The sequence below is a fragment of the Polyodon spathula genome, chromosome 2 (genome assembly GCF_017654505.1).
Source record: "Polyodon spathula isolate WHYD16114869_AA chromosome 2, ASM1765450v1, whole genome shotgun sequence".
Classification (NCBI taxonomy): domain Eukaryota; kingdom Metazoa; phylum Chordata; class Actinopteri; order Acipenseriformes; family Polyodontidae; genus Polyodon; species Polyodon spathula.
Window position 1 is genome coordinate 75,175,912 of NC_054535.1, and position 72,089 is coordinate 75,248,000.

The following is a 72,089-nucleotide window of genomic DNA, read 5'->3' on the forward strand; positions in this document are numbered from 1 at the left end:
CTGTCTTTGACCACCGTTTATTTTCCTGATTGTTTTTAACTCATTATCTTTTTAGTTTATGATAAACCTGAAGTCTGATAATGTGAATGTTGAAGCAAAACTGACAGGTATTTTTCAATATAAAAAAAATAGAAAATGACCACTGGAAACGTTAGCATGGTAAATAATTATCCAAGCATAAACAACAATACAGAATAGTAAGGACACACAGTGTAGATGAAATAACAAGTCTTACTCATCTATTATTGTTGCAGAAGCATCACTTTTATTTTGTTTGTTTCTCTACAGAGCTCAGTAGTATAACTGTCATTGTTGTGTGTGTCATTCCTGGAATACTACTGAGTCTGTGTGCTGTTCCTATTTGCTCCAGAATATTTAAAAGGTAAGAATAGCATTTCTCCCTTAACTTAATCAGAGGAGTATATTATCATTCAAAGAGAGTAGGACCCAATGAGAACATTTAAATTATAAAATGCTTTGGATAAATCAAGCACTGTGATTGTAATTGTCTTACTGCACAGCACATCTGGGTCAAAAGAGTTAACAATTTCTCACCGCCATACTGGCAGTTAACAACACCTAGATATTCAGCTTTTTTTTTTTTTTTTTTTAAATGATTATTTTTTTTTGACAAACACTAAATCAATTAAAATCAATTCCCTTGGATTTCTGTTCTTTAAAATCACAAGATCTCAATCTCTTCGGCCACGCTGATAACACCTGTAAAACCCCGGACTGAAGTACAAAAATGCAGACTGTGCAATTATGTTAGATCTTAACAAAGAAGGCACTGAGTATGAGAAGAAAAAAAAAAACCCCAAAAAAACAACCGTGGTTCATATTTTCAGCAATATGGTATAAACACTATTTACATTACAGTAATTGCATATGCCAGTGTGCATTACGGTAACCACCCGTCCCTGACTGGGCGGGACAGTCCCGAAATGTAAAGATCAAGTCCTGGTCCCGCGCTTAATGCCTCTGGGACGGCATTTGTCCCGAATTCGTAGACACAGTGCAATCTTACAGTTTAGCGCCACAATGAAACCGTAGCATATCTATTTACAGAATCGCCCGCGCCGTTTATTTTGCAATGCCTTACGCTCGCTCGCCAGTTAAAACAAATATATCTGTATATATCCAGGGGCGCTGTGTTTATTCATTTTTAGAAAGGGAAACTCAGGAAAGAACAGAAATTTAGCACTGTGACTGAAACACTTTACAGCATGTTGATGCGCAGACAGTCGTTATCATTATCCAGATGTCTGTGTCGGTGTGGTTCAGTTGTGCGTACCGTGTGAAAGGTTCCTGAGGGCGCGCTAACATTGAGATAGAACAGCAACTAGTGACAGCGAAATAGTCCACAACAGTGAAAGCTACAAATAAACCTATTTGAAATATAGACTAGTATTTCAAAGATAGTTCACAAATATGGTATGCTGGTTCCATTTGTTATAAGTTTACAATCACTAAACATTACCCAACCGTCCCACCCCCCATCACCACTCTTCGGGGGAAACACCAGCATAAGAAATGGCAGATGTCCCGTTTTTGCATTTTGAAAAGGTGTTCCCCCTAGTGTGCATAATAACACTATGAACAGTTCTGACTGTAATCAGTGACATTCTGCATGACTGCCTCCCTGATTGCATTGAGAAGAGACACGGGCAGTGCCTTTGGAGGAATAAAAATAAAGATGCAGAGCGTGATTATTGGACTAGGGAAACAGTGATTAAAACGTCAACTTCACTTACCTAAGTGTATAAAAAGTGCAAGAAAGTAGTTATATGTTTAGTTATTTTGTTTTCCTTTACAGGAAAATAATGCATTCAAACTGCAGTTTTAAAAATGACCTTGTATATTAAACAAAGTTAATAAATAAATAAACATTTACTCAGCAGTAATACGTTTTTCCAGAAAATTCAAAATAAGTATAGGAACTACTTACACTGGCGGAAGAATACATTCAGTAAAACAGAGCCTACAGCCGTGCACATCACAACACACCCAGTGATAAAACATAAGAACATAAGAACATAAGAAAGTTTACAAACAAGAGGAGGCCATTCGGCCCATCTTGCTCGTTTGGTTGTTAGTAGCTTATTGATCCCAAAATCTCATCAAGCAGCTTCTTGAAGGATCCCAGGGTGTCAGCTTCAACAACATTACTGGGGAGTTGATTCCAGACCTGACCACACAGCCTGTTGTGGGTTATTGATCCCAGGGTGTCAGCTTCAACAACATTACTGGGGAGTTGATTGCAGACCTGACCACACAGCCTGTTGTGGGCTTTTGCTTATTTATCACATATAACTATCAAGTATCACATAATATAAAATATGATAACTACAGATATGTGTATTTATTTAATGGTAACACATCATCATAAAAATCGTAAATTCTCTTTATCCCCGTTGTTGTATTGATTAGTTAGTGAAACTGTTTAAAAAGTAGAGCCATAACTAAAATGTAATCCTACAGTTAGTATTCTTAACTTTTGTACAAAGTTAGCATTTAAAAATGGCAGGGATTATGAATTTTAAATGAAGGCCACAAACCGTCTAAAACCATTTGATCCAAATTTCATTTTTATTTTTTATTTTTTATATATATTGCTTATTTGACAAACTTGTATTCATTTATGAACACACAATGTCACACTAGGTAACACTTAATATATATATATATATATAATTACAGTGGATCGTAACCTTATATATATATATATATATATATATATATATATATATTATATATATATATATATATATATATATAGTGCCTATAGAAAGTCTACACCCCCTTTAACTTTTTTCACATTTTGTTGTGTCAGTGCCTCAGAGTTTCTTGCATTTAAATGAGGATTTTTTTCCACTTATCTACACACCATACTCCACACTGATAAGGGGTAAAAAATTGAGAAAAAAAAAAAGATATATTAAATACAAAACTGAAAAATCATAATTGGATAAGTCTCCGCCCCCCTGAGTTAATACTTGGTGGAAGCACCTTTGGCAGCAATTACAGCTGTGAGTCTGTTGGGATAGGTCTCTACCAACTTTGCACACCTAGATTTGGCTGATCTGGGCAGGGTCTTGGTGGTGCCATACATCTTCCACTTCTTAATAATCGTCTTGACCATGCTCCAAGGGATATTCAAGGCCTTTGATATTTTTTTATACCTATCCCCTGATCTGTGCCTTTCAACAACTTTGTCCCTCAGTTCTTTTGAAAGCGCCTTGGTTGAGTCTTTGCTTTGAAATGCATTTCCCAGCAGAGGGAACCTACAGGAACTGCCAAATTTATCCTGAAGTCATGTGAATTACTACAATTTAACACAGGTAGAGGCCACTTAACTTGCTGTGTGATTTTGAAGGTGATTGGTTACACCTGAGCTAATTTAGGATTGCTATTGGGGGGGGTCACTTATCCAGTCAAGCTATTTCAGTTTTTATTTTTAATTAATTTTCTACAAATTTTTAGAATATTTTTTTCACTTGGAATTTGTGGGGTAGGATGTGTAGATAAATGAAAAAAAAAAAAGTTTTAATTCCAGGCTATAAGGCAACAAAAGGTGAAAAATTTGAACAGGGGTGTAGACTTTCTGTAGTTAAAATAAATAGAAATACTCTTCACATGTTAATATAATGTATATGGATATAACCTTCCACTAACTAAACGAATTTCTATTCTTCAGAGCAAAGATGTTTTTTTGGCCAAATATACCCAACCCTGGCAACAGCAATGCTATGCAGGAAATTTATAGAAGCAGCCCACTGGTATGTACAGCATGAAAACTAAGGCTTACTGAAGCGGAGGAGAAATACTGCAGTTGTATCACTATCACATTATGTTCTGTAGATTACTTCAATAAAAGTAGTCTTCACTGATGTACCTACATAGTCGATTACAACTATAGGAAAATTCTGACTGATAACTAGATAACCTAATGCATTTTGAACTAATGTTTGTACTTTAATTGTGTCTTTTCACCATTAAGATATTTCACGATTCCAGTGCACTGCTCAATACTGTTGAAGGCAGTACATTTTCTGACCACATAACATCACACTAACTAGATGTTCTTTTTTTTTAATTTAAGGAGTTTTCGGTTACCACAACGTCGCCTCTGTTTGAAGCTGACACCGATGATAAAGATGCCGACAGCCTGCATATCACTGAAGAGTCGTCAGTGATGCTTGCAGAGATCGAGCAGCTTCAAAATGAACCTGTCCAAAGCAACATGGATCCCAGTCCAATAAAACCAGCCCCCCCGCCTGTCAGCGATTATACCACCATGGAGTTCTTTCATCAAGTCATGCCTCACGCATCAATAGCCACTGCTGTAGCTCAAGTTCAGCCAAGCAGACAGAATGACATAGAGCTGAGTGCCATGGCAACGCTGAAGGGTGTGGCAGTCCTTGACTATCTAAAGCAAACATTTTGCAATATTTACTCCAATACAACAACAGCTGGAAATGACAAAACTGACCCAAGGATGTGAATGTCAAGCACAGAATCTTTAGTCTTCAAAGGAAAAAGCACCTGGCAATGAGTGAAAGCTCATCTGTTTTTAGTATTTTCGAGAACCAAGCAACAATAAACCATTATCTGCAAAGCCTCCTGCTTCTACCACAGCAGGTATTGTACATATGAATTATGCTGTCTGTTACAGTTGTAGATGGGTTAAGAATTCCGAAAGGTGCATGTTTGAGTCAATATCCTGTACATGAAAAAATCAAGTCAAGGAGAGAAAAACCTTTCAACTGCTGCTTTCATCATTACTTTTAAGTTTTGAGAATACATGCTGTGAACCTCCCTATCACACAACACAGTGTGTGTTACCACTGGTGGACTATAGAAATTTGCTTTACAGTCTTCCAGCCATGGTATCTGGTCTTATGGTCACAGTGCACAATGCCTTTCTAAGGATGCAATAGATAGAAATACATACTGCCGGTTTGATAAACTAGTTTTCATTGTTTGGCTCTAATGTCATTTTGAACTTGCATCATTTGTATCAGCGATGTGCAAGTAAGCGTAATTATTTTTAAGATGTTTTAAGTTCAGCCAGTTTTAAGGTCAACCAGACATGACTCTCAGGGAACAGGGAGTGTGTTTAGTGTCTGTGAATGCAATTGCTACAGAAACTTGAATGACGCTTACATCTGCAACTGCATCTACAGCGGCAGGCCGGGTGTGCTGCAGGTAACATCAGTCAGACTGTAGCCACTACAGAAAGCAGCCAGCACAGCTAACTGTGAATACAGTGTACGTGAACCTAGGTATCACACAGACCTACTGTACCTGTGAAGGGGGAGAATGTTTTAATTAACAAAAAATATAATTTCTATTAAATATCCTTTCCTCACAAGACCTGCAATAGTATCAGGTGTGAGTGCGGGAGTTTTTTTTTTTTTTTTTTTTTTTAAATTGTCCCTCGTTATCCGAGGTAGTAACAGGAGGTATTCATAACAAATTTGTGCTACAGCTTCACAGTGGCGAGAAAGACGTTATTTGCAAGGAATACCCGGTTACTTATCAAACTGACTTTGCAATTTACAGCTTGGTAACGTGGAGAACTACTGGACCAGTGTTAAGAAACAATTTTAAACAATGCAGGGCACAGCAGAAAACATGATACCATCGTACCTGGACACATTTAAAAGGTGTGGCAGGAACTGTCGAGATGAATTTATAAATGTTCAGCATCAGATCAGACAGCTGCGAAGGGGGAGCAACGGCAACAAAACATCTTTTAATCCCAGTCTATTTTAAGAGGGACCCAAATATTTTGTGAAAAGCTAAAATTTTAAGAGATATTTTTTAAACTATTTATTTTCAAAATGGGATATGGAAACGCTGTAGTTCAGGGAGAAGGAACAGAGCGATCAGAATGGCGAGTTTTGAATTTATTTGAATACTTACTTTTCACTACTTTAATCAAGTATTGGTGTCCGGTTCAGATTCATTCAATATCTCATGTACACTTGGGTTTCCCAAAAGTTCAACAGTTACATAAATCTCGTCAGTCATGTTTATTATGATAAATTCCAATATGTCTGCCGTTTTTGTTTTTAAATTCCACGTGTATGCATAACTGCCAGTGATTTGCCCGTTTTTTAAAAAAGTGCAGACCCATGGTGAAATGCTGTAATAGCAACACCCCCATGTGACCTGTTTGACCAATCAGGATAGAGTATTTGAAATACCCATTTTATAGTGTTTTTTGACACACACACACACAGTACCAGTACACTTGAGTACACTGGAAATTAGATTTTTTTTATAACTGAAAATGTTTTATGTTGTATACGTTTCTGTACATACTTGAAAATGAAAACACATGCTACAATATACAAAACAAAACATAAGGATTATCAAAGCAATGTTCAAGAAAATTGAAAATTGTCTCTAAATCTTGGATTCCTCAAAATAGCCACCCTTTGCCTTAGTAACAGCCTCACAAACACAAGGCATTTGGTTAACAAGTTTCAACAGGAAATCACCAGACATATCTTTCCAGCTCTTCTGCAGCAATTCCCAGAGATGTAGGGCACTTGTGGGTAGCTTTGCTTTGACTCTTCTGTCCAGTTCATCCCATACAAGTTCTATGGGATTGAGGTATGGAGACTGGGTAGGCCAGGTCAGGTCATTAGATTGAGTTGTCCTTCACTTTCCTTCCTTCACCAAATAGTTCTTGTACAACTTTGAGGTCTGTTTCGGGTCATTATCTTGCTGAAGAATAAAGGACAGCCCAACTAGCCGTAATCTTGATGGAATGGCATGCCTCTGAAGTATGCTATGATAGCCATGCTGGTTGAGCTTGCCATGGACTTGGTAAAGATCACCAACTCTCTCACCAGCAAAGCAACCCCAGACCATGACACTGCCTCCTCCATGCTTGACAGTAACCACACATGCAGAACTCATGCGCTCGCCCTCTCTGCGTCTTACAAATACTCGGTGGTTGGACTCAAATATTTCAAATTTTGACTCATCGGTCAATAAGACCAACTTCCATTCCTCAAACGACCAGTTTCTGTGTTTTTTGGCCCAGGCAAGTCTCTTCCTCTTATTCTGCACTCTTAACAATGGTTTCTTTGCAGCAATTCTTCCAGTTAGGCCAGTTTCACGCAATCTCCTCTGAACAGTTGATGTTGAAACATCTGTACTTCTAGTAGCATTTAGCTGAGTTTGTATTTCAGGGGCAGTTAATCGCCGGTTTCGCAGACTTGTGACTCGAGTGAAGTTGTTCTCTGATTCTGAGGTCACCCTTGGCCTGCCAGTTTCTTCAAATTGTTTGATGGTTTTGGCCACAGCAGTTACAAACACTTGCAAAGTTCTTGCGATTTGTCTTAAATATTGACCTTCATTTCTTAAAGTAATTACAGACTGTCTTTTTCTCTTTGCTTAACTGAGCGCGTTTTGCCATTTTCTGCTCCCTTACATTCAGGAATGACAAACTTGTGCCTATGCTACCTATATTTATAGTAATCATGGACCTGTTAACAATAATTGGTGACAAAAGGTTAATTAGGTAACATGCTAGTTAACTCAGAGAACAACAAAGACACTTTTATACTTAGGCCAGTGTTCTAACACCTTGTTATACACATTTCAGACTTTTAACCGACTTGAGATTCAGACTGAAATCCCCTTGCTTTGGGTGACCATTTCATTGAAATTGACAAGATTTACATTTTCATTTAAAAATTAAGTTTTTGAATGCAATTCACTTCTGATTATCAGCTTGTATAAGTACACATATCATATAATGAAATATTAAGTGTTTATAGACAAGTTTATACAGTTAAAAACATAGATAATCATGAATAACCTGGTTTCAAGCAGGTGTACTCAAACTTTTCACTGATACTGTATATATTCATTATTTCTAAAATTGAACATGCATCATGCTTAAACCATTATTCTTGCCACTCTGCACCAAGGCTAACTTTCTAACTCATTGTTACACCAGTGTGTGTGTGTGATATATCCATATACGGTATATCTATATCGAGAGCAGAGAGAACGAGAGGTGAATGTCCTACAGTGGCTCAGTCAAAGTCCTGATCTCAATCCCATTGAGAATCTATGGCACTATTTGAAAATTGCGGTCCACAAGCGTCGTCCAACCAACCTGAACAACCTGGAGCAAATATGCCAAGAAGAATGGGCCAAAATCACTCCGACACTGTGTGCAAAGCTGGTACATACTTACCCCAAAAGACTTAAAGCTATTATTGAAGCGAAAGGTGGCTCTACCAAATATTAATGTGTGGGGGTTGAATACCTATGCAAGCAAGATATTTCAGTTTTTTATTTTTCTTAAAAATATTTCCCAACATAAAACCAATGTCACCTTACAATAATTGATTTTGAGTTTAAGTGTTTTAAAATATCGAACAGAACGAAATTTCAATGTACCATTTGTAATTCAGTAATATGAGAGAATTGGTCAGGGGTCTGAATACTTTTGCAAGCCACTGTGTGTGTGTGTGTGTGTGTGTGTGTGTGTGTGTGTGTGTGTGTGTGTGTATATATATATATATATATATATATATATACTTCACACAGACACTATTTAAGCAAACCAATGTTTTGCTAATAAAGTATTCTCATGATTTTACAGAATGTCTGTCACCTAAAAATGTATAAACCTGATTGTTCACTGTTTTATATTGTATTTATATCAATAAATCATCCCTGGGGAGTTATCCATTGGAAGTATATTAGTATACAGTAGAAGTTAAGTGCATTTAAAAAATACATAATTCATTGGCTTTTGGGGAAGTCATATACAGGCCACATAAAGTATAGTTATGTGGGTGTTTGGATTTTCTGTCAGGTTATTAAGAAACAAAAAAAAACAACAAAAAAAAACACACTTTTCTGGCTTCCTGGCTAATCAGGAGTCACTGGTAAGTGCTCTTTATTTACTGAAGCTACAGACAAGCATTATGAACTCGCCATTGCAGAAGACATTACTGTACATTACTATAAATACAACAAAAAAAGTTTCCAGCTCATACATTTCCAAGAACTCAGAATCAAGACTATGGTTAGAACGTGGGGTGTACTCTTTAAACTACAGGTGCACAACTCTGGTTCTTGAGAGCCATTCCAGACCAGGTTTTAGAGGTTATCGATTAAATAGTGAATGGATTAGAACATGAGTAGAGGTGTTATTGGTATCATTAAGTAATTAAAAGTATAGTATCAAATATCTGGTGATGTCTTGTAAATGAAATAAATTGCCCCCCCATCCCACAGTGATAGATAATTGATGTCTAGAACCTTGGTACACATTGTTAATAAATGGGGAATTGCCAAATAAAGTGTTACCAATACTTCATCAGCAGATGATTTTTAAGGTTCTTATCAGTGGGTTTGACTGTATAACAAAGTCCCAAAAATGTGTCGGCCTGGCAGCACTGAAGTCCTGCAGGGGACAACTGTTGTATTTCATATTTCAGGATAATTGTTAACACATGGTGTCAAATACATTTTTGTGTCTGGACTACCCCTCAATAAATATGAATTAATTAAAAATAAAAAATTAAAAAAAAGTTAATTTTAAAAGTGAAACTTCATTTTTCAGTTTCAAAATGAACATCAGAATTTGATGTGACACAATTGATGTAATTGTAAATTCCACAAAAATTATGGTAACTAGACTTTCCTAGAATAAAGAATAGTCAAAGTGAAATAAGCAAACTGAATAATCTGCATTTCAGGAAATGCTGCTTTATTTAATGGGTGGTAGAACAATATGATTATAGTCTAACATTGTTCAAAGTAGCAATGCTGATGCATCATTCTTTTTTTAGATACCATTTGTCATTTATGTATTGCATTTTTAAACTTCAGGGAATGATCCATTCTTGTTATAACTAAATCTTCAGGGGGTTATCAAGCAACCATGGTTTGAAAGGTCTGGAGACAGCAAAGTACAGTATTTTGTAATAGAATCCATATTCATTTTTTAAAACTGACACTAGATTTTATTTTCGTAAAATTTTCATTTATAAATTGTGTTGGTGGGTGTAAAAAATGGTAAACATCAAGGAGGTCAGACGCATACATCCGCACAAATAATGATCCGCAATTATGATAACGAGGGTCTCAAGGAGCACATCAGTCTATTTAGCGCCTGCACATGCAGAGGTAGGGTACAGAGAGCAATAGCCGGTGTATGACATTTGCAGAGCACAAAAAATACAAACTAAAAAAAAGGGCAGCAAAGTCCTCTTGGTGCACAGAAAATAAAAGTTTTCCGAGAAGGAGCGGACAGCCCCTACGGCTGAGGTCACTCAGCATGAAACGGAGTTGTTTGGAAAAGCTTCTGCCAACATCAGCTACTAGTATCCATAACAAATGATATATTAAAAGGGTGGGGCACTAATTCCATCCACAATTAGTCGGCCCCCCACACCACCCAAACCTGCACATTTGGGACAAGGTAACACCAGATTGGAACATTTTTTTTTTTTTATTTTTCCTTGTAATACATTTCTTATCACATTTTCTCAAAAAACATCTACATTATATAGTTAATTTCAAACGTTATATACAATTGTGTACAACAAAAAAAGTAACATACTGCCAAAACTGGCATCTTCAGATACAAATCCAAGTTTTTATTCCCCCAAAAAGTAATATTCAAAGAAACTGTGAAAAGTTATTGCACACACACACAAAAGTGATGTAGCGTATACATTTTACAGTAAAATTTAATTTACATGATACAGCAGATAGTGAAAAACTGTTTATGTACACAGTAGTCACACAACATTGACTACGTTTTCTTGAATTGCTGCCTTTGTAAAAACAACTGCCCTAAATCTTATTTTAGAGCTGATTTTTTTCCCTCCACAAATATTTATTTTGCACCGGTAATTATAATTTTTTTAAATTATTATTTTACCTGTGATTTCTCCCCCTTTGGAATGCCCAGTTATTTTCTCTCCTCGCTGCAGCAATTCCACACACAGCTCAGGAACTCGTCAGCAGTCAGGGAGCTACCCGCCTCTGGAGCACAAGGGCCAACACTGAAAGTGTCTGCCTGAGCTCACTGGGCACCTGGCCAGCAGGATCCGCTGTAGCATGATGAGGAGAAACTGTCCCTGCCCTTTTTGCCTCCCTAACCCACAGACATGCCAACCAATACAAGGTTTCCTTTGGGATTCCCCAGAGAAGACCAGTGACTTTGCATAGCCAGGTCTTGAATCTGCATTCCTGACTTTATGACTCGCCCTGCACACCACACAGCTGTGCTTTTACCCAGAATTGACACTTTTCAATTTGTGCCTCAATGTAAATACTAGCCATAATTTGGGCTTGGTATATGATTTATTGGAAAATTTGATAGAAGTTGGAGGTCTCTGTCCCTACTTGATTATAAAGTATAGTACTACACCCCAAAGACGCACCAAAAAAAATCAGAGCTTGTCCTGTAAAGTGTGCAGATCATGCATATTAGAATATGCATCTACAAAAAACATTACTGTTAAACTGCATCTAGCACCCCTATTTTACTGTTCGACCTGCAGCAACACTCACTGATTATATATGAATACAGATTTGTATGATTGCCAGTTGTATCTTATCACAAGAAACAATGCACCTTATACAATGAAATGTGTTATAGGCTTACAGTAAGAGACCAGGCACTTTTCACTTGTGTATGTATGTAAGAAATTTCACTTGGATTCTTCTATGTATGCACAGACAGTCTAGTCTCCCCACGAAACCACCTCATAAGTAACGTTATTTTTGGCATGCAGTTCTACAAAACCAAATATGAAACCGTTCAAAAAGTGTCAAGACATTTGGCGTGCTTTTTCCCTCAAACTATTTCTTATATTAATAAAAAGCGGTCTATACTGGAAATTTCATAGACTGCAGCTGCTACAGTTATCGTAAGAAACTGTCAAATATACAATGTCACAGTTTAGACAGTTTTAAATAACCATAAATTCGGTAAAGACAGTATTTATAACTAATAGCATGCAAAAATAAGAGCAATATGAGATAATTTGGTGGGAATATACATGGCAGAACTTAATTCATATATACATTTAAAAAAAAAAGTTGCCTTTTAAAAAAAAAAGTGGGTAATACAAATTGTTCTAAGCAGTTATTTAGCAGCACAAAGCTATTATTTTAAGAAATAAGTTTGAGCACTACACATAGATAATACATTACCAAGAAAGCTGTGTGTGTGTGTGTGTGTTTCCGCACATCCTTCATATGAATATCATATGATACATTGATTCACAAAAGTAAAATGTGCACTGAGGATTAAAAAAAATATGGATGAACATGTCATTATTTAGAAATTTACAAAACATGAAAAACAAGAAAGAAACCACATCTGACTAGCTGGTATCTAACAATGCAACTTCCTAGTTTACATTCCAACACATCTTTGAATATTCCTGGATTTCCCCCTCCCTGTTTGGCAGCCTGCTTGGTTCAGCTTCAGTTTTACTTGTTAATTATTTTTTTCCCCCAACAGAAATAGCCTCCTTTCATAGTGTCCACAATCCTGGTGCGATTATTGATTCACTCAGACACCTCTGTTTGGACCGAGAGATCTTCCTCATGATTATTATAGCTGCCATTCTGTTGACCCTTTATGTGATCCAGACGGTTAGTATGAATGCTGTCCTTGTCACTTTCATATTCTTTCTCTTCTTTACCAGAATCTCTTTCCACCTGAAACACAAAAGTTGGAAATAAAAAGGCCTAACTTAGCCACATTTGTATCTCCCAGTCAAAAGCAACAAAACAGCAGCATTCATTCATTGACATGTCCAGAGGTTAAAAACAAGGTGGCAGTGAAAACACACATTTCTACTGGACACCACCTATAATGAAACTTTGCGAGAATCACAGAATACAACTGTGTCAACTACAAGGACCATATGATGTGTATCACTGATATGGCTGGAAGTTATACATGCAGCAGTGAAAGGACAATGTCATAGTCTCACCAACACAGTGAACATGCAGGGTTTATATAACTCAAAAAAAAAAGAAAAAAAAGAAATACAACCTCAAATACTTTCTACACTAGACCTTGACCTAGAAAATCTTTTTTCAGTGTTACTGAATTGTAGTGCATAACATTTTGCACCAAATGGGTTTTACTGGCATTTAGCTCATTTACAGTTTTAACCCTTTGTGGGGCTATGTTGGATCAGGTATGACATTACAATTTTCCCTTTCCTGTCCAACATCATCAAAAAGACGTAAAGCACAGCTCCGGAAAAAGCCGAGAAAATATTTCAATGGATGAGTGAGACTGATAGGAGCCGGGAAAAAGAAAAAAAAAGGTCATACCTGATCTATCCATGCACCAAGGAGATAACACGGATGTAAACAAAGGAGATAGCTGCTTCTCCATCCAGCACTCAAAGAATATCATAGACATTTGCAGAGGTTTTTGAGATGTTATAGTAATAAAATAATGACTTATATGAAATTATTGAGAAGTTTGGTGATAAAACGAGTGATCAGGAGAGGATTTATCAGTATGCACATCTATAAAGAGATGAGATACAGCGAACAGGGGTGGGGCTTGGCTAGATACAGTACTGAGTGTACTTCTGTGATTCAATGACTTTTAAACCTGTTTTATACTGAAAAAAATATTTAAAAAGCACGTGTGAAAATAAATTGGACCCGACGCATCTGACAAGCGCTGAATAAATGGACCGCAAAGGGTTAATATTGTGCTTTTGCAAATGTTTAATGAGTTTACAGGTTACTTTAAGTGCATCCACACTATTATATGTGGAAATTAGTAAAACCATTTATTTTTCAGGTGACCTTTTACTTGCTTACTGGAATATCCAAATTACTGTGTTGATTTGTCAACATTGGTGTGTGAAAACATCTGTAAATCGCGGTTACCCTAGGCAAGGGGAAAGACGGACAGGCACTAAACAAACATGTTTCAGTCATCTATCGCAAACGTCAGATGTAATCTGTGCGAAGCTCACATTTAAAGAAAACACTTGAAATGTGGTAGTTTTTGTGACGTGAACAGTAGTATAAGAGAAAGTATAAAAAAAAAATAAAGCTAATTTTCTGTATGGCCTCACCTTGACCGGGGTGTGCTTTTCCAGTTTTTCCTTGTCCTTGCTGCTCTTCTTCCTGGAGGGTGATCTTTCCCTTTCGTTCCTTTCTCTGCTACGTTCCCTGACTTTATCCTTCCTCTTCTCCTTTTTAATTCTGTTACAATAAATTATTCTGTCAATTCAACATTTATCAGTGAAGGCTGTCAAATTAAGTTAAATATAAAACAGACTAGCTCACACACTTTTACAATAGGAGTCTTATTTCCAATTGATGCAAAACACCATTCTTTCATTTTACTTATTATTCACTTTGTAAATCGGCTCCTTTGTCCCTTACCTCCTTGGAGAAGGAGACTTGAATTTTCTTTTGGGAGTTCTTGGCCTTGGAGATTTAGACCTACTTCTGCTCCTCTTTCTGCGGTTTCTACAACACAGAATCAAGTAATAGCAAAGGTTACCAAAAGGATCTCACATTATCCACACCAGCAGTTTAAAAAGCACATTCGAGACCATATTTCATTGTTAATGATGGGTCAGGTTACTGCCCGTTAATGACCTGCAGGAGTAGCTAAGCAACCCACAGGTCATCAGATGACAGTAAAAGATCACTTTTGTGAAATACACATTATGGACATCATTTTAGAGCACAGGTACTGCGACTGACCTGTGCAAGAATCTGGAGGATAAAAAGTTGTTCATGCAGATATGCTCCAAAGTATGTGGAGCTCTTATTGAACCAATTGAGTGATGGGTAAATGGGCAAAACAATTAACATCCCTCTACAATTCAGAAAACATCACATAGCTTCTATGAAAGTAGATGTACACTGTACAAAAGCAGCAGCATATTTCAGCAGGCTGGTCAAAAAAGAAAATCACTTATTTATTGTTTTTAAGTGGCTGTGTGGCTGTTCAGTTTACAGTGATCCAAGTACTTCAAGGAGGAAACCAAGCCCTTCAGTAATGAGAAAAATATTACCATATTAAAATATTACCAATTAAAGATTACCATGTCTGTATTCTGATGGAGTTGAGAGCACACATGCTAAACGATGTAGCGACATTTTTACAGAATAGTGGAACTGCAGCTTTAAAACAAGCTTGCTGACCTGCTGGTGCTTCGAGATCTTCGGGATGAACCGGAGCTCTTTGGTGGCGATTTCCCTCTCTTTTCTTTTCGTTTCCTCTCGTCTTTCTCTCTCGAGCTCTCCTCTTTACTTCTTGATTTGTTATCCTTCTCTTTCCTTTTATCTCTGCTAAAAGATAAATAACAGTTGATAGCTCTTTTAGCACTCCCCTTTCAATACGTGCATCTACCCAACTAGGATTTCAGACAAGGGTTTCTCTCTGACAATTATTTTGTGGTGTATTATCAAGATAATTGCGATACAGCACGATATTTTACAATTACTAATCTAAAATGTGTTTTACAACATCATAAATCTTCAACTTGAAAAAAAATATGGCGCTTAATTATAATGTGGGTTTCTGTTTTAAATTTTTCAGTACTTTTTAGCTATTTAAGTTATGGAAATCCTAGTTTTTTTCCTGTCAAAATAAGTGTAGTAACTCGACACTACTTGCACACTTAAGTTGTACCACCTTTTCTTTGCTGTCTTCCACAACGAGATCCTTGTGGTCACAGGCACATTCTTCTGGGGGTGTGTGTAGGCTTTTTTTTTTTTTTACATTTCACCAAAATTTGCAATTATTTTAAATCCTCCATATCTTAACTAATACAGCTTTAAATCCTGCGAACAAGCCTCCATTCCTAATTATAATCTTGTTTTAAATCTCACAAGGAATGTAGAAATGTGCTGCCATTCAATAGTTGGGGTGGGCTTAAAGTATTCTAAATCAATCAATGGTAGACACAAGCCAGAAAGGAGCGACATTGCCCTGTAGTAGGTTTTATTTTTTAATGGGAAAGGGGTGGTCAACATGAATTGATTAACCATTTACACAGTATCTGCGGTCTTTTATTGGTTAAAACCAAAAATCAGAATCTCTAACCGATATTTACACAACATGCAATATTTTAAATACAGAACTAAGAACACTTTCTAAAAATCAACACAAACATAGGTATCAATTACTGTAGATAAACTAAAGTGTCATTGTAATCAACATTTTTCAAAAAATTATTGTATATTATATATATATATATATATATATATATATATTATATATACACACACACACACACAGAGCATCAAAAGAAACTTATCACTATTATAACACATTTATTTAAAAAAAAGGTATATAAATGGACATTGACAAAATATTTTTGTTTTTTTTTAATCACTTGATCATTCATCCTTGACCATGACACGCTTGAGTGACTATGAATGAAGCATATGCACTTAATCACCTAATTACTGAGACAGTTGATTGGACACTGGGATTTCAGCTGTTGAATTACAAGCTTGAATAAAAGCAATAAAGAAAATCACAGAAAAAAAAAAAAAACAAAACAATATGCCACATCTGTCAAGAGCACAGCGCCTTTGTGCAATCGGCATGTTGGAGGCTGGAGACAAGGGCAGCGTACTGTTGCTCGCCGTCTTGGGTGTTCACAGCCAGCAATTTCAATCCTGGCGAGATGGTATAACTAGACAAAGACTGTCAATGACAGGCCACGAACTTGGAGACCAAGAATCACTTGTCCAAGATCGACAGATCATTTTGCAGCATATCTTCGAGATGTCAATTATTAATCAGCACAATAAAAAGTCGCTGCACCTGCCCTAAAACAGAATTTGTTATTTTTCAATCATATCTAATGAATTTTATCCAAAGTGATAAGTTTCTTTTGATGCTCAATATATATAGGCATATGTATTGGATATTTGTTATATTGGGGGGGGGGGGGGATATCCCTTGGAGCACAGTCAAGATGATTATTAATAAGTGGAAGGTGTATGACACCACCAAGACCCTGCCCAGATCAGGCCGTCCCTCCAAACTGGATGACCGAGCAAGGAGACTGATCAGAGTGGCTACCAAGAGGCCAATGGCAACTCTGCAAGAGCTACAGGCTTTTATGGCCAAGACTGGTCAAAGTGTGCAAGTGACAACAATATCCCAAGCACTCCACAAAACTGGCCTGCATGGTAGGGTGGCAGGAAGGAAGCCATTACGCAAGAAAGCCCACCTTAAATATCGTTTGAAGCATGCAAAAAAACACTCAGGAGATTCTGTAGCTGTAGCAAAAAGTGTTGTGGTCTGACGAAACTAAAATGGAAATCTTTGGCCTAAACTGAAAGCGTTGTTTGGCGCAAACCCAACACCTCTCATCACCCTGAGAACACCATCCCCACAGTGAAGCATGGTGGTGGCAGCATCATGTTATGGGGATGTTTCTCATCGGCAGGGACTGGGGCACTTGTCAGGATAGAAGAGAAAATGAATGGAGCAAAGTACAGAGAAGTCCTTGAGGAAAACCTGCTGCACTCTGCAAGAAAGCTGAAACGGGGACAGAAGTTCACCTTTCAGTATGACAACGACCCAAAGCACACAGCCAAAGCTACACTGGAGTGGCAAAGGAACAAAAAGGTAAATGTCCTTGAGTGGCCCAGTCAGAGCCCCGACCTAAATGCAATCAAATTTGTGGCATGACTTGAAGATTGTTGTCCATCAGCACTCCCCAAGGAACTTGACAGAGCTTGACCAGTTTTGTAAAGAAGAATGGTCAAATATTTCCAAATCTAGGTGTGCAAAGTTGGTAGGGACCTATCCCAACAGACACGCATCTGTAATTGCTGCAAAAGTTGCTTCCACCAAGTATTAACTCAGGGGGGTGGAGACTTATCCAGTTATGACTTTTCAGTTTTGTAATTTTAATATATAATTTTTTTATCAAAAAAAACTTTTTCCCCTTAACAGTGTGGAGTATGGTGTGTAGATAAGTGGGAAAAATCCTCACTTAAATGCATGAAACTGAGGCCTTGACACAACAAAATGTGTAAAAAGTTCAAGGGGGTGTAGACTTTCTATAGGCACTGTAAATACAGGCAATAACTGTGTTAAGACAACAGATTTTAGGACCATAATAACAACACCGATAGGAGTCAGAACCCAGGGGGGGTTTGAAATGCAAGCTGTTTTGACTTTAAGGTTTAATATGTTGATGTACAATCACCAGTAATGTCTGAAAAAGCTAATATTTAGTTATAATAAATAACAGGACGCAAGGATATAGTGAGTGAGGTGTGCGCTGAGAGTTTAGGGAGTAGCTTTTAAATATATTAAGGTTCCTGTTTGAGTGCACACCACACTCACTATATCCTTGTATCTGTTTAAATAGTATAAAAATGTTGTCCGCCTTACGTAGCCAAAAAAAAACATATATCATTTTGGTTTAGTCCTAAAACAGAAATACTTAAAACGCATTATTATTATTATTATTATTATTATTATACACAATTCATTTTACTTAACTGTTTTTAATAAACACTTTGTTCCTTAGTGATGTTGCTTCTTTATAAAGCGCTTGGTGGTGATTTCTTAAATGAGTGAACATATTCATTCTGTTGCTGCTCTTTGAAAGAACAGCTCGACAATTTACAAATCAATAACCTGACCATCATCATTTCTTTAAAAACCAAAATGATCCAAGATAACTGATTTTATTTAGGAGGAATTAGTTTGTTTCTGTCGTTCTCGCTATCCGCCATATTTGCTGTGAGCTGCTCTTGTTGATTTTTGTGGCTATATAAAACCCAGTGAAAGGTTCATTACCACCATCTACTGGATGTTCCTATTAGTATTTGTTTGCACTCTGCCAGTTGATCTGTCTCCGAGTGGGCAAAATCATAAATATAAATAAATTACTAGGATAATGAAAAATACTGCAGATAGAATAACTGTTAAAGAAAATCGTGATATTAATTCTATCATCCTATCACAACAACCCTTTTCAGACTATTTATTAATTCATTTATTTTATGTACTGTGGTGTAATACTGAAGCAGCGAGCTGTTTATGCAACAGAAAAAGCAATCTTTGGAGGCCACTATGGAACACTACTCTACAGTCAATCCACAAAGCAATGGTTTGCACTGTTGCAATAACTCACCTAGACCTGGATCGGCTTCTGCTGCGCTTTCTATCTTTAGATCGCGAGCGTTTTTTCTGGGAACTCTGGGTGTTACGTGCCTCTCTCGGTTTGGACCGAGATCTTTTACGGGATCTACTCCTGAGAGTGAGTGAGTGAGAGACAGAGAGAGAGAGAAAATTTATAAGTGAGGAGGGCAGAGAAAATGGAAACGACATTTTATGAAAAATTTACAGCTAAATCAGAAGCTAGAACTCTTGCATAAGTGGTCACCCATAAACAGTTGTGTAAAATGAAGTTTTATTATCACAATACATAGTTAAGTGTGATGTACAGATCACTATTTCTAGGACAATAAAACTAGAAGTATAGACTCAACATACTTCAGACAGATAACATCCTAGTTATCAGCTCTACTGAGAAGATACATACAGCCATACAATCACTGCATAGTTTGCCTTTGCTGTGCTGTTTTTTTACCTGTGTCTGGAGCGAGACCGCTTTCTTTTGGATTGGGAGCGAGATCGAGATCTTCCAGCTTTTTTGCTGCTAGTGGTACTACTTTTCCCAGACTCAACTGGGAATGTCAGATAAACAAAATGCAGATATAATTTAAGTGCAATATTTCAAATGGAAATGTATTCATGGCAAAATGTTTTTATATTACTTTAAAAACTGTACCTGGCTCAATAGCTGCAGAGATACATGACTGCGCTTCCCTCACTCTCTTCATCACATCCTCTAGTTCCTTAGCAGCAGCCTGTGCAGTCATCTCAGGGGGTTTTACAATAGCATTGTTGGAGTGATTGATTCTAGAGGAAGGATAATAGAAAATGTCTCAAACTAATTTCATTGATTTTTTCTTTCAGCAGAAAATTTGCTAGGTAGAATCTACTGCAGACAAAAATCTTTTTTTTTTTTTTCCTGAACAGGGCACCCAATGTTAATGTTAAAACTATAAACACCAGTGGTGTGCAGTAGGTTTCCCAGTAGGTCAGTGGTCTTTAAAGTGGTGCCCATAGGCAAATTCGTTCCCGCGAAGCCATGCCATCGTGCCCACGGCAGCTGTTCTTAAATTAAGGGTCTTGAGCACATTTCTGGTGGATCATAGCATGGGAAAATAAAGAAAGCTTTAAACATGTTTTCCAACAAAAGCACCACAGCAGTCTGTTGACAGTGCTGCTTGCTTATGCTGTGCTTGTAGGTATGCAACATTTTTTTCCTGAATGGCTTCTGCAATACGATCAACCAATTGAATATCTGCACTGTTTTTGTGGTAGCCCAATCACAAGTTAGCTGGGTGGGACACAATCTGTGTGTTTCAGGTGCAGGTACTGATAGCAAGTTTAACCAATAGGAGAGTCAAATATCTGCCAAGTTTTACGCAGCTGTCCAATCATAAGCAAGCAGAGGCTGTATTTTGCATGAAAATTGAAGGTGAGCGAGTAGCCAGTGGGAAAGTGAAAGCTGTCCAATCATTCGTGAGCACAGGCGGGATGTTAATATGTTAGTAAGTACTGAATTTTGCCGACTTATTGAGAAATAATACATTTTAGTACTCGGAATTTAATTTTCTAGATCTATATTTTTTTATTTCACCAGGACAAGGGAAACACCGTAGTATATTTAGTTACAAATCCACGTTCTCTGAATAATTGTACTGGAGATGAGCGACCCTTAAGAGTATTGTTGACAAATTTGTCAAATTGAAACAAAGCGATACACTATCTACACTATTTTAGTTTATTCATGGTTATCTGTGTAAACATGCTATTTAAAAATATTTGCATAGTGTATTTTATGTAAATTATTTAAAAATGAAGCGCAGCACGCACAATTACTACCTGAGACTTGGCCTCAGAGTATAAGGCCAAGTGTGTCTCGCTCTCTCTGTGTGTAAGATAAAAACCTATGCAACAGTCAGCAAGCCCGCAAACAGCCTGCATTGATTTGTGTGCAATGCATTATAGGGCTCTCTAAAGGTGCAAACAAAATTGAGCAAAAAAACAAAAGGTGCACAGTCTTGAGCTCCACTATGCGCGTGTGGCTGTGATGTCACTCAGAGAGCCTGGTACTGTTTTAAGTGTCAGAGTAGTCATGCACAGCTAACACACCATGACTCAAACAAAGCACAAAGAGTAGAGCTGTCTGCGCAATGAACATGCATAAGAACAAGATTATATAAAGACAGAGAGACATTTTATATCATATTATTATCACAACATTCTTAGTTCTCCGATTGGTCACGCAGTGCCTGACTTGCATGCCCTGACTGCATGTCACCGATAAACATATATAAAGCAAGCTATTACCTAATTGAGATATAGATTTTTAGGGGTCTTTTATCCGTAATCAATAAAACAACAGCGCTCTCTTGTAAAGGAAGAGAGAAAACGATCCTCCCTAGATGACAGAATTTAAGTTATTAAACTTGCAAGACAGTAAGTGCCAGAAAAACTGATGAACAATGGAAAGAACTAAGGCTTGAAGTTTTCGGGTTTTATTTTTGTTCACGTGACCGTGTTTTCAGCCAATTCAAGATCTTAAACTTGATTACTAATCAAAGTTGCTTCTTTTTAACTTGATGTCCTGACTGACTTGCCGATTCTATTTTACCACCTTCATTATTTGAACACAACAGCAAGCAATGACATTACTCACTTCCCCCAGATGCTACTTTAACTTGCATTTCGTTCTCGCACTTGCTTGGGAACTAGGTAGCTTCCAATGTGTCCGTTTTGGGTTGTGCTGTTCTTTCCCGCTAATTTAACAGAATGTTCTCATAATTAGGATGTGGTGGCTTAGGACTTAAAGGCAAACCGTTAAATGGAAAATTCAAGCCATGCTTAAGAGGATGAAAACAATGTGCACAGTAATCCAAAAAGATTCATTACATTCACAAAACAATTTGTTTTGTAAATGTATTTTCTAAATGAATGTTATTAAATTACATACTTCCTTTTGTTCATATTACATCTGCTGGATTTTACAGTGTATGTAAGACATATATAATTACAGGAAAGCAGGTCAGAGACAAATAGAACATTCGTAAGTTATGGGCCCTCTTTTAACAGACCACTATTTGACTGTCCCTTGAGTGGTCTCTTACTACAGGTTTGACTGTACATGTTTTCAATTTGCAGTGTTTTATAAAAGTTCCCAGGAGATGGTGCAGAAACAATGCACTGTTTGGTAAATCTTTAATTGTTCATAGCTGTTTAAAACTTAGAAGCAAGTTGAAAGCGCAATTCTGTTTTTTGCTGTTAAGCAGCTTTAGACTCAATTGACATTTTCCCTAGATTGACCTACTTCAAGGGTCTGTCTCCAAACACAACTCCATTGTAGGTCAGAGCTCTTGGCACAGACTCTTGATCAGCGAATTCCACAAAGGCAAAGCGAGTGGGCTGAGTCTCATCCCCAGCCATTCGTACAAATTTCACATCTCCAACTTGTTTGAAGTACTCCAGTAACTGCTCGGCTGTCGTCGTCTGGAACAAAAGAAAAGTATAGTCTAATCAACAAGGAACCTCCAAACAGGAGGACAAACCTAGCTGGTGCACATAAGTTGCTTATATGGGGAATAGAAGCAAGAATCCTGAAACTGCTGGAATCCTAGAGTTGATTTAAAAAAATAGCACCTCTTACAGCAACAGAGCAGAGCAATCTTACTGGTTGTAAAGGTTGTGATTATGTATAAATCAGCAACAAACAACTCAAGCCTCTGCACTGACAAGGTGTTCTTTGTTCACATTCACCTTGTTTTACCTGTAGACATCCTGAAACACATCAGTAAGCAACAGCATATTGAACAAATCAACAAGTTGCAGGGGGGAAGGTTAACGGTTACACTATAAATGTGCCTGGGATGTTTGAAATGATTCTGAGAGCTCTACTGAGGCCACAGGGGTGGGGGTTTAAACAAGAACACATTAGGGAAGATAACTCTCACGATATTTCAAGACAAGGTATACTGGAATACCACCTACAGCAGGGATCTCCAACTCTGGAGATGAATGGTATTACACTAATAAAAATAAAATATTAACAATAAACTTAGTAAAATCATATTAGCAAATATATAGCTTACGATTGTGTTTAAAGTTATCAATGATTTCATCAACGTGAGACAAGTTGTTAACAAGTTATATAGCCCTGAAAGGCTTCGCCAAATCTGGTGTCACTAGTGTAAAAAATAGCTCACAGTAACTTATTCACTTTACATGGAATAGCTTCTTGTAGCTAAACAGATTTCACCAGATGGAAGCAATGCAATTATATTAAACCAAAACCAACTACCTCTAGAATTGCATTGCTGAAATGTTCAGGTCTACAATTGGTTTACAGAAGCTATCATGTGTTACTGCTGCATACATGTTTCAATTCTAAAGCATTGCAAGGCATCTTCCTTTGTTTGTCCTGAGCACCATCAGACCTTACATTAGATTTAGACTTAACAGAATATAAACATATTTCAGGGTTGCGTAGCTGTAGTTCCTGCAGAGCGGAAGATCTCCTGCCGAGTGTACGCAGCGCCCCTCTGTGTAGCACGGCGTTGCAGTTGACCAGAATTATCCCCACTGGATGTTTTTATGCTGACGGACACTCAGTTGAGACCCACCCACCTGCTGATTGAGACTGGCACAACCAATCACTTGATGCCCTTCCTCTCAACCAAACCTAGCAGGCAGCAAATCTCAATGGAGCGCCTGTCTGTAAACAAGCATTTGATCAAACATAACTCCAAAAAGCACACAAAAACAAACCTGTTTCCACACAAATTACACCAACACTAATTTCCCCCTGTTTAAAAGAAAACAGTAAAGAAATGAAAAAGGAAAGAATGTACACTTACATGCTGAATACAGAATTACATGTCCTTTCTCTCAAAAAAAAAAAAAAACTACTCTAGCATAGATTGCTTCTCACACACGTAGATTGGTTGCAATTTGTGTGAACATAACGGCAACAACTGCATTCGTCATGCACGATTCAGACTACGACAGGTCATCTTTGAATTAGCGTTATCTGAATTAGTCAACCATGAACTTTGTTTTCACTGAGAGGATAACACACTTGACACTGGACAAAGTTCAGTATCAGTCAGTACTGAGATCATTGGGTCTGGGTCGATCCTGTACATGACCGTTCTAACAGGGCTAATTTGCATTGAACAAAATGGTTGTTCTTGTTGGGATTCTAAAAAAGGGTGTTAGATATAAGAAGGGTTTGTTACAGTGAAATTAGGCTGTACTTGATTTGTAGCAGATGCTTGTTAATATACATTTTTTTCAATGCAGCACACTATTTTATGCAATTTTATGGTATATATTTAACCACTTCAGCACCGTGACGTATGTACGTCAAATGAAAACCCACTTGCTGTACCATGCCATACCTGCGTACTTAAGTGCTAGTACTGTGGAATGTGCAATGAAAGCCGGGGGTGGGTCAGGTGACATTTGTATCCAATTGCGTCTCATGTAGCGATTACAATCTCAATTAGAAGACATTGCGGGAAGCCAGTCAACTTTTACAAGTATAATATATATATATATATATATATATATATATATATATATATATATATATATATATATATATATATATATATATATATATATATATATATATATATATGAGTGTGTGTGTGTGTGTGTGTTAATTATATATTTTTTGGTTTTATTAGTTTTACTTCTAGTTTATACAGTTTTTTTAAAAAAGCTAAACATTGCAACGTACGAGGTCTTTCTATAATGAGCAACGGGAGTAAAGTTGGTATCGAAATCCTCCGAACCAGCGACAGTGATCACTCAGCGATGATGATGAAGAGGATGTGAAGCCAAGAACATTACAAACAAAAGAGCATGCAGCTACTTTACAGGTAAGCCAGCTGCAAATGGGAAGCTGTTTGGTTTGAAATGGCAGTGCTGTGACAAAATATTGGAGTACAGGGAATGAAGCAGGTGTCTGCAGCGGCCAGATCCATCACAATGCCTGCGCAAAGTAGCTGTGTACATGCATTTGTGACTATCTCTCCAACATAAGGGAAGCAGAGACCGCAACAAAGGTACAGGGTCTGCAACAAAAATGAAAACAAAAAAAAAAGACACAAGAAATATGTGCAGTGGTTGCAAAGGCAACCCCGAGGTTCTGCTGTATTGAGCATTTCAATAAATGGCACAGAGTAAGTCGATAATGGCACACGTTTTGATGTGGTTTGATTTTTATTTGATAATTACTGTTTACTGATTATTATTACTATTAGCAGTGTTTTTTGGTTTTTTTTTTTTTTTAATAATGAAAACAGTGTTTTTCTCTCTATTTAACACGGGTTTGTAGTACACAGAAGCATAAAGGGTCAATGACAAACACAGTTTAGGTCATTTATTTGTGTTTTATTCATCATATGTTAACATTTTATAGCAACTACAGATTTGAAAACATCATTATTTTCAAAATCTGGTACCTGGGAAGGGGTTTAATTTTTACAACTGGAGTTGAAGTGGTTAAACAATACATACTATTGACTATTTTGACTTAATGTTATAGTGCATCAACGACGTTAACATTTGTGGATAAGAACAGTACTTTATATGTGTGTAAAAGCAAGCAGATTCCTCCATGCAGCGTGAACCATTTCTTCACTTGTTTGGCTCAATGGCAAGGGGGTCCGTCAAAAACGGAAATAGAAATCACCGTTGGGAAAATGGTTCTGAGCAGTAGGGAAGAGATGGACTTGAGTGTCGTCAAGTACCAGTCCTTGTTCATAGCTGTCTCCTTGGGTAAAACTTGTTGGATTATGTGCCTTTTGAAGAAAAGTATCCCCACATATGGACAGTTTCTGGACGCTTTGTCGAAGGGACGGTACACTCTGGCTTATATCTCTTTCTGCTTTGCACCTTCAATTTCTTAATCCACCTCAAAACAGCTGAATGGGTACATGTCAGAGAAAATTACTTTACGCCAGTCATCTTTTGTCCAGTTTTTGTATGTGTGATCTCTGATGTTTTTCTTGCTCACAAGGGGCTTCTTAGCAGGCCTCCCTGACACCAGACCGTTCTCCAAAAGGCACCTTCTCACAGTGCGCAGAGACGCCTTCACTCCAACTTTCCATTGCCACAGTAAGTGCGAACTACTGTCCGTCTCTTAACTTGAACTGCATCTGTGGCGATCCTGGCCAGCAGTGCTGACTTTTGGACGTCCAGACCGGGGGTAGCTTTACAGCTTCCAGTTCTTATATTTCTGGATGATCTTACATACTGTGCTTTGGCTGGAATAACCTCTGCTGGCTATCTGACAACTGCTAAAACCCTCCTTATGAAGTGTGTAACAAGCAGTGAAGTGCGATACCAGTCCTCTGTCAGTGAAATGAGGTTAAATGCTCTAAAACCATGCAAGAAAAGGAGCCTGGCTCTTTTGCCAGGGTCGCCGGTTCGCACCTAGCCTCGGCTCTGTTACAATATGTATGTAAAAATTACTAGTAAAAGCTTACATCTACTCGTTACCACTTCTAATTGTCAACTTTCAATTACTTCTAATTGAGTAACACGTGTCAAGATTTGGGACCTCTTCAAAAATCGCGTATTGTAGATTTGGAAATGTCACATTTTAAAGTCAGTTTTTCATTAAGTAAATGGAAAACTGGTTTCATTTGACTTTATGAAGCAAAATTTGATAATCCTAGGGCATTCGACAGCCAGGACAACAAGTTTTGCTGTTACAATTTGCCCATCGACGGAGTAATTTATTTATTTATCCATATTCCTATGTTTGTTCGGTTACTAGAAAGACACTCTGGGTACATTTGTAGACAGCCACGCAAGTTTCTGAAAACTGAATTTCTGAAGCGTTTACGTCCCACCCCTATTACTTAGCTGTGAAAGAAGCTGATCTTCTATTGGTTGCAAAGAAACCCATAAATGGCTGCACACACACACACAGATATATATATATATATATACACAAAACAAACCCAAAATGTTGGTACTATTGTCTTTGTACAGGGTACCCTTTGGACTTGCACTGCTTTGTTACTTGTTTTAAGCAAATAGTCACTATTTCAATTTGAACAGCACGTGGTCTGAAATTTTATTTTATTCACAAAAATTAACTGGACCGGACCAGCCTGACAGCCTCAGAATAAATGAACTGCAAAAGGTAAATACATGAACCTGACATTAAAATGCAGAATACAGCCAAGGAACTGTACAAAATAATAAAGTACCCCAAACATTCCTACATCAGTTTACTACTCCCCACCACTGACAGTAATATAGTGGGATCTTCATTAATAATAAACAAACCCTGATTGGTTATGCTGATTGTGTATAAACAGCACATATTAATACACCAATAACAAAAAAATGAAATCAATAAATATAGAACCGTCAACAGTACACTACCACGTGTACTTCCTACCAAGAGCCAGCAATACACAACCACACGGCTGGACAAACAGAGACTTGCAGCTTCGGTTTGATGGGTGAGCCCGGGGGGGGGGGACACGACATAGGCAGGTCTTAGTGAGTGAAGAGCAACAACCTCACAATTTGAATGAATGTACAATATATTACCGAGAGTAATATATGCATTGTCATAAATTCACAACTGTTTACTTGATTTCTAATAAAGGTGTTGGTCATCCTTGGACAGCAATCACAACACGGACCCTTTCACTAACACTCTGTACCAAACTTTGGTAGATATCGGGTGTAATATTTCACTATTCCTCCATCAGAGCAAGTGCCAGTTCAGTAGTGGATTGTGGTCTGTGGACTCTAGCCCTCAGCTGGCATTCCAAGACATGCCAGAGTGGTTCCCTTGGGTTTAACAGCAAGGCGTAAAATCATCCAGGAAGTCACATAGAACCCTAGAAAACATCCAGTGATGTGCAGGGCTCTCTCGCCACTCTAAGGTCAGTGTTCATGACTCCACCATCAGAAAGACACTGGGCAAAAATGGGATTCATAGCAGAGTAGCAAGGCAGAAACCACTGCTCACTAAGAAGAACATGAATGCTCGTCTCAAGTTTGCGAAAAAGGACCTTGATGATCCTCAAGAGTTCTAGAACAATGTTCTATGGACAGATAAGTCAAAAGTGGAACTTTTTGGCCAACACAGGCCCCATTATGTCTGGCGAAAACCAAACACTTCATTCCACAGTAAAAACCAAGCATGGTGGTGGTAGTGTCAGTATTTGGGGATGCTTTGCTGCATCAGGACCTTGATGACTTGCCATCATTGAAGAAACCATGAATTCTACTCTGTATCAGAGAATTCTACAGGAGAATGTCAGGCCATCTGTCTGTGAGCTGAATCTGAAGTGCAGCTTGGTCATCCAGCAAGACAATGATCCGAAACATACAAGCAAGTCTAAATCAGAACAGACGAAGGACAAGAAATTTAAAGTTTTGGAATGGCCTAGTCAAAGTCCAGACCTAAACCCCATTGAGATGTTGCGGCAGGACCTGAAACGAGCAGTTTATGCTCGAAAACCTACATGTCACTGACGCAGTTCTGCATGAAGGAGTGGGGCAAAATTCCTCCATGGCACTGTGAGAGACTGATCAATAACTACAGGAAACATTTGGTTGCAGTTATTGCTGCTAAAGGTGGCGTAACCCGTTATTGAGTCTAAGGGGGTGATTACTTTTTCACACCGGGGCATTGGGTGTTGCATAACTTTCTTTAATAAATAAATGAAATAAGTATCAAAATGTTGTGCTATTTGTTCACTCCGGGTCCCTATTATCTAATATTAGATTTTGGTTGAAGATCTGATACCATTCAGTGTCAAAAATATGCAAAAATGCAGAAAATCAGACAGGGGCAAATACTTTCACTGCACTGTAGCTGATGACTGCAATTAACTCAGCATGTTAAGACTTTAGATATTTTGCAAGGGTCGTGCATGGAGTTGGTGACTGCATCTTTAATTGTTAATAAAGTCATGATCTGAACGCACGTAACACAGCCAGCTCTTATGTTTATATGTTTACAGTTCATTATGTTCTTTACAATATGAAATACACCACAGCCAGCACACTGTCATATTTTATGTATTTCCAAACAATTATTTTTCATTACCACAATCTGAGCGCTAAATTTTGTGCATGGCGTATTTTCTACTGCAATCAAGAAAGCTGTAGTACATTTTATTTTGAATTCCTTAACTGTATTTATTTTTAATCAGTAGTACACTTCCAAATTACATTCCCAAGTATTTCTATGGTTTCTGCTTTCACCGTTCTTAAAAACAGTCTGTTTGAGAAATAAACTAAATTTCCCCTGCAGCTGCAGCACAATGAAATCACCTAATGGTGAACAATTTAACCAAATCTATTAAATCTGGGATAGATGCAGCTGCCAAAGGCAACAAGTGAAAATGTGATCGGTTAACACAAAACTATTTAGGTACCATACGATTTGACCGACGAAAGACAACATTGGTTTTGGTATTGGAGTTCAAAGAAACTTTTTTTTTTAAATTTTAATACAGTAATCTTTTCACGTCAGTGTTTTTGTTTAATTTACCTTTTTGCTGCATTTCAGCCACTCTGCTCCTCCAGACATTTGTGTTTGGTTATTGTAACCGTCACATTCGCATTCAGTTTAAAACGGGATATGCAGACTTTTTTTTTCTCTCTTACAGACTGGCGTCATGGTGCATTCATAAATATTGACAGACATTTTTAAAGGGAGAGGTAGCATGTTTTGTGTTACAGAAGGTAATTTTAAGTTGCAGTCTGGAGCACGTGTTGTTGTCCTCAACCCAATTCTGTCATTACAACCAAGTGACCCAGTCCAGACTATAAAAACAGTTCCGCTTCCTCCACCAATTTTCACTGCTGAGACAAGTCATATGCGGCCTGATTTGTCAATAATTTTGGCCTGCCTGTCCTATTTTCAACATCGGCATAGATGGTCGTCTTCCACTTCCTAAGGACATTACCCACAGTTGACTTGGGCAAGCTAAGGTCTTGTTGAACCTGTTTTTTTTTTTTTTTTTTTTTTTTTTTTTAAGAAATGTACAGCTATAGTTTTTTTTCATTTTGTTAAAATTGTCTGTATATATAACGCACTTATGCGTGAACGTAAAGTGTGTTACATGTTGTTAAAGGAACGTGCAACTGGTGGCCTTCAATAAAACCACCACTGCTTTACTACTATGCAGCAATTCAGAACACTCCACTGGGTGTGCTCGATGTTTCAAATTCATAAAACTGCTGTGATTTATTTTTTATTAAAGATTTAAAGAGCTAAAATCATTACGTTTGTTACCTCATTCATTGTCATGTTTGTATGTTCCATTTTTGCTGCTGCATCTCATATCTATGCTGTATACAGGTTTGTATTTCTTTATTTAAGCAAACCATGAAACAGAGCAGCAAATTATTTAAATAATACGAGTACTCATTGGTTGGAATTACCTGTGAATTCAAGTTGCCAACATAAACAGTTCTTCTTATCTCATCAATTTTGGAGGGATCCACATTTCCCATCAAAGGGGGTTGTGACGAGATTCCTCCCAAAGCTGCCAGGGAAGGATCGAGGCCAGCCTGCAACGTTCCCAGATTGCCAATTGGGATACCAAGCTGCAATATTACAAACATAGTTCAATTTAGGACTACAATTATTTACTACACTGAATCAAAATGATTCTGCTACACTGTGCCCCAGAGGCACTTGAACAACAGATAGCCCAGTACTCTTTTCTAGCTGGTTAGGCATTACATGTTCCCTCTGAGGAAATGCAAGAATTCCACTTGTTACAATGACAGGTATAGAAATATATATATAAGCTGTGACCCCATTTTCATAAAACTAAACTAACCCAAAAGTGAAAAACAAGCTGGCTAATAACATCCATTCCTCCATAAATAAGAGTTATGAGGTTTAGTTTTAAAATGACTGTTTGTATGCAAACTAAGATGACCCTGTAAATAAGAAGAAACATCTGTCAATTCATCCTGGTATAAATTCTTGCTATAGTGGTTCAACAAATTTCCATAATGACAACAACATGTATTACATTTCTCTATGCTATCAGACTATGGGGTTCCTTTGCAATGCACATCATCTCCTACACTTTAATGGATCAACAATGTAACTGAAGAATTGTATAATACATGGGGATTAAATACAATTATTAGTTTAGATACTCTTTTCTGTGTGCGATTTGTAAAAATAAACCAGTTAGATGCATTTCCTGGATTCAAAATTTAAGCTTTAAGCTTTAATACTGGTAGTGAAAACATACTAGTTTACTTGTATTAAACTAAGCTGAATAATAGTGGACCAATAGTTTTTCAGATAAAGTTTACTTGATGATTTCACACATTCATAAAAATAAAGCATATCCCTCTTATTCTCTTCAAATGATATTCTATATATGTGTGCCAAACAAAGATTTCTACACCAAACTGTTTATTGTTTGTATTTTAACTCCAAACATGAAAAATAAAGCTGATCCACTTGCCTCAGAAATGAACTTAAAATAGCTTCATATTGGAGAGGAGGAGGGGGTTTACTTTATCCAATGGACCACATAATCAAGTGTTCCCTCTTTTTAAACCAGATTTCAATAGCCTACAAAATGTAGAATTTACAAACACCACAAGGTTTTGGCTCTGAAATGTTCCAAGCTTAAAATCAAGCACACATCAAGTGTCCTACTCTATGATAGACACTTAACCAGATGAACTGGAGATTGAAATCCTCTGCTCAAACAAACGATGCAATCCCAACAGCTGTACAGCAAGCTCCACATCAGTACAATTTGAACAGCTGACCACGTCGGTGCTACAGTAAAAATCACAATCAGTAAAACAATAACTTCTTAAAGAGAAAGGCTTTCAGCCACTTCACATTTTTCAGCCACTGAGAGACCACAAGGGTTAAAAGGATTCCGTCTCCAGAGGCCAGTTTGGTAGAAGTAAATTTGATTACAAAATCCTTATCACTTATCCAGATTTTTCTTTTGAAAAACCGACCCCAAGTCTATCCAATCCTGTGTCTGGGGTGTTGCCAAGACAGTTGACAATTCTGTTAATGTTAACCAAAGGCAGGCAACTCCAGTCTTGATGGGACAAGCTTCACAATCTGGTTGTAAGTATTCATGTTAAATCCACATTGCTTTATATTGCATTGCACACCAAAGAGAATAGTTAAAGATAGTGAGCCATTAGACCAATTGAAGTGGCTAACTAGCAGTTCATTTTTCTAGATAATTATTACACCAGCAGTGGAATTGTCTACCACTGCACCAGATAGTTTTCTATTTGATTGGAGACTAAAATAAACAGTGTTATAGGAATAGCTTAAACAGTTCAAATGAGGATATTTGGCTAAAAGATGTCTTGGGAGCCCAGGGTTATCACTACTGAATAAAAGTTACATCATTACAACAGGTGTTAACATTATTTAGCATAGGTTACCTGGTGTCACTGATTGTGGGAATATGTGGTGGTGGTATTCCACATGCTGAAAATCAACCAATTTACTTTACCATGACAAACACCTTTTGTCCAGTACTCTAGGTCTTAGTTATCCAACTTCCACTAACCTGTTCATTGCCATTTCTACTATTCTGTCCATACTATTGAGGTGTCAGGGGCATCAACATTTTTGTCATACTGATACGGATATAATTGTTCTAGTACTGAAACATTTGCTTTTTTTTATTTGAATTAGAACCAAATGGGGCAAACTCAGCACTGGAGCAAAAGCTTAGTAAAGCTGCCACTTAATAATCTGAATACCTCTCCTATCAAACAGCAGGTACCATACCAGTTTTAATTGAGGGTTTTTTAGTACTGGATTCCGTCATAATCTTCCATGACAATAAAGACTTGCGCATAAATACAGTACCAAGTATAACGTAAACATATTGCACGTTATATATAAAAATGTATACACAGTCAAACCTCAACATTAGTCTAACTGTAATAGTTTAAAACTATGACAACAGCATATTTGACATAGAAGACCATATAATATGTAGGGCAAATATGTGTAGGCAGATTGTTTTATTCGAGGAGTACAGAAAACAGCTAGTTGAACAAGGCTCTATCATTCCTGTTATAACGCTACATACCTTTATTCTTGACACTTGGTTTTCTTCAACATGAACAGCTTTTCTCACCATCAAGGAAGAAATAAATGATTCACATTCGTTTTGCCAACAGCTTGGACTTCTCCCTTGAATTTTTTTATGTTAACTATAACTGTTTAACCTGCATTTGGCCCATAAAAGGGTATTTATGTTTGTATGTACAGTGCATGAATGCCAGTGCTTAGTTGCTTGCACAATCAAATCACAAATGCTCATCTCGGACTTGAACATGGAGTAATCAAAGCACAAGACATGTTGTAAATAATACACTTACTGAAGGAAGGGGAGGGGGCGTTGGTATTGGCAACAGCCCAGCACCTGGCATCAAGGTTGCCACAGTAGTGGCAGGAGCCAAGAGAGACAGTGCTTTGGCTTCTTCTGGGATTTTACCTGCAGGGCAAAAACATGTTATGGATTTGAATGGTTGTAAACACAAAATCCTCATATGATTTCTCAAGAACCACACTATTCTAGACAAATAAATCTGATCAAACCCTTACTGAACTAGAAAGTGAGGAGCTCCGATAATGATACAGTCACCTATATCAAAACTGAGCATCTTCATTGTTTGTGTGAATACCACATTCATTAACGTATCACTAAGTCTTTATTTGATAAGTAAACCATTGTAACATATTTTAAACTAGTTATTTCTTACAGAAAATATTTACAAACTTGCAAAAATTGCCTAATCTGATGTTTTCATTTTTTAAAAAGTTTTCAAAATACCAAATTTAATAAAATCGATTTTTTTTTCTTCCTTAAGATCTTAAAAAAAAGAAAATGTTGATAATTGTGAACACTTGGAGCTATGGGTCACCTGTACTGGAAACTTATTGGTCATGACTCATACGATATCAAGCGCGGACGCTTTCCCAGGCGATCGTTTCACAGTGTTGTGACACAAGACAACCGTTCGTGTTGGCTGCATCACTAATAGCACACAGAACATCAGATACAGAAAAGAAGAACATTTTTTTAAAAAATGGAATCCCCAGAAATTCAAATAAGCAAAACAATAAAACAAAATATGTTTATTTGTTTAAAAAAAAAAAAAAAAAAAAAAAAAAACACCTAATGTTCTGATTTTGAAATGCATTGCAGCTGTTTCGTGCAGTCTGTGCCAATGCATGCATCTCACTGAATAAAAAAATAGCAGTGAATAAGTAGCACAAGGTACTGTAATGCCTATTTACATAGAAATCTTTAGTATGGCAATCAAAGAACAGTAACTGTAATGCTTTTATCAAAACAAAAACAAATCCTAAAAAGTATATGTACTAATTACCTGAATTAAAGAATAGGTATTAAATTAAAAAGCAACTAAATGTGCATTCTGAGAAGAAGCCACATTTGCAGCTAAACGGAAGTTAAACACTGTATGTGTACTCTCTTGATCACAGAAATGTGGTGACAGGCATTACAAATTATAGGTGTCATATTTCAATAACAACACGTATTTTAAATCCTGTTCAAAAGCCTGGAATGATGATAAATATTTCCCTATTAGGACTCCAACATGCAGGGCAGATTGTCTGGGGGGGGGGGTTTGAATAGAAGCTCTTAGGTTTCCAGTTAGCTATTTCTTTTTAAATGTATTTTCTGTACATAGCAGCAGCAGACAGTTTTTGGATGGGGCAGGTTACCACAACAATGTAAAATGGTCATGACAAAAAAAAGTACAAAAACATGCAATAATTAGCCCAAAAGGATGTCTAAAGTAGTTATGTATTTTAGACATCTAAAGAAAGATTTAAAATGTGAAATTTCTTTCTGGGTCCATAATTCCTTACCTAGAAGTAAATTAGGGTTTAGCCTTTAAAAGTAACCAAAAGGCCCCAACTAATATTAATTCTATAGATTTAACAGGTGCCACCTGGACAATTACTTCAAATACAGTGCATATTTTTTTTTTTTTTTTTTTAAAGAGTGACCTTAAACTTGTATTTTAAAACAAATACATAAGAAATAAGTCATGGATGAATACAATTTAGGACTGAAAAGCCAGTTCCTAGAATAAAACAGAAGAGTTTTTTAAGAGAAGCAAACAAGGGACAAAATTAATTAATAAAAACAATTAAAATTAAATTAAAAGAAAGAAAAAAGGAGACAAGGTGTCCATCTTGGAAGGGTTCATCGGCTATTCTCCCGGTCACATTTCCCCCATGTAGAGTGCAGTGCGTCTGCCAGCAGGTTTAGTGGCATGGCAAACAATGCCTTACTCAGGCAAGTGTAACAGGTCTGCCTTGGCCAGTCTAGTCATCTAATAATGCACACATAATTACACAGAAAAAAAAAACATACAAAACCAAATTAATAACTTCAGAATCCATCTACCAGTAAATTTGGACAACAAGCAAAATATTAGAATGAACCAGAAACACCATTATAAATAAATAAATTTCACAAAATGTGCCACACTATTCTATGAAAATACAAGATACTGTTTCTACTATAGCCTTATCTGTATAAATATCCATCTCCACTTCTTTTAGTTTACACTATTAAACAAAGAACCAGGAATGTGTTTCAATTCCCATTTAAACTGTGCTGCTACTTTGCCTAAAGAAAAACAAATCTCTATGCAAACAGGGGGGCTTGTGAAATGATCTTAAGTGGTTGATGTGGCTCAGACTGGTTTCCCAAAAATGAAATCCTAAACACTCAGCATTCTCAGTGATTCTACTACTTTAATGTACAGTGTGACAAAACATTTCCTGCATTGGCAATTACTGTGTGAACTATCAAATAAATGTAGGAAGAAAATAAAGTGATATAAAATAGTCATGAAATATTTTGGCAATACAGAAGGACATATCAATAAATGAATATATGTTATTGGGTGTAGTAAAAAAAAAAAGTGAAGAAATGGTCAGTAGTAATGGGAACTCTGTACAGTAAGACAAGCAACCAATTTTAATACCATCACATGGTTGGCAACAGAAGCAAGCGTAGCCATTGTTAGGCTGTGTTACCACCACCTGGATTATGTGAGTATTGCAGCCCATTTGCCAGAAGGCAAATTCAAACTCTTGGTCCTACTGTAACTGGTATTGGTAAACAAAAAATAAATAAGCAAACCAATATATTTAAAAATAAATTCTAAAAAAGAATAAAAGATTAGAAAAAAAATCCATTCAGATCAGTGGTCTCCAAACCTTCTACATCATGGCCAAAGTGTCACTAATAACAACAGAGAGCATTACAGTCCTTTAAATCAATTGAACTTTCCAAAATATAAAATCCCAGGGGACTTGTCGCAATTCACATCTATTTTCAGGGTTACAGGCTGGAGAACACTGGTTTAGATTTTGTAAAATATGCACCTTTTACCAAGTTTTATAAATGCAAAACCCTTACATTTACATGACAAGTACTCACCTTCTGCGCACGGTACAACTATCAGAGCTCTGTCAATAAAAACTGTGTTGGTTAAATGCTGGGCCACACCAACACTTGGAGGCTCACGGAATTTTATATAACATACTTTGGAGGAAAAAGGAAGAGGAGCATTGCTGAAAGATAAAATTAGACAGAATTAGATGACTTCATTCGCATATTGAAGTGAATGCTTCCTTCCATTATACAGTCAGCCCTGTTCAGTAAAGACAAAGTATGTATAGTAAGTTACAGTCATTGAATTTGATTTGTTGTTTGCACCATCATCATCCCACAGGGCAAGATTAAAATGTACAGCTTGTTTTCAACAAAAACGATTTAATCTTCCAAGTTGAGAGATATAAACGTGGGTCTTTTTTAAATTATCTAAACTTCAGCTGATCTAATAGTGCATTAGCATTCAGGTTCTTAAGTGATCTCATTTGGCACGACTAGATCATATAAGTCAAGGTCCCCTGTTATGACTGAGACCTTTTGAAGTGTGCAAGATATGGATGCTCAACTCCCAAGATACGCAATGCATTCTGCAACATTAGACAACACTTCAGTAGAACCACCATCAATTTAATGTTTTAGTATATTATGTAGGTTTTTTTAAAACATGTATTACAGCAAAATTATAAAACAGTCCAATGCATTAGAATACCCATCCAACCCAACTTGCTATACTGCTTACTTAATGCATCAAAGCACATCTCATTGTCAGGTTCAATAAATTTGTAACTGATAAACAGTGAAGATTTACGGTTACAGGGATCAAATTAATTTCTCACCCTGCCTAAATACTCTATAAACATGGTACACCATCATTGGTTTATTTAATATGATAACTGCACGCACTTTCAATTAATTATACACGTCGACACAGTACAGAACTAGCCGCAGAATACATATTAAAATAAATAAATAATATTTTCACAAACGCCCAAAGCTCGAGAACTACGTAATTTACAAAGAAATCACAAATGCCTCTTTATTTGGCAATTGTATTTCCATTACCGTAAATAAATCACAATTTCTATGATACAAACCACATGGTATTTATGGGTAATTTGAGACGCATAAGCTATACAATATTATTGCGTTTTCATGAAGAAATCTTACTATTTTAGTCTCTAAACTGTCAACTAAATGGGCTTGTTCTCCACCAAATCTGTTACATCACAGGCCTTCAAATCCTGGGTATTTCCTATCCCGTCTTCCCCATTACTCGCCACTTACTCGGGCGGGTAGAGGCGCAGTTCCTCGACATCACCGAGGAAAGAAAAGAGGGTCCGCATCTGCTCGCTAGTCACGGCTGGGGAGAGGTTGGTGACCTGGATAACACAGGTTCCAGGAACCCCACTCATGCTGGCGCTTGCTCGAAGAAACAAATAAAAAAAATACCCAGTTGAAATCCCGAATTTCCGAATAGTTTGGGGTTAGAAATGATCCCCTTATCCCCTTGCCACTTTCCTCTACCTTTTTTACGTTGTTGATCCCAATGAGAATGAAAATATGCCCAGCAGTTCCATCTGCCGTTCTATCACAGTGCCACCTTTTGGTGGGGATGTATCAACAACAATATTAAGGATGTATCAATGAGAATGAAAATATGCCCTGTTAGAACGGCGCGAAAATGGCGCCTGAGTGAAATGTCTGTATCTGAGCTCTGAGGCGGTTTGGGGGTTTTCACCATTTCCCATAAAATCCTTCTTGATTCGAAATATGCAGATTTAAAATGTATATCACTGAGACACCGCTGGGACCATTTGTAAGTATTTCCTTAACTACAAAAAAAAAAAAAAACATTATTTTTTTAATTACTATTTAGTTGTTTTTTGACGGGAAAGAAAAAAGAAAAGTAAAATAAACAACTAACTAAATAAATAAATAAATGAGAGAAAAACAAAAACAATGTAAAAGAAAAATAAAGGGAAAGTTTCCCAGGCAGTAATGTATAGCAGTGTCAAAGACAAAAACAAACCTTCAACTCAGGAGGTCTGCATTGCAGATTTGCATAGCGTTCCTGAAAAAGAAAGACAACCACTGCTGAATGGGAGAGAGCCCTCTCTGACTGTCAATCACTGAGCATATATAAAAAAGCTGCCCTATCAGGACCCTGCTATGAGGAGAAAGTCCCTCCCACCTCCTGCTGAAGAGGGCCCTCCTCACATTTTTCTTTTAATTCACTGAACTGAGACAGGTCACAGATTGCCTTGTGCTTTCTTTGCCTGAATTTCGCTGATTTGTTGGTTTTAAACCTTCAAATTGATTTGTACATGGTCATATTACGCTTTAGAGCGTTGATCGAGAGTGTTCCTGCCTTATTCTCGCGTCAGTTTACTGACTAGAGCTGGTTTCAACCCCTCTGAGATTGGCAAGTGGCCATTACTCGCTGTTCCACTACCTCGTGTAGTTTTTCTACAGTGTTTTCAGCTGTTGTGGTGCTGTAGGGGGACGCCGCGGGCTCGCAGCGTCGTCCTTTACGACGATTTATCTAGCCTAAGCGACCTAAAAAAAAAAAAACCCAAAAAACAGTTTGGGCCTATGAGCCCCTCTCAAGCCACAGGCTATCCTAGCTCAGCTACTCTCGCCCTCTGTGCCGACGGCGATTGACTCGGTTACATCAGCCCGCTATTGACCGCGCTTGTCTTAGGTGACGACCCTGACGCCGATTATTCGGCATAGGCTTGGAACACTCTTCGAGCGCCTACTGCAGCCCCGAGTGACTCGGCACCGGTGACAACATCTTCGGCGCCGACAACAGCTCAGCACCGGTAGCGCTCCCTATCGGCACCAATTGTACGGCTTCGACAGCACTCTCTTCGACATCGATTGACTCGGCAACAACTGCTCAGCTTCGACAGCGCTCTCCTCGACACCGACCACGATCCCGCTCAGCATCGACCTCGGCGCCGATTAACTCGGCACCAACCACACTTTCTCAGCGCCAAGCCAATACACTCAGCACCGATTGGCAGTCCGGCTTCGCCCGCGCTATTTGTGGCAACCTCGGTGCCATGTCAGTGCGCTCCACTGGGTCCTTCGCTGGTTTCCAACCGTGCAACCAGTGCATGCCAAAGCTTCCCAGCCAGGACGAACATTCGTCCTGTGCCAGATGCTTGGAGCCAGAACATACAGCCAAAGCACTAGCAGGAGAGTTGGACTGCTCTCCATGCAGAAAGTTCTCTATAAAAACTAAACGCAGGAGAGCAGCCCTTTCCCCAGCGGAGTCTCTTTCCTCGGGTCAGGGGAGAATATGATCGGTGGTCCAGGGTCCTTCACAAAGGCCCTCGAGAACCCAGCCCGCTACTGAGGCCAGGGAGCTCCCCTGTACCCCTGGGTCACCCTCCCCTTCTCCACCACTGGTGCAGAGGCGCAGGCGCCTCTCAGGGGAGGCGAGATGGTTGCCGCCCAGGCGACACCGCTCTAGGGGACACTTGCCAGGGAGCAGGTGGTCGCCGCGCAGGTACCGCTCTCCTTCCCCACATAGGCACAGGCACTCCCCCTCTGAGTTGCCACGGAGACGCCCAAGCTTACAGGAGCTGACAGAAACAGTGAGGGCCCTGCATACCATGCTGGAGACCCTGTTAAAATCTCAGGGAAGACTGCCCTATACCACCGGGCAGCCCCAACCACCCCAGTCTCGATCTCCATTTCCGGCACACAGACCTCGGGGCCCAGGCGAGCTGTCTTCTACAGCCTCAATGTCGGACGTGTCCGAACCCGCCATGTCAGTTGGGCAGGCCACAGTGGGGGGCTCTATACCACGCCTTCCACATGTATCACAAGGGAGGAGTTCCGGGCCTTGATGCAGCGTGCAGCTGCTGCCACGGACATTCCCTGGCCAGCTGAACAGGAGGGAAAGGGGAACCGCTTCCTAAAACAGAAGGGGCACCTACAGCAGGCCCTCCCCTTGTGCCAGGGCTTTCTTGAGTTGGCGTGCTCATCGTGGAGCAAACCAGCATCCGCCCCGTCAGCCTCTAGAACAGCAGAGGCCCTGCTACACACTGCAGGAGCCCAAGAAGCAGATCTAGGCACGTTCCCCACCATCGAGGACACAGTCACAGTACTGGTGCAGGGGTCTACCTTCACTAAAGGGGACAAAGACTAGACCTGCTCATCCAAGCCGTGCAGAACAGATGCAATGCTGAAAAAGGCGTATGTGTCAGCCGCACTTTCAACCAGGGAGGCTAATGCTATGTCCATACTGGTCTTGTACCTCGCTGGCTGAGAGGCTGCAGGAGAGGGCAATGGAGACAGACACAGGGGAGCTATTGGCGGTAACAAGAGCGATGACCGACCTAATGGGGGAGTTAGGTCAGGCATCAGGCAGGTCTCTAGCAGCGCTGGTAGCCGCCCAAAGACACCTTTGACCGGCTCAGGCCAAGGTGGTAGAGACCGAGAAGGTGGCGTTATTGAATGCCCCCATTACACCGGGGCAAATGTTTGGGGCGACCATTGATGTGAGCCTTGAGAGGTCCCATAAGGCCACAGAGGTCGCTTCCAAATTTTCGCGCCTTTCAGCTTACCGCCAGCGCCCAAGGTGGCCGTCACAGCCTGCAGGGGCAACTGGACCTGAACGCCACCCTCCACCCCAGAACAAATAAGCAGGCAGAGGAAGAGCCAGCGGCAAAGGACCACCAGCCTAGGGAAACCAGTCCTCCGGCTGAAGACCGAGGCCAGGGCCTAAGAAAGACCTGCCCCCTCCCAAGCCCAAGGGAGACCACCCCTGAGGGGGCCCAGCTGCCACCAAACCCCCTCAAAACCAGACTGACCAAAGGATACGACCCAAACCAGCAAGCGCTATACTCCTTCAACAGGAGATCGCCAATCTTCAGCAGAAAACCCAGTAAACCCAAGCGATACCCTCAGCGGCTTCTACTCCAGGTAATTCCTGGTGCCCAAGAGGGAAGGCGGTTTCAGACCTATTTTGGACCTCAGGGTCCTCAAGGCAACGCTTAAGAATTCTGCTTGCTGCCATTTGGCCTCTCGCTGGCACCCCGCACCTTTTCAAAGTGCATGGATGCAGCACTGGCTATCTGGATGATTGGCAAGTTGCAACCGTTCCAAAGCATGCGCTGAGGCTCACACAAAACAGGCCATAGATCATGTGACTAAGCTAAAGCTCTCCATACATCAACAGAAGAGCAACTTCGTACCGTCTCGGTCCACAGTGTTCCTGGGGATCAAACAGGATTCGGTCATTGGAAGTCACACTCTCCCTATTTAGAGAAGATGCTCTTCTACAGGTCAGAATATAGCAAAGGTTGTTGGGGCTGATGGCAGCTGCCTCGAGAATCCTTCCACTAGGGTAGCTGAGAATGTGCCCACTTCAAGCCTGGGTAAATACGGTCAAGGTGCACCCGGTCTACGATCAGTACGGGCTGGTGCGAGTGTCCAGACAATGCCGGAAGACACTGGAATGGTGGCTCCGTCCCGGCAATCTGTGCCTCGGATCTCCCATCGGATCCCCTCACAGAAGGGAGTGATCACTACAGACACCTCCAGACTGGGCTGGGGAGCGGTCTGAAATGGGAGAGGAATAAAAGGTCAGTGGAAGGGACATGGGCAGCAAGCGCACATACAGTGGTTCTCAAAAGTATTCACCCCCCTTGGACTTTTCCACATTTTATTGTGTTACAACATGGAATCAAAATAGATTTAATTAAGAGTTTTCGCCAATGATCAACACAAAAAAAGTCCATAATGTCAAAGTGAAAAATAAAATCTACAAATTGCTCTAAATTAATTACAAATATAATAGAAAATAAGTGATTGCATAAGTATTCACCCCCTTTGCTATGACACACATAAATAAGCTCTGGTGCAACCAATTATCACATAATTAGTTGAATGGAGTCCACCTGTGTGCAATTAAGGTGTTTCACATGATTTCAGGTTAAATAGAAATCTCTGGGAGGTCCCACAGTTGGTTAGTACATTTCCTAACAAAAACTACATCTGTCTAGAACATGCAGTCCTCAAAAACAGAGTATCCTGGTGAAAAGGGCACTAGTCAGGGAGGCCACCAAGAGGCCTATGGCAACTTTAAAGGAGTTATAGTCTTCCACGGCTGACCTGGGAGACACTGTGCATACAGCAACAATAGCCCGGGTGCTTCACAAAACTGGCCTTTATGGGAGAGTGGCAAAAAGAAAGCCATTGTTGAAAAAAACTCATCAAATCTTTGCCAGAGTTTGCCAGAAGGCATGTGGGAGACTCTGAGACCAAGTGGAAGAAGATTCTATGGTCTGATGATACCAAAATAGAGCTTTTTGGCCTCAATGCTAAGGACTATTTTTGGCGCAAGCCTAACACCGCACATCATCCTGAGAACACCGTCCCTACCGTGAAGCACGGTGGTGGCAGCATCATGCTATGGGGATGCTTCTCTGCGTCAGGGCCTGGAAAGCTCATGAGGGTAGAAGGCAAAATGGATGCAGCAAAGTACAGATAAATCCTGGAGGAAAACCTGTTGAAGTCTGCAAGAGACCTGGGACTTGGGAGAAGATTCATCTTCCAGCAGAACAATGACCCCAAACATATGGCCAAAGCCACACTGGAATGGCTTAAAAACAAAAAGGTCAATGTCCTGGAATGGCCCAGTCAAAACCCAGACCTCAATCCAATTGAGAATATGTGGAAAGAGTTGAAAATTGCTGTTCACCAAAGGTCCCCATCCAACTTGACGGAGCTTGAGCAATTTTGCAAAGAAGAATGGACAAAAATTGCAGTGTCCAGATGTGCAAAGCTGGTAGAGACTTATCCAAATAGACTCATGGATGTAATTGCTGCCAAAGGTGCCTCTACCAAATATTGACTCAAGTGGGTGAATATTTATGCAATCAATTATTTTCTGTTTTGTATTTGTAATTAATTTAGAACAATTTGTAGATTTTATTTTTCAGTTTGACATTATGGACATTTTTGTGTTGATCAGTGGCAAAAACTCCTAATTAAATCCATTTTGATTCCATGTTGTAACACAATAAAATGTGTGGAAGTCCAAGGGCGGTGAATACTTTTGACAGCCACTGTACCTAGCGGCTATTTCTGCTTGCCATGCCCCTGGGCGCGCATTTTCTGTATACCTGGTTTCTCTCGAGGTGCTCGGCGATTATGCCCTCCCAGGAGGGCTATTCTACCCGAATGGAGCCTTGAGATTGTACTGGAGGCTCTCATGCAGGCTCCGTTTGAGCCTCTATACTTCATTGAGTTGAAGCATCTGTCCATGAAGACAGCCTTCCTCTTGGCTAACACCTCCGCAAAGCGGGTTAGTGAGCTGCAGGTGTTGTCTATGCATAGCTCCTACATGCGTATTTCGGATGATGGTGACAGATTGTCACTGCATGCAAACCCTGCTTTTCTCCCCAAGGTGGTTACAGCCTTCCACATGAATCAGTCTGTGGAACTGGAGTCCTTTCATCCTGCACTGTTTGCTTCAGAGGAGGATTGGAAGTTGAACCTTCTCTGCCCGGTTCAGGCATTGAGATGTTATGTGGATAGGATGAGAGCACTGCGTCAGTCTGACCAGCTCTTTGTCTGCCATGGAACACGGACCCTGGGACAGCCCCTTTCAAAGCAGTGACTGTCGCATTGGATTGCGGACACAGTCTCGACTGCGTATGTTGGTGCTAGCTTACCCCCGCCTGGGCAGGTAGCCACACATTCCACGAGAGGTGTGGCTACATCATGGGCCCTCTGTCGAGGTGCCTCTGTGGCTGAGATTTGTGATGCGCCCAGCTGGGCTACGTGATAGATCCCTTATTGCCCTCTGTGGGCACTAGGGTCCTTGAGGTTGCACACTCGCACTGCTGACCTTGGTCAGACAGGGCTAGGCGTCCCTCATATACTGCCGTTCTTTTCTCCCTCGGGACGGCTCTGGTACTCGTTTTCCCATAACGATGTTTTGGTGGACATCTTCAAATTGAAAGGAAATGTTAGTTTACCTACCGTAAACCTGGTTCCCTGAAAGAGAAGATGGACACCAACCGCAAGGTCATGTCGGTGGACATCACAGTTTCGTCGCGAAAAGAGGATGAGGCTCCCCTACGTGACAATTGTGTACCCTCGGTAGGTGGGACCGAGGGGGTCACCGAGGGGAGAGGGCCTATCGGCAGCTTTGATAGAAAGAGCTCAGTGACACCTACCAATAGACAGGCGTATATCTCATAACAATGTTTTGGTGGCCATCTTCTCTTTCAGGGAACCAGGTTTACGGTAGGTAAACTACATTCCAGTGACTCCAAAAGAATATGCAATAGTATTTGACGCCATTCCTAGTAGCCTTTTTTCACCTCTGTAAGTCATCATTTGAATACAATCATCTAGACCCTACCTTTCTAGCTTTGCATATTCGTAATGTTAGTTTATTTGATTCCAAGTGCAATGATAGATTTGTAAGACAGCACTTCTCAGACTTAGATTATACAAGACCTAAAGCATGTGTGTCCTGGAACTCACTACTGAACTGCAATGTTAATTGGAAGAAAACATGGACAATTTCTCATAAGTATGCCCTATTGCCAAAAATTAAAGAAAGTCAGTTTACTATCATACATAGGGTTTATCCAGTTAATTATTATATGAATAAAATACATTCAAACATTGACCCAAATTGCACCTTTTGCAGCTCTCATACTGAAACAATCCCTCACTTGTTTTTCAGTTGTATATTTTCCAATGTATTTTGGAGAAGAGTTACTTACTGGTTTCTTGATTCTTGCAGTATCCTAATTTATTTCTCGATAAAATATATAATTTGTTATTTTGAGGACTCTGATCTTGATAGTTCTCTCGTCTTCCTGATACATTTTATTTGGAAAATATTGCATACATAAATGCAAATGGATGAAAACCAAACCAAATTTCTCATTTTCGCTCTGATTGTAAAATATATCTCAGTTCTTTGAAGATGTATAAAGACAAGAGAGCTATCAGAATATTGGATGCCTTCAATGGTACCGACTTTTGAACATATTACTCTTTGAATTATCGATTTTAATAGCCTTTAGATATTGAAAAGCCCTGTTTATATATTATTATTTTTTATTTATTTTCTTTTTATTGTTATTAATTAATTGATTATGGAATGTATATGCCTCATTGTTGTTCATTGTGCAATTTATTTTATTTTTTTTTAAATATTACTGTATCTTACTATATTAAAGTAAATAAATGAGAAAAAGTCACCTTTTGGTGGGGATGTATCAACAACAATATTAAGGATGTCACATGTTTGATACCTGTCTTTTTTAGTTAAACATTACAGTTTTTTTAATTTCCTTTCACAACGAGTGCATTTATTTTATTAAATCAAAAGTATATTAAGCCATACTGTTATATCAGTTAATTAAAAAAAAAAATTTGTCACATCGATGTTTGTCCGGTGTCGAGTAGTGATTAATCTCGTTGTTTGGTGTCTCAGCCTAAGTTATTCAGTAGATAGTCATTGTAGATTGTTTTAATTTATACAAATCGCGCAAGTATTCATGAAGTATGAAGACACAGAATTATCACGACTTAAATGACAATGATTAAGTATCCTTGTGAAGCAAAAGCTGACTATTTTAAATACGGGTAATGCAGATTACTTGATCGATAAGAAAACTATGTGATCTCGTAGTTTCTGCTTTTACGTTTTTGTAAAACACCCATTTAAAGGATTAGTAAAATATTTATTTTGTGTGACAGTTTGTTTATTATTTCTCTTTAGAATGGAAGAGAAGATGGCTGCTGTTTATACTAAATGCAAAAAACTACTTGTAAAAATCAGGGCAGAATCTGAGAGGGTTGGCTACTAATTATTCTTTAGAAGGTTAGTGCATTTATTGTTTTATATTTTACTTGTTTAACTATTTTGTTTATATCTTCTTTTTCTTAGTTACACAACAGTGCTGTATAAACAAAGGTGGCGTTTTCTGACAATGTTGCAAATTGTGATACTGTATCTGTAACTGTTAGAAATGGCTAAAGGTAGCAAATTCTAACGATAAACGGCTGTAGGGCCAGAAAGCGGCACATTGTCAGAATGTGGTATGCCTGCCAAAACTTGACCCATGTACAGTCAGAAAGTGGTACATTGTCCGATTTTGGTACAGGTATGATCAATTACTATAGTCATAAGGTTTGTAGGAAAATTTAAAACAAATGATAAAGTTAATTATAATATACACCGAGTGTACAAAACATTAGGAACACCTTCCTAATACTGAGTTGCACTCAGAACAGCCTCAATTCATTGGGACATGGACTCTACAAGGTGTCGAAAGCGTTCTACAGGGATGCTGGCCCATGTTGACTGCAATGCTTCGCACAGTTGTGTCAAGTTGGCCGGTAGTGGATTTCTACTCCGAATAGCTCGTTCCATCTCATCCCACAGATGTTCAATTGGATTGAGACCTGGTGACTGGGCAGGCCACTGCATTAAGCTGAATTCACTGTCATGTTCATAGAACCATTCCTGGACAATCCTAGCCTTGTGGCATGGGGCATTATCCTGCTGAAAGAATCCATTAGCAGATGGATACACTGCTGCCATGAAGGGATGCACCTGATTGGTAATGATGTTCAGATATCCTGTGGCATTCAAACGTTGCTCCACTTTTATCAAGGGGCCCAATATGTGCCATGAAAACATACCCCACACCATCACACCACCACCACCAGCCTGCAATGTTGACATGCGCCATGATGGATGCATGTACTCATGGTTTTCTCCATACCCTAGTCCTCCCATCGGTATGAAACAGCAGGAACTGGGATTCATCAGTCCAGGCAGTGTTTTTGTTCCTTAGCCCACTGTAACTGTAGTTTCTTGTGTTTTGCTGAAAGAAGTGGAACTCTGTTAGGTCGTCAGCTGCCATACCCCATTCGTGTCAAGGTACGACGAGTTGTGCATTCTTTTATGGGTCTTTCAGCATCAGTGTTGTACTGGACTGTCAGTTGATTAACTGTAGCCAGTCTATTGCTCTGCACAGTTCGTGTCAGCCTCCTTTGGCCTCTTTCCATCAATGAGCCGTTTTCGACCACTGGCCTGCCGTTGGCTGGATGTCCTTTGGGTGATGGACCATCCTTGATACACACGGGAAACTACTGAGCGTGAAAAACCCAGCAGCGTTGCAGTTCTTGACATACTCAAACTGGCATGCCTGGCACCTACTACCATACCCCATTCAAGCACTTAAATCTTTTGTCTTGCCCATTTACCCTCTGAATGGCACACATACACAATCCATGTCTCAACTGTGCAAAGGCTTAAAAATCCTTCTTTAACCTTGTCTCCCCTTCATCTACATTGATTGAAGTGGATTTAACAGGTTACATCAATAAGGGATCATAGCTTTCACCTGGATTCACCTCGTCAGTCTATTTCATGGAAAGAGCAGGTGTTCCTAATGTTTTGTACACTCTGTATATTTATATATTTGCAAACTTAAACTGGAAACCTATTTCTCTTAAAAGAAAAACAATTCACGACGAACAAGACAAAAATGAGAAATCACTGTAAAGTTGCACAAGTAAAGAAGTTTGCAAGACCCAATGTATTGCATATCATAAATATTTGCATACTATTTTCTTAATGGTGGAAAAATATGATCAATTACATTAAAAATTATTTAAAAGAAAGGAAATGAACTCAAATGCAATTAAGACCAAAAACAACATAATGTACCGGATCTGAATCAGCGTGTCCCTGCTTTCTTAACCGAAGCTGTTTAGGCATTCTCGAGTAAGCGCAGTTCGCTGCATACCATGTTTTAACATGCACTTCAAAATAAAACATCACAATCTAACATTAATGTATTTCAGGTACTAGTTCTTCTTTAACACAGCTTGAAGAGTTTACAGAGACTTATTCACTTCAAACATTTTCACTTAATTAAAAAAAAAAAAACATCAAAACAAAAATAGGGGAATAACTGAATCAATTTGACACGAACCAAATGAATAAAGAACAGGAACCAGCAAGTAGTACAGCCCAGAAAGCCGACAGCACTCATAACAATCACATTGAGGCAGAAAAACTTTACTAGACCAAGAAGCAAATATCTTTATACATCATTTATGGCCTAGGTATCAAGCATGTCACCTATTGAAAGCCTCCATTCCATTAGGTCACACAAACAATAGTAGAACATTGACCTGCCAATGAGTTATAGCTGCAGACTGTGGAAGGACAATATCAAAGATAGTCTACATATCTTTGTGTAAACAGGAAGGCTTGCTAGGAGCCGAGCTGATCGGGAGGTCCTGATTGGCTGGGGGGCCTGCACCTGTTTAAGAACACAGCAGTGCTGGCGTTCGAGGCTGCTGCGCGGCCATAACCATACAGATGAGCGCTGAGCGAAAGCTTGCTGTGTTTACATTGAGGAGGAGAGAGTCCGTTCCGGAGAACAACTACTAGAGAACCCTTCCACTGCAAGACAGTGCCTGTAAAGGCACTGCCCAGCGAGGACCATCAGAAAGACCCGGGAGGCCAGGACTTTATTTAAGGGATTTGATCCCAAACTAAGTATACAGAGGATTTAGTAGTGTAGTAGCTTCCTGGGGCATCACGTCTCTTTTAGTGAGGCTAGCGCTCACCTTGAATGGCAGATTTTTTATATTTAGCTTTTTATTTTTATTAAATCTGATCCTAGTGACAGTACCTGTGTTAATTAAATCTGCTTGCCTGTCAACACCCACTGCTCTGTGTCTGATTCAGTGACGACCCACGTATGTAACATCACCGTTACAGTCTTTGACACAATATAGTCCCAATTTAAGCTGAAAAAAATTGGTACTGTATTGTTAGCCTGACCTCTTCGACCTCCCTCGTGGCCTCACTAGAACTCTCAAACATGTCTTCTGTCAAAGTTCTGCTGGTACACCTTATTGTAGTCATTAACCTGTCCCACAGCAACACTCTGCCCCAGTGAATGTAAGTGGTTCCAGATTTTTGTACTGTGTAGTATTTCTTATACCAATGCATTTCTTACACCAGTGTCATGGTTTTAACATTCATAGTGTTGTTCATGCATTCTTACTCAGATATATAAAACGTTTCCTTATGTGCTTTTTGTTTTGTGTGTTTCCTCATGCCGGAGAGCCCCACCTCTTGCTGGGTTACCTGAGCAAATCCTTTGTATTTATTCTTAATAATAATAACTACAAAGTACACATTTGAAAGAAAAAAAAACAGGTGTATATGGTTCTCATATTTATTGCTGCCTCAATATACAGAATTTTTTCAGGTGGTTAATTTTTTAATAGTTCAAAGCCTTTTTGTGAGTTACTGTAACAAAGAAACAAAACGAATGAATGAATAAATTAATGAATAGCCTATGCAAAATGCCAGGATGACAGTTTGGAATGGCTTCTGGTTAGGAATAGGACACGAGATGCCAGCCTAACACTGGTTCTGACTTCAACTCACAATCAGAGCAGTTGGTATTTAATTACCATTGCAGTAGGCATTTTTATATATATAAAAAAACAAAAAACATTTGAATTGTGTCTAAAACCAAACGTCCATTGAGTTTTCACCCCAGATGACACAGAGGTGTATCGGTGTGCACTGAGCCAGAAAGAATGAAGACACTCCAGTAATTCCAGGACTGCAGCCAAAATATAAACCAAGCTTCAGAATAGATCAGAGCTGCCCAAAGCAGTTCATAGTGCCAAAAAAGTACTAAAAGTTATTTCATGTGATCCAGGAAAGACAGGAAACAGCACAGAAATGTCCAGTACATTTTACAGGTGTTGTTATAATTTATATAGCCTGGCTCTTTAATGGTTACACTCTGGCGTACTACTTGTTTCAGAGTCACCAGGATGGGATTACTTAAACAGAAAATGATCCAGCTGAAGCGCCGGTTCGCGTCCAGGCTGTGCCAAGAGGCCGAACTTTGTTGGGGACTACAGAAGGGGGCGTCACATTGGCTGACACTCCTGGGGTGGGGGATGGGAAACCGGCAGGGACTTATTCTCCTTATCGTGCAACAGCGAACCCTACTGGTCAGACACAGAGCATATTCAGAGTGGATTGCTCCGCGTAAAAGCGATTCTGGTTTTAGGCTTGTGAGATCGGAGGACACTCATACGCTCGCAGAACATCAGTGCTGTGCAGGGAGTAGCTGCGGTGAAGAGGAGAGGAAAAAAAAAACAATTGGACATTTCAAATTGGAAACGAAAATAAAAAAACATAATTGGTCATTAAATTAAAAAAAAAAAAACAATACGAAGTGACTCAAAACAACAATTATAAATTAGTTAAGGGTCTCATTTAATAAAAAGGGCAAATATACATTTTAACAGTGCACAACTAGCAGTGCAATGCTCAGCAATAATATACTCCTCGGTGCGTCAAAGGTATATCTTACTCAACCTCTACTCTGCTTAGGAGTGCAGTGCAGGATGTGAAGCACTTTCAGAAGGGGGTGGGTTAAACTACGTATAAAGCCTGACGGGTGCAGTACATCCTAAAAGAGGTTATACAATAGGAAAGACCCATAAAGCAAGCAGCGATTTCTTTATGTGTCGTTGGAAGCACCTGGTGACTGATAGGGGAATGCAATTGATTGATGCCTCTCAGATGTTAGTCCTCTCCAGTTGCTACTAATGACTGACGATCAGTTGTTCACTCAAATGTCTGCCATTCCTTAAAGGAGAGTGACAGAAACAGTGTGTCTTGAATTCCAGGTTGCAGTTGTATTCTGGGATCCACTATTGTAAGATTGACCAAATCAACCCAAGACATATATACTGTAGAGGCTTAATGCACTTTTATTTTTAATGCTTACCTGCCAATTGTATGCTATGCTATACAGAGTGTTGGTTGAACTGGACTGTTTTGCTTCTACTTATTGGAAAGTGAATATAAAAAAATGGAATAGTGCAATGCAGGGATTTTTTTTTTTTTTTAAACTTTTACGGTAATTAAGCTGTATTTCTTTTAAACATTAAATGCTATCTACTGCAATTTGTTTCTTGGCCAAACTGATATTCATGGATGGGAACACCAATATCCAGAGTAAGAAAACATCCACTCAAATAAAACTGAAATTAAATCATCTTCTTTTCACTTAAAAGAATATGTACCCCCAAAAGCTGAATTCGTCTCAGTTCCACTTGCACAAAAATACTGGCTGCTAATCTCCCACTGTGTTATTACTTCAAACAGATGCTATATGGTGTTAAACAACCAAGTTAGAGGGTGTTTTGTCCTAAATTGCAGTGGTTTTACTGTCAGTGGAGCATGCTGGTTTTCATTGACGGCCACAGACTGAAGAAATGTTACTTTTTACTAAGCTTAATAGTGCATACAGTATTGTCAATCACTGAATTACTCATGTTTATTATTGCAAGTCAAGCTGGGTCCACAGAGACAATTTGATCAGACCAGTTCAGTTTATGAAATGTGTTAGGTGAAAAAAAAAAAAAAACTGCAAATGAATAATGGGTGTTTATTACTGAAGTTGTTTTACCTTTAAATGGAACTACCATAAGGTACACAGTACTTATAGAAATTACGTACATTTCCCCATCTAATAATCCCAAGGCTTTGGGGCAGTTTCCAGTTCTCTGATCTACTACCTTTAGCTTCATATGAGGTCCCATGAAAGATGAAAGGATCCCACTGTGCTCAAATTATTACAGTATTTGACAAGTACAAGGTGCACTGGAACAATTTCTATAGTGGGGGTGCTGAAAACCTCTGAACAAAACTGTAACCCCACATGATGTAAACCATGCATTCGGTTGCTATATTAACCAATTTAATAAAACAAAGCCAGCATTAACAACTGTATCTACTGAAATAAAAAATGCTTTAACCAGTCCTTGCTACAATATTTACAATATGCTTACCATAAAACAGGTAGGGGATTGCAATTGATTGATGCCTTTCAGATGTCAGTCATATCCAGTTGCCATGTGAGACCGTGATATCTATAAAATATCCCGCCCGTTGCGACAGTCAGCACTGATTGGTCTATTATTGTTTGTGTTCAAAGGCAATGTAACAAGTCGCAGTGCATGGCACACACAGCTCATAAGACTTACAAAGCTAGCAGGATTTACCATTGTACCAACATGTGCACAGCACCTCTAGTTTATACATAAGAGAGTAGACTGTTCAAAGAGATAACATATCATCATGGGATCCAAACCTAGCAGATTTTGATTCCAACAGTCCCATCGGAGGACATGCATTATCCAAGTTGTTGGCTGCAGGACAAGGGTTGACAAATGCTGCTGGGGAATAGCGTAAGGCCAAATTAAACACTCAGAAAACTGTAAAAATTTAAAACTTAGAAAAACTAATTAAAAGGAAGGAACTTACAAGCAGGAACTCTGTTTAGGAGACATTTTACAGCACAATAATGTCAAAAAGTAAAAAAAAACACAATCCATTTTAAAGAGCATTAGTTTATTTCCTATTGTCCACAGGTTACTTCAACAACAGTAGTTATATACAAAATTTTGGAATGTTGAAAAAGCAAAATTTTCAAAATCAACCATTTCATCACAGCTGCTTACAGAGAAAAAAAATTAAATTAAACAGTAATAAGGTAAAAGGGCTTGTTTCTGTATTTCTTATTTATTGCTGGTTTACAGATTTGTTTTACTCACGGTATGTTTATCTTTAAATTATTTACATGTTTGATTAGTAAAATCTAGTCAAAAAAAGCAAACTAGCTAAATAAATAAAAGCATAATATGTAGGAATTTTGTTTTAAAGGAATTGAGCTTTAATGAATTGGCAATAGAGGGACAAGCGATAAAGTATAAAAAGGGGAGTTGCGTTAAAAACAAACAAAAAAAAAAAACAGGAGTTAAAATTAAAAAAAAGACCCACCAGTATTCTTATGCCACATTGTTCCCATTTATTTTAAATCTGTCAATTATAAAACATGCATCTGTTTAATTATTAAAATTTTAATTTTGGGCAGCAGTACAGACTTAAATTGCTTCAGAAACCAAGAGAAGCAGAAGAATCTCATTTTAAATGTAAGGTAGCACTGCTAAGTGTTTTCTTCATTTCAGTGGAAATAATAGAATTTTAAAGTGAAACTTGCAGGACATGGGGGTTTTGCTTCACAGGCCTAATGGCATTTACAAGCAGTCAGTTGTGGCAGTTTCATTAAAGACAGAACGACTCAGCGGTTTAAATGACAGTGCTCTTGTGCCTACCCAAGTGAACCCCTTAATCACTAGTGCAGCTACATTTGAAATACAGCAGAGAGTTCAAGACAAATTAACCTAAATCAAAATGACCAGAAAAAAACAAAACATGTTACAGAAATATGCCAAAATGGGCCAACTCTGAAGGCAAAGTCTCTTAAACAGACTTATTTGATTTGATTTTAAAAATCAAGGTTGTTATAAAAAGACAGATCAAGAACCAAAACCAATTTTCTATCAAAAAGCCGGTAACCAATAGTACACAGTGAGGGATGCTTCCTACAATGGTTTTTAAAAGATGCATTCTTGTTGAAAGAAACTGCTTATAATTAGACCACCACATTTTAGTGTCCTGTACTATTGCCAAGTTCATTAAAAAGTCAAGTTTGATACAATTTATATATAAAACAGAGGAGGAGTGGTACTGATGAAACAGAAGACATGCATTATTTTCAGAAATTTGAAACCTCGCACATTGACTTATTTTGATGTTAATCTGCTATTACTAGTCTTGGTGGAATTGCAAAAAACAGCTAATTTTGTTAAGCACCTTCAAATAGCTGTCAATTAGGATTTTGAAGAAGTGTCCAAGGAAAAGGGTTCTGTTAAAGACAATGCTGCATGTTTTCTGCAGCACAGAAACACACTAATAGTTGGGGCAGTTATACACTGTGCTACAAAATATCTACATCAAGAGAGCGAGTGAAAGACATGAAAAGTTTGTTAGAAATGGTTTTGAAAATTAAATTTCCTATGTTTCCATTCAATTCTAAAAATATAAAATCCTGTAGAACAATCCTGTTTGAAGAGTCCTTAAAGGGTTTCCTTGTCATTTAAAAAAAACAACCGCTATTTGAGACAGATTATCAAGCTATTGCTATTTTGACACAAGTGCAACAATACCAAAACATATCAAGTTAAAACAGACTATATGAATTTTCATTAACAGTGTTAAACATGCAATTGAATATTGCTACGAGCTCACCCTTGGTTCGAACAGTTCATGGTCTCCTATGGCACTTTACTGCGCTCCACATTGCTGTGCATCGTCTCTCAGCAACAAACTTTTTTTTTTCTTTTTAAATGCATTTTGAAACTGACAATAAAAGCTTTCTCTAAAACAATTAATTTTAGTTAATATTAAAATAATAACTAACAGTAAGGAAAGGCAGTCAGTGGTGTCTATGATTCTTTTGTTAGAAACCCTTTAATAACTCTAATCTTGTGTCTAATTCACATTTTTACATTTAGAAGAAAAGCCCTTTGATACATGCCTACCCAAACTGTCCCGTCTACACACTTCCAGTCCTCAGTAGTATCAGACACAATGCCACAGTTTACACACTTACTTTGGTAACCTAGCACCATACTTACTATTCCCACATACAAATCAAGGAAGATTAAGGCCAAACAAAATACATTTCCCAATTTCACCAACATCATCTTACTGATCCAGTACTTCAACAATTGACTGTGTTTTTTATTGGTTATAGTTCAATGCATTTACCAGTGTGTTATTCTGTCCTTCTATAAAAACACAATGCTGCCATTATTTCAGAATCATATACAAAAAACCATACATGGGTAACATTTGCCAACTCATGAGGTTATTGGTAGTGGTTTTCATTAAGTGATGCAAAAAAAAAAAAAGTGTTCACACAAGTACTCTGCACCAAATGTAGGTTACAAGGCAATTAAAGCTAAAGCTAAGCAGTGCATAGCTTGTTCTTTCTAACAAATTGGGTCACTGTGTAGTCAAATGAAAAACCACCCTCCTACTCCTCGTATCCCATTTCATCTGGACCAAGGTGAAATTCGTATTGTCCCAGGGTGTCAGGATCTGTCAAAGGATTTCCACTGCAGATCAAAGTCTGCACGACTCCTGCAAAACTGTGGTCACATAAGTATAGCCATTTCAAAAAACAAGGAGGACCTGGAAGCCCAGGCCACCTACACCACTGCCTGGATGGAAAACAAAAAGATGAAATTGTGTCTGGCCCAATTCCGAAAACTCAATCCAGCACCACATTCACCTTCACAATATGCACATAGCGTTGTCTTCAAATCACCTCTCCTGCACATTTCTAGAAGTGGTTTCAGCATTGAACAGTTTAAAAATTAAAAATGAAAGGCATATACATTATGTAACAGACAGCCCTGCCATCCGCTCACCAGCTAAAAGGTAGGCTTACTACTTGGGCTTTGTATGTTTAGTAACGTAGATCAATTATTTAAAAAAAAAAAAAAAAAAAAAGCACACAGGTTTGTTCATGTAGTAGTATATCTTTAAAAATGTACGATTCTTTTGTTTAAAAATAATAATTCCCCACATTTCCCGATGCGTGCCCCTACCACTAACAGTGGTTGTGCCCCCACACCACAAGCACTAATTTTCATTATTGTATGCAGTTCAAACATCTATTTATATAACTGACTTTTGTTTACAAAAATAATGAAGCAATCATTCTTTTTTGTTGTTTTTCTCAATTTTCCCAAGGTGGCAACTCTTGCTGGGTAAGTTTCTTGTTTTGTTCTTGCCTTTATGCACAAACGTCTCTCAAAACGATTAGGTCCACAGTGCTCTGAAAAGTTTTTAGCAGGGAAACTGCCTGTCCGTGATCTATATTAACAAAGTTGTATCCATTGGCCTGCAAAAAAGACATCTGCGTTAGAATATAGAGACAGTTTTCACATTAAAACCAAATTACTCAATAATATATATATATATATATATATATATATTGTGCCTTTTATTAATACATTTGTAAAACAGGAGGTGTGCTGATATGAACAAATGAAAAGCATGTTACAAGCTGTTGGTTTACTGAAAAAGGCACGTTTGGCATGTTCCATGTTCTTAGTTTCACTGTACTTTTCACTGACAGTTTTTGTAAAAAAAAAAAAATAATAAAATAAAATTTAAAAAAAGACCCATAAAACTTTGTCAAGTAATTGGATTCGTCTAGTTGGTTCTCTAGTATCCAGCTACAATCAACCATGCCTAAGTAACGTTTGATTATCATAACCATGGTTCCCTGAAATAGAAATGTAACCATTTTTTATTTACCTAATGACCTGAGTCCTGAATATTGTATGCCACAAAAGGACTGTCCTCGCAGATCTCGGAATTATTTTTCCTTCAAGTGTGCTGCAATCATGGACACAGCGACCTTGAAGGTTAATGGTTACATATCTATTTCAGGGAAACAGGGTTATGATATTAACCTAATGTTACCTTTTAAGAACGAAATGTAACTATTACTAAATGGGTGAGTATACCAAAGTTGTCGCAAGGGCAAGATTGCAGACGACTGGAAAGCTACAAGGCTAAGCCCAAGGATGCCCTGTGCGTTACCATTCTGAACCTGAGTAACAAGTAGCTAGGGTGAAAAATTGGAGGGAGTGTTTCACCTCTATGCCTGTGTTGTATGGGTTGACTGAGAAGCAGACCCTTACAACAGGGTTTTGAGGATCAGTCTGTAGAACCTAGCAAAGATATGGGGAGTAGTCCACACCGCTGCATTGCAAAATGTCCTTGGACAGATGCATCCTGGAACAAACCCCACGAAGTTGCCATGCTCCTAGTGTAATGGGCAGCGAACTTTTCTTGAGGGAGCAAGTTGGCTCGCTCATAGTCAGCCCTGACCGTGTCTGCTATCCATTTGGACAGGGCTTGACCATGAGACTTTGCCCCATAGCAGACAAAAAAAATGTTCGGACTGCCTCCAACTTTTCGTCCCGTCAACATAGTACGCCAGGGCCCACACATATGGAGCTCCCACTCTGTCAGACTGGAAAGGAGTTGGATGGAAAGCCTCCAATTCCAGAGACTGGTTTTCATGAAATGCTGAGATAGTCTTTGGAAAAAAGGCAGGATTGGTAAGGAGCGTAACCTTTGTCCTGGCCTCCATGCCAGCATCTCACTCAGCCGCTTTGCGGAGATGATAGTGAGCAAGAAAGCCACTTTAAAAATGATAAAAATTTCAGCTAAGCTGAATGCAGGGGCTCAAATGGAGGCTTCATGAGTGCATTAAGCACCACATTTAGTCGTCAGTGAGGAACATTGTCCTTCATAGGTGGCGGAAGGAAAATTGCCCTGCCAGGAAGTGAGCTCCTGTGGAGACAGTCTCAATCTTGAAAAGGAAAGCTGAAACAGCTGCCAGACAGACCTTTAAATGTAGAGGGTGATTGCAGTATTACTGCCATGGGCTCGAACCCATGAGGCAAACCCTATGTCTAAAAGACAGCCCACTTGTACCCACACTCGCAACGCGTGGACACAGCTCTGGCATTTTGTAGGGTGAGATGGCTCAAATGCAGCTGTTCAGGGGCCAGACCCAGGGCTGCAGGCTCGATGGGGCAGGGTGCCATAAGGTTCCCCTTGCCTGTCCGAGTAGGTCGCGCCGCTTCAGCAGTCTCCACGACTGGCAGCTCAGGAGCTACATCAGGGTTGAAAACCTGAGTCTCTTGGGCCAATAAGGGAGGAGGTCCACCACCCAGGTTGTCACCCCAGGCAGATGTACTGCCTGCAGTGACAGGAGGTTCACGTGCGTCCAGAGCAAAAGCTTGCGGGCCCCACGATGGAGACTGGGCTACCTGGGGTCAGATTGACTGGGGTCAGATTAATTGCTTGCAGTTCTAAAACACTGATGTGGAAACCCTGCCAAGGGGGGTTTCCCACACACCTTGCACACCTTGGCCATTCCACACAGCACCCCAGCCCGTTGGACGCATCCCGTGGCGACTACTTCCTTTCTGGTGACACTGCCCAGTGCCAAGCCTAGGCATAGATGGGCCGGCTGTTTCCACCAAGAAAGGGACTTTAGACAGTGGTGGGACGCTGTCAATAGGCAGTCGCGGTTCTATGTGCGCTGAAAAACCCTGCTGTTAAACCAGGCCTGCAGAGGGCGCATGTGCAGAAGACTCAATGGAAGGGTCTGGGAAGCTGCTGCCATCAGGCCCAGAGGTTTCTGGAATGTTACCACCGTGAGCTCTTTGTTGAGCTGAAAAAGCTCCAAACAGGTGGCTACTCTGTGCACTCTGCCGCCTGACAGAGCGGCCAGTATGGGAACAGAGTCCAAGCACACTCCTAGATAGCAGACTGTCTGGGAAGGTGTAAGCCGACCTTAAAAGTGGTCGGTGACAAGCTCAGTGAGGGCCTCTACCTGTGTTGCAGACTGGGCACAAATTAGCCAGTTGTCCAGATAATTGAGTACCCTGATGCCTTTGAGTCTCAATGGGGCCAAGATAGCTTCCATGCACTTAAAGAAAGCATGTGGAGCTAGGGAGAGGCCAAATGGCAAGACGTGGAACTAGTACACTGTTCACCTGACCTGCTGTTGCATCGTCAACATTTTGTGAGGGCCTGTGGGTCTCAGAAAAGGGCCACAGCAAATGCGACTGGTAGGCTACCAGGATGCTGTTGTAGTTCAACGAACGCACTGGCTGAATAGGCTCTCTTGAGGATCACCTCAGGAGATCCGGCGCCGAGTGTTAGGACAGGCAGTGTTTTTGGATAGGTGCGCTAAATTAGACGCCTCAATGGGCGGAAAATGGGCCAGACCCAGCTTTTCCGCATCATGCACCCTATATAGGGTGTCCATTGACTGGGAAACAGCAGGAGCTGTTGCCGGATGGTCCCAGGAAGACCAGATATCAAAAAAGAGAAAATCCAGGTGAAGTGGGATGTATATAGGAGAGGCAGTGGGCTCATCACTGAAAATCAACTGCCTTGTTTTCCTTGCTGTAGGTCAGCTTAACCGTAGGGGACACGTTGATTGGACTCATACGGTAACGCCAGCTCTTGTTCGCCCACCTTCTCAGAATCAGCGATGAACAGTATGTCCTCTTGTAGACAATCTGGGACAAGCGGGGCAGGTTGTGCCGAACATTCCTGCAGTAATTCAGCGAGGGTTCGGAGTCTGCTGATAGGCTCTGGCCGTAGGCAATAAGAACACCTGCCGTGCTTGTACTCTACAGGCAGACGGCCTTGCATGTCTCACAGGCAGAACTCCAGATAAGGTTTTGGGTATGGGAGCAACTTACCCTCTAGTGCAGTGTACAGATACAGTCTGGTACCGAACCGGTGACCTGAGAACCGGTTGGTAGAGGGCTGGAACCAGGTCAGTTCAGTACCAGTTTGGTGTATTTAACACCGGGTCGGTACTAGTTCAGGTTTGGAACCTGTATGGCACCAGTTCAGTGCTTTTGCTCTGCATAGGACTGGGTCAGTGACTGTAGCACCGGGTCGGTTCGGTGACTGCGGTAACCTCTGTCACCGGTTTGCTGCAGCTGCGGATGGCATCGTACAGGGATGCCCACTTGTAAAAGACATCGGCAAACACACTCAGTCAGTACTACACATGAGACTGAGGGAAGCCTGCTTGTTAGAATGGACTAACAGCATTCACAATGGTGATGCTAAAAGCTGTCACCAAAACAGCATCAAGGTACTGTGGTGCAATTGAAAGCAACAAAAACCAAAGCTGGTATCTCTGTCCTGCGCAGTGCTGCTGAGCCCAGCAGCTGCTCTTGCTGCACGTGTGCTGAGCACCATGTTGCAGACAGACCTGTGCGTAGTATCTGTAAAAAACTGAAAAAACACAGAGAAAATACTCAATAAAAACTGTAATTAAAGTTATATAAATGGCCTGATATGGCGTTAAAAAGCAAAAACGAGAAATAAAATAAGCTCCAGCCGGAGCTGTGCAGCCTGGGGGGAGAGAACAAAGGAAAAATAGTGCAGAGATCTGTGAGCGCAGTCCTTTAGTGCCCTTTGAGGCAGGCCATGACTGCATCACAGGCTCAAAGAGCAGGTTTGGTACAAAATATTCAGGAATCTGGTCTTTAGGAGGGAAATACCCATTCCATAATGGTTACAGTTTGTACTTGAAAGGGAATTATCTTTTAGCTCTATTTTTATTATTATTATTTTCAACTGAATTTAACAATGGAATCACTAAAAGCTGACCCTGATGTCAGCGTCTTAAATAAATACTGAGCCATCACGCTTTCTCTCTCAATTATTTTATACATCTAAAAGAACAGTCTACAATACTGTCAATTTTGTGTGCTTCAAAACAGTCAGAAAGAAAGTGAAATGCTTGCAGGAAAAAGCAAATTCCTTAGATCCATCCTGAATATTAACACATTTACCTGAAGGATCTTATCCCCTGGCTGCAAATGTTTTGAAGCAGGTCCTTCAGGCTGGACTCTTGTTACGTATATACCCTGTAAAAAGCCAGAGGTTATAAAAATAAAAAAAAAAGAACTGCATGAAGAAATGCACAAAATTCACCACCTTTTGTCAACGATCACCTGTCAGAACAGCACCAAGTGATATCCCAGCAGTCTGAACATCATTCATTAGAGTAGTGAAGTTCAGCTAAGCAAATAATGGAACATACTGATCAGTACAAAGTGTTTTTTTGGTTTTTTTTTTGCATTCAAGGCAAAGCAGTCATTTTATCACAAAACAGGATATGAGTTTTACATAGCTTTGTATTTTGAAATACAAAAAACCCACAAAACCCTTCTGTCTGTGAAACGTCTGTCTCTTCTTACAAATCTGTAATGACCCAGATGTTTGGATATTTCCTGGCATTTCAGGTTTTGGGATTGAACAGAAATATTATTTAAAACACCTTAATAATCTGGTACATACTTTATCTTCTGGTCGAAATGGATTTCCTCTGCCTCCAACGCCTCCTGATATACTGAAGCCCAGCTCAGGATTCTTCTCTATTTTGACATACACCTACCCACCCACAAAAAAAAATACAAAAATATATCAGTGATACATGAAATACTTGGAATATTGCTATTTTTCAAACTATAACAAAATACATGTATGCTAACAGATGAAAAAATTTCAATTGTGTAGTTTCAATGTAGTATTATGTACAGAAACTATATAATATAAAATACCAAGTTTCATCATAATTAGATGTTTAGTTCAAGATCAAAATTCTGAAATGCGTACAAACTTATGAACAAGCTTTTCCATTTTAATCACCACAGGGAATAATAAAAAATGTCAATTTTAGTACAGTAATCCGTCACGTATCCTCCCGTCACACATCTGCCACGATCAACCTCTTCAGCAACGTTAGTTTATTATTGAACAGAGAATATTAGTTCAGAGATTGTAAATCCTACCAAAGTTTTCATACACGGTTTTGTATGTGCTCCGTCCACTGCCATTGCTGGTAGTGTCACGTGAGCTGTTCAGTGTGTTGATATGTAAATAAATCCTGTTCTCCTGTGGGGCCTATCAACTTCAATTTTCAGTCTCGATCTCCTGCCTGTCACTCAGCAGCGAATGCAAGCGCCCACACGGCAGCACGAACACTCTGTATCTTTCTAAACAAGGGATTTCAAGAAGCTCCCTAATAAAAGCTGAAACAATTGTGTGAATATAGTAATTGTTATAGCTATGTATAATGGTATTTAAAACAGGATTCATTCATCCAAGTTTTTACATATCTGCCCTTACTCTGGTCTCGCCACATTTGGATATGTGACGGATTAATGTATTTTACTTTTTTATTTTTAAATCAGACTATATTTAAGTGTTCAGTGCTAGGATTAAAAAGCAGAACAGAATTGGCAGATATTTATGAAAGAGTTCTGTTTGCTCTGTGTCTATGCAGTAGATGCAGTAAGAAGAAGGATGAACGGGATGAAACACAAACTGTGCAGCAACACTATGGGTCAAACAACAACAAAGGGCTCGAAGGCCATACCTCCTTCTGCACAATCTCGTGGGGCTGCCTGCTGGGAGCCTGGGACTGGTGGGATACTTTTAGCATCAAGTAATCAATCAGCTGCTCCCTGGAGGGATGCCTCACCATAGCGGCCTGGGAAGGCGGACAGTGGACTTGGCTGCAGTTCATCTGGGGCCGGGAAGTTGGGCACTTCTGTCCATTTGTCAAAGGCACCTGTGAACAGATAAGATAAATGAGCTTAAAGCACATTCCATTCTGTATGTCAGCTGCAGTCCACTCTTCAATTAAGTTTTTTTTTTTTTTATGTACACACAGCAGGACAAAGCAAAAAACACATAATGCCTTTGTATTTGATCTCAATCTATTCTATACAATACTGTCGTCTCTTACCATTGTCAAGATATTTGGTTTGGTTTTATCTACAAACAAGCAAGTTGAATAATGTGCTGCCTCGATACCCTAGGGGCTTTTGAGAATCCACAGTGGGTACATAGTGGGTGATTAGCCGGTTTGGGTTTTAAATTATTTGTTGCTTAAGGTGAGGGGCAATGAATGTCATTCAGTTGGTTGTTCAGAGACTAAACTTAATTCATGTGTGACCCTTCAGCAACAAGTCTTTCCACCTACAATATCTTGGCAAAGTTTTGGAAAGGTCAATTGAACAGAAATGAGACATAAGATGCTAGTGAATAAACCACTCAGTACTTTAGTGCTAAAATATACTTCTGATGATATCTTTAAATAATGAGTTTACAAAATACATACTTTGTTAGAATGCCTTAAAAAGTATAGCTTCCTGAAAAAAGACATTTAAAAGGAGAATCATAGACAAAGGAAATGCACCCCGCTATGTGGTGTGTACAATAGTTTTCTGCCTCAATAACTAGTGGACGATTCACAACCTAAAAAGATGAGAAATACAACAAGCCTGGAAGGAGAAATATTAAAAATAAAGCTCTGAATACTAATTCAAGCAAATTAAATATGAATGTTGCAGAGATAGAAAACACATATCGCACCCTACAATTACATAATAAATGGGACCAATTGCAACATCTCTTTAGTCAATGTTACAATACCAGCGACTGACAATAATCCAACTCTAAGGTAATTTAATTGAATAAATTAGATATTGGAGGTCAAATAGTCAAGTGCTATAGATAAACAAATGTTAGTCATGTTTAGTAAGTGACCTCCAAAACATGTTTTTCAAAACATCGAAATGCAATCGGATTACTGTGACCCAGATTTCGTTTTAGTAATCTGATTGCACTTTTAAATCACGATTAAATTTTGCAATTGGCTTTTTCTGAATTTAAAGAGATCAGGATTACTTTGATCCAAAATACCAGGATTACTGTGATCCTACTGACGTGGTGGATTTAGCTTTTAAATTATTATAGAACATCGACAGTTTGTTTGAATTATCATAGTAAACACGCTATATGTCCAAATACAGTGTTAGAACATAATATTTACATATTTCAGTTTTGTATCCATGCAAATCAAAAAAGAAAACATATTTAGTGGTACAGCTTTAAGCATACGCCTTTACATTCCTTAAAGCTCATCTGAGATGCTGGACTCCCAACCGACTAGGAAGACAATGAAGAGGTCTAAAAACACATCCTTTTTCAAAACTTATTAATAAATAAATAAATAAATAAAATAATAATAATAACTAACATTAAAAGTGATTTAGACTTTGTTAATAGAAATAATATAAAACACAACACATAAAGTTGTGTATTAATCATTATTACCGCAATCTTATTTATTTAGTTAAATTAAGTTGTATTATAAATCAGGCCTCAAAAAAAAAAAAAAAAAAAAAAAAAATTAAGTAGCCGCCTATCAAAAAAAAAACTGGATTTTGTAATCGTGATTATTTGTGATCTGGATAAATGTAATCCAGCAGTGACATTTTATGAAAAACCTGCAACGAATTCACGTCTTGACCTTTAATTTGCAAGTATTTCTGGGGGAAAATCAGTAGTATTTCCTGCCCAACTCAAGCGATCACTCAGGGGGGAAAAATATGGAAACAAGGTCGACTTGAGTTGGCTGTCCATGGAAACAGGGTAATAAAATAAAAGTAAGCCCTATGAAAAAAAGGCCTATGACAAAGTTTATATTAAAAAAATAAATAAAAATAATTTCTTAATTTTTTTAATTATGCAGAAAATTAAAGAAAACAATTTATAACAATTGGTTTTCAAAAGCTAAGATATTTCAACATTCAAATTTCACTTAATGTTGCTTTCATTTCAACACACACACAAGGTACGGTCAATCAGAATCATGGATGAAAACACAACTAAAACTCCTGCTTTGTTCCAATAAAAATGAACCAAAAAGGTATGCAATAATATCCCTTCAAAAAATTATGTACATGGCACCAATGACCTTTCAATCATTCTCATTCACATACATACATTTTATATATACATTTATATATATGTAATATATATATATATATATATTATATATATATATTATATATATATATTATTATATATATATTATACACCACACACATACATACATGTATATATGTGTCACATACATATACACACACACACACACAGTGCCTATAGAAAGTCTACACCCCCTTTCAAAATGTTCATCTTTTGTTGCCTTATAGCCTAGAATTAAAATGCATTAATTTTTTTTTTTTTTTTTTTTTTTAATTAGCTCAGGTGTAACCAATCACATTCAAAATCACATACCAAGTTAAGTGGCCTCCATCTGTGTTAAATTGTAGTGACTCACATGATTTCAGGATAAATTCAGCAGTTCCTGTAGGTTCCCTCTGCTGGGTAGTGCATTTCAAAGCAAAGACTCAACCATGAGCACCAAGGCACTTTCAAAAGAGCTCCAGGACAAAGTTGTTGAAAGGCACAGATCAGGAGATGGGTGTAAAAAAAATATCAAAGGCCTTGAATATCCCTTGGAGCACAGACAAGACCATTATTAAGAAGTGGAAGGTGTATGGCACCACCAAGACCCTGCCCAGATCAGGCCGTCCCTCCAAACTGGATGACCGAGCAAGAAGGAGACTGATCAAAGAGGCTACCAAGAGGCCAATGGCAACTTTCAAATGTCAAAGTGTGCATGTGACAACAATATCCCAAGCAATCTACAAAACTGGCCTGAATGGTAGGGTGGCAAGAAGGAAGCCATTACTCATGAAAGCCCACCTTGAATCCTGTTTGAAGTATGCAAAAAAACATTCTGTAGCCATGTGGCAAAAAGTTTTGTGGCCTGACAAAACTACAATGGAACTTTCTGGCCTAAATGCAATGCGTTATGTTTGGCGCAAACCCAACACTGCGCATCAGCCAAAGAACACCATCCCTACTGTGAAGCATGGTGGTGGCAGCATCATGTTATGGGGATGTTTCTCATCGGCAGGGACTGGGGCACTTGTCAGGATTGAAGGGAAAATGAATGGAGCAAGGTACAGAGAAGTCCTTGAGGAAAACCTGCTGCCCTCTGCAAGAAAGATGAAACTGGGACGGAAGTTCACCTTTCAGCTTGACGACCCAAAGCACACAGCCAAAGCTACACTGGAGTGGCTAAGGAACAAAAAGGTAAATGTCCTTGAGTGGCCCAGTCAGAGCACCAACCTAAATCCAACTGAAAATCTGTGGCATGACTTGAAGATTGCTGTCCATCAACGCTCCCCAAGGAACTTGACAGAGCTTGAACAGTTCTGTAAAAGAATGGTCAAATATTGCCAAATCTAGGTGTGCAAAGTTGGTAGAGACCTATCCCAGCAGACTCACAGCTGTAATTGCTGCCAAAGGTGCTTCCACTAAGTATTAGCTCAGGGGGGTGGAGACTTACACAATTATGATCTTTCAGTTTTGTATTTTTAAAAATAACTTTTTTTTCCCCCTTAACAGTGTGGAGTATGGTGTGTAGATAAGGGGAAAAAACATCCTCATTTTAAATGCATGAAACTCTGAGGCACTGACACAACAAAATGTTAAACAACAATTATATATATATATTTATTTTACACACACACACACACACACACACACACAGAGCTCTGGAAAAAATTGAGACCACTGCAAAATTACACTGTGTAACAATTTTTTTTTTTTTTTTTTTTTTTATGTTCCTGTGTAGTAAGTGTTATTTCCTAATTGCTTATGCCTCAAAAGTATAGAAAATGAAAACTAGAAAACTTTGCTTTTGTGACCAGGACAGTGATATTTCAAAATATCACTACTTCCAATGGGAAAATGGGCAAATGTGTGTCTTTTCGTTCACATAAAGTAAATACAGTATAATCATAAATCTCGAAAAACTACTCACTTCTAAATCTTTTGTAGTCATTTTTGTATTACTTTAGTATACATACATGTTAATTTGGATTCATATGTTGTTTTTTTCTGACTATGTGAACGAAAAGACACACATTTGCCCGGCTTCCCATTGGAAATAGTGATATTTTGAAATATCTCTATCCTGGTCACAAAAGCAAAGTTTGTGGGGAATAATAGCCGTTTTCTATACTTTTGAGGCATAAGCAATTAGGAAATAACACTTACTACCCAGGAACAAAAATTGCGTTACATAGTGTTATCAGTTTCTCTGGCAGCTCGGCTTTGTTTGATGGCTTGTGACCATCCGTCTTCCTCTTGATCACATTCCAGAGGTTTTCAATGGGGTTCAGGTCTGGAGATTGGGCTGGCCATGACAGGGTCTTGATCTGGTGGTCCTCCATCCACACCTTGATTGACCTGGCTGTGTGGCATGGATCATTGTCTTGCTGGAAAAACCAATCCTCAGAGTTGGGGAACATTGTCAGAGCAGAAGGAAGCAAGTTTTCTTCCAGGACAACCTTGTACTTGGCTTGATTCATGCTTCCTTCACAAAGACAAATCTGCCCGATTCCAGCCTTGCTGAAGCACCCCCAGATGAGTCCAATTTTCAGCTTTGCCCAACACCTGGTCGTCTAATGGTTAGACGGAGACCTGGAGGGGCCTACAAGCCACAGTGTCTCGCACCCACTGTGAAATGTGGTGGAGGATCGGTGATGATCTGGGGGTGCTTCAGCAAGGCTGGAATCAGGCAGCTTTGGCATGAATCAAGCCAAGTACAAGGTTGTCCTGGAAGAAAACTTGCTTCCTTCTGCTCTGACAATGTTCCCCAACTCTGAGGATTGGTTTTTCCAGCAGGACAATGCTCCATGCCACACAGCCAGGTCAATCAAGGTGTGGATGGAGGACCACCAGATCAAGACCCTGTCATGGCCAGCCCAATCTCCAGACCTGAACCCCAAAAACCTCTGGAATGTGATCAAGAGGAAGATGGATGGTCACAAGCCATCAAACAAAGCCGAGCTGCTTGAATTTTTGCACCAGGAGTGGCATAAAGTCACCCAACATCAATGTGAAAGACTGGTGGAGAGCATGCCAAGACGCATGAAAGCTGTGCTTGAAAATCAGGGTTATTCCACCAAATATTGATTTCTGAACTCTTCCTAAGTTAAAACATTAGTATTGTGTTGTTTAAAAATGAATATGAACTTATTTTCTTTGCATTATTCGAGGTCTGACAACACTGCATCTTTTTTGTTATTTTGACCAGTTGTCATTTTCTGCAAACAAATGCTCTAAATGACAATATTTTTATTTGGAATTTGGGAGAAATGTTGTCAGTAGTTTATAGAATAAAACAAAAATGTTCATTTTACCCAAACACATACCTATAAATAGTAAAACCAGAGAAACTGATAATTTTGCAGTGGTCTCTTAATTTTTTCCAAGCTCTGTGTGTGTGTGTGTGTGTATGTGTGTATATATATATATATATATATATACACACACACACACACATATATAAACCTATATATATATATATATATATATATATATAAACACATACACTGTTTATTATTATAAACCTGAATACAAACTTGTCTCCTTCCCAAATCCTTCGAGCATCATGCTGCTATTATGAACGTAATTACGACATCTGAAACTTGCGTCTATGTTTTGTGCATGATTTCATTTTAAGAAATAAAGATCAAAAGAAAAAACTTACTTTTCTCATAGTGTCCATAGCCACATCCTTGTGACCATGTACAACCATTTCGTAGCCAGGCGATCTTGGAGAGAAAACATCGTCCTGCCAGAGTGAAAGTTGCTTTTAATTTAATTTATATATATATATATATATATATATATATATATATACACACACACACACACACACACACACACACACACACAAAAGGTGTGAAATGTGTATATAAACACTCAGCCCTAATTGGAATGACCCAAGAAACTATTGTTCCACTATTTAAAAACAGATAAATGACAAGTCATTTTCCAAAAGGGATTTTTTTTTTTTTTTGGTTTTGTTTTTTTAAAGTTTGATTTTTCATTTCATTTACAGTACATAAAGGACCACAAATTGTTCTGGGAAGACTCTGATGCATAGTGAGTAATTGAGAAAGGGGATATCGCACCAAGACTGAATTGAATATTTAAAACAGCATTTAAGACTCCTTTACAGATCAATACATAAGCAAAAAGTAATTTTATATTTTTGTAAGGAATTTGTGTGCGGTCTACTGCCTGAATGTGTAGGTGTGACTCAGTACTTTGTGTGTTAGGCTCACAAGCAGATAATGTTCTAAAAGTAGTCATATTCTAACCAGGGATTAAAATATGATGGAATAAGATTACCCCTCATATATTCCTTCAGGACCCATTTTATTAGCCTTCCTCCAATCCAAATCAACACTCAACAACAAAGAACCCAGACTGCTACAGTTAAATGCCAAAATCTATGATATGTGTTTTTGTTTGTTACTTTCACTCTCCACTAGGAACTGGATGGTATTAATTTTTAGATGACCAAAACAGCAGACAGAAATGTTAGTCGTTGCTGCACCACGTGAATCAGACTGCCCGAGGCTCAGGCTGTTTTAATGAATCTACTACATTGAAAGTTTGGATTGATTTCCCTAAGCCTTTCATAACTTGGATATAAATCCTTTTGAAATGAGCTGTCTGTCATCATTACCAGGAACTCTATTTGATTCATTTATACACACATTTACATTTGAAATCTATTTAAAGCAAACATATTTAGGAACATGTGTTAAGAATGAAATAGTGAACAGGATAATAGAAAACTGTAAATGATTTAGAACAGTTCAATAAATAAATACATTTCACACTCTGACAGAACAGCAAAAACAGGAAAGTGATTCTCCTGAAAGCAAAACTACATAGACCTATGCACTCTAGGTTTGATTTGCTTTTTAAAGATTTGTTGCAGTAGTAGAAAGACCGAGCAGGGAATGTGTAATTTCCACATGAGCTGATGAAGTGTTTGAAGAAAGGCATTGGTTTACTTTAACTCCGTAAATCCAATTCAAATCATTCCAACTTCAGATTCTCTGCAAAAACTGTACTTGCTGGAAACACTGTACTTTTCACCATAAGAACAGTTAGACGTAAATTAGGACTATCCACAAATACGTCCAAAAAGAACCAGTATTAGACAAATGGATGTTTCGGCGTGCATACAAACTTAAATGGAATGCCTCTTCAAACAGGTTGAAACAAGAGGATAAGAGAAAGAGTTTTTGACGAGCCTAATGTACTTTGGGTGTACTCACACGGAACATGTGCGCTCCAGAATGCCTTCCATCTGCAACACTAAAGGCAACACTGCCCTGGCTGCCATGCAGATCCCTAGCGCTGCCATAGTGAAAGCTGCTAACTGCAGCATAATTGGAATTAAAGGACCTAGACAGCATGTTCTAAATAAAGAGGAACACAGATTGAACACAAGACAGTTTAGTACAGCATGCGATATCCACAGGAAATGTTAGAGAAATCACACAACACAAATACACAAAAAACTCCACACCACAGACTCCAACAGCACGCACTGAAATAATAATACAAAGAAAATACAAAAATGACACCCTGTTAGTGCTGTTGAGGTCTGAAAGGAACCAGCATGTGTTATTTACACATATAAAGACATGCAGGGATACACGTTTTCTAAACATAGCAGCTATAAGTCATTCAAGTTCCCATCTTTAAGGCCTTGTTAGAAAATAAACGGTGAGCACATTGTATCGGTTGAGAATGAGTTAAAAACTTTGAAGAGGCAGCCTTGATCTCAACCATCTAATAGACTTTTTTTTTTTTTTATAGTTCTCCTTGTTAGATTTAAAGAAGGGCAGCATACTTATTTAAAGAACGGTATTCATAAAATCACCCCCTAGATGATAATCTGCACAAAAAAAAGAATGTTTAATACCTTCATGCACATTACTACTATAGAATAAATACACAATAATTTGTATGTAGAATATGAATTTGCATTTCATTTTACATGGGTAGAAAAGTTACAATTCTGTGATCTGCTTTTATTACACTATGTAACACAATTTTTGTTCCTGGGTAGTAAATGTTATTTCCTAATTGCTTATGCCTCAAAAGTATAGAAAATGGCTGTTATTCCCCACAAACTTTGCTTTTGTGACCAAGACAGGTAAATTTCAAAATATGACTATTTCCAATGGGAAAATGGGCGCTTTTGTGTCTTTGTTCACATAAAGTCAGAAAAAAACAACATATGAATCCAAATTAACATGTAGTCATTTTTGTATTACTTTAGTATAAATACTTGTTAATTTGGATTCATATGTTGTTTTTTTCTGACTTTATGTGAACAAAGACACAAAAGCGCCCATTTTCCCATTGGAAATAGTCATATTTTGAAATTTACCTGTCTTGGTCACAAAAGCAAAGTTTGTGGGGAATAACAGCCATTTTCTATACTTTTGAGGCATAAGCAATTAGGAAATAACATTTACTACCCAGGAACAAAAAAAAAAAAAAAAAAAAAAAAATTGTTACACGGTGTTATCACAAGATCCTTCAGACGAGACAAAACCGAGGTCCTGTTGTAAGTGACTCTGCAGCAGCAGTTGTTTGATGCATAGTTCAAAAACTATTCTCCAAGTCACTTTGGATAAAAACATCTGCTAAATGACCAATTAATTACCAAGGTATTGATAGAAACTAATCCTGCACTGAAAACACAAAATGCTTGACAAAACAAAATAAGCTGGTAAACTGCTTTTACTGAACCAAGCAGCAGAACGCAGATGTCCATCCTTGATAGTTCTTAGAGAAATTCTTAAATCTTATCTTGATCGTAGCAATAAATAATTACCTTGGGTACCTTGTCAAGCCTTATTAACTTGACCTACTACATTTACCACAACCAGGTTTCATCTGTGACCAAATGACAAATGTCATTGCCAAATGCCTCACTGCCATTTAGTAATTTGAAACAGACAGATAATAAAAATGATGGCTGACTATAAAAACTGTAGCCTGGGTCCTTCACCCCCATCCTTAAAAGGACAAAATAAACTTAAAACAGGTGTGACTATCCTGAAGCTAAGGTCACAACATTCATGATTTCAGTAATGCAGCCAAAAAGCTAGATACATGACTGCCTCTTGAGTTCACGTTCCACTAAAAGACTTTCTGTACTCTCTGT

At 38.8% G+C, this 72,089-nt stretch overlaps 3 protein-coding genes across 8 annotated transcripts in view; 1 reads left to right on the top strand and 2 right to left on the bottom strand.

Annotated features, from left to right (window-relative positions):
* LOC121300625 (interleukin-31 receptor subunit alpha-like) overlaps positions 1–5,314 on the top strand; it is a 10,009-nt gene extending 4,695 nt beyond the window's left edge. Inside the window, exons 9-11 of the mRNA XM_041229244.1 lie at positions 289–382; positions 3,698–3,779; positions 4,103–5,314. Of these exons, the coding sequence (XP_041085178.1) occupies positions 289–382; positions 3,698–3,779; positions 4,103–4,504 (578 nt within the window). The 3' untranslated portion in view covers positions 4,505–5,314. The remainder of the gene's footprint in view (positions 1–288; positions 383–3,697; positions 3,780–4,102) is intronic.
* A 5,162-nt stretch (positions 5,315–10,476) lies between these two features.
* Positions 10,477–38,155, bottom strand: LOC121300633 (splicing regulatory glutamine/lysine-rich protein 1-like). 3 transcript variants are annotated; one of them, XM_041229266.1, is made up of 12 exons: positions 37,879–38,155; positions 36,640–36,773; positions 33,533–33,648; positions 30,575–30,739; positions 22,455–22,633; positions 19,827–19,957; positions 19,626–19,722; positions 19,167–19,286; positions 15,199–15,342; positions 14,428–14,514; positions 14,115–14,244; positions 10,477–12,723 (listed from the first exon to the last, which is right to left on the bottom strand). In XM_041229266.1, exons 1-12 carry the CDS (start codon positions 38,004–38,006, stop codon positions 12,571–12,573), a joined length of 1,584 nt encoding a protein of 527 aa, XP_041085200.1. In that variant the 5' UTR covers positions 38,007–38,155; the 3' UTR covers positions 10,477–12,570. The 3 variants fall into 3 exon arrangements, with proteins under 3 accessions (XP_041085200.1, XP_041085190.1, XP_041085209.1); XM_041229256.1 differs by having other exon boundaries at positions 15,199–15,345; XM_041229275.1 differs by lacking the exon at positions 30,575–30,739 and having other exon boundaries at positions 15,199–15,345.
* Positions 38,156–53,020: 14,865 nt separating this feature from the next.
* The window catches only part of LOC121300529 (erbin-like), a 97,424-nt gene continuing 78,355 nt past the window's right edge, over positions 53,021–72,089 (bottom strand). For 2 of the 4 annotated variants that reach the window (XM_041229106.1, XM_041229098.1), the window contains 6 exons: positions 70,183–70,326; positions 68,595–68,678; positions 62,553–62,747; positions 61,472–61,564; positions 60,964–61,038; positions 53,021–56,456 (listed from right to left, as the gene is read on the bottom strand). In XM_041229106.1, the coding sequence (XP_041085040.1) occupies positions 56,349–56,456; positions 60,964–61,038; positions 61,472–61,564; positions 62,553–62,747; positions 68,595–68,678; positions 70,183–70,326 (699 nt within the window). In that variant the 3' untranslated portion in view covers positions 53,021–56,348. The remainder of the gene's footprint in view (positions 56,457–60,963; positions 61,039–61,471; positions 61,565–62,552; positions 62,748–68,594; positions 68,679–70,182; positions 70,327–72,089) is intronic. The other 2 variants (XM_041229114.1, XM_041229120.1) reach the window with 2 other exon arrangements.

Excerpts from the sequence above, each read along its gene's own strand:
- LOC121300633 (XM_041229256.1), bottom strand. The coding sequence starts at position 38,006 with ATGAGTGGGGTTCCTGGAACCTGTGTTATCCAGGTCACCAACCTCTCC. Across the intron at positions 22,634-30,574 it reads TTGGCAACTTGAATTCACAG|ACGACGACAGCCGAGCAGTT; the intron begins GTAATTCCAACC and ends CTTTTGTTCCAG. Across the intron at positions 19,723-19,826 it reads CTCTGCAGCTATTGAGCCAG|TTGAGTCTGGGAAAAGTAGT; the intron begins GTACAGTTTTTA and ends TGACATTCCCAG.